The sequence below is a fragment of the Muscardinus avellanarius genome (assembly GCF_963383645.1).
Source record: "Muscardinus avellanarius genome assembly, chromosome: 1".
Classification (NCBI taxonomy): domain Eukaryota; kingdom Metazoa; phylum Chordata; class Mammalia; order Rodentia; family Gliridae; genus Muscardinus; species Muscardinus avellanarius.
In genome coordinates this window covers 199,756,755-199,828,843 of record NC_137786.1, presented here as the reverse complement: position 1 = coordinate 199,828,843, position 72,089 = coordinate 199,756,755, and positions in this window count along the sequence as shown.

Genomic DNA, 72,089 nt, shown 5'->3' with positions numbered 1-72,089 from the left:
TCAAGAATAATAAGACTAAAAAATAGGGTAGGGGTGTAACTTGAAGGTACAGTGCCACTAAGTTCCATCCCTGGTACCGCAAAAATAAAAAATAAAAAAAAAAAAGAATCAAAGAACCAAGGCCAAGTCCTGTATTTAAGAGGATACAGGATGTATATAGAACCCAAGAAGTATCTAAAATTAAGCATGATCCCCGAGTAGAACAACCTATCATGGCCATAGTTTACAAGTCTAATTATTAAAATTTCAACCAGAGCCTGTATGATGGCACATGCCTGTAATTCCAGTACTGGGGAGTTTGAGACAGGAGGATCACAGGATCCAGGCCAGTCTCAGCAACTTAGCAAAGTACCCAGTACCTTATTGAGACCTTGTTTCAAAAAAAAAAAGTACTCAGGGGGATCATTCCCTGAACTATACTCCCAGTCCTATTTTTTTGAAACAAGGTCTCTCACCAAGTTAATGAGTGCAGGCTTTGAATCTATATTTTTCCTGTCTCAATCTGTCAAACACTGGAATTACAGGTATGTGCCACTTCATCTGGAACTTATATTGAATCTTAATAAATTATATATTTATTCAAATATGAAGGTAAATAGGCTAGGCATGGTGGCGCACGCTTCCAATCCCCATGCTTGGGAGGCAGAGACAGGAGGATTGCGAAGGTTCGAAGCCAGCATCTCTGGCTTAAGAAAGCCTGTTTCCAAATAAAAATATTAAAAAAAATAGGTGTCTGGGAGTGTAGCCCAGTGGTAGAGGGTTTCCAGGAACCCCAGTACCACCAAAAAAAAAATATATATATATATATATATAAATTATATATATATACAATCATATATATTATTATCATATATTATCATATATATTATCATATATATTATCATATATTATCATATATTATCATATATATATATGAAGGTAAATAGAATAAGTAAATATTGCCTACAAAACATATATAACATGATTTTGTTAGTTCAAAGACTGGAAATTTCCCATGTGTCTTCTGTTCAGAAACAGAAACAACCATTTTTTTTAATTAAGTGATTGGACATCTTTCTACCAGGTTTTTTAAAATGTTTTGATAATTTTTAATTTTTGAGGTTTAATTCTCTTGTTATGTTTTTTAAATTATTAGTACAACATTTTCTTATTACAACCTCTCCATGTATTGTACCTCCTCAATAGAGTAAGATGAAATACCAGGAAAATAAAAACATAAAGAATGTTAGCAAAACTACCTGTCCAGAACAATAATCTAAAAACATTTTATAAATTAAAGGTCATAAAAATGTAGAAACTACTCTTTTTCAAGAATCTATCATGTGATAGGAGCTGAGCCAGGCATATGCATTCCATTTAACTTACCACTTGCCAACAACTTATTGGAAAACATTTACCATTTTCCCAACATACAACTCAAATAAAAAAGAAGTCGAGGCTTTCTTTTCTGGCTTGCTGATCCTCCTCATTCTTCTATAACATTTATTTGCTTATTCTGCATCTCCATGCCTGGAATCTCTGTGGCCCCTTTTACTGTGTCATGAATGAAGCTTCATTGTCTTGTAGGAACTGTAGCCCTGTCCTGTGATTACTGTAGAGAAGTGGGGAAGAGGCTCCAGAGACAGACTCCTTGTGTTCAACTCCCAGCCTTGCCATTTCTAATGTGAAGCTCTAGGCACATTTCTTAATCTCCTTATGTATCTATTTCCTCACCCTACATCCTGAAGTTGTTGTGAAGCCCACAGAGACAGTTTTTCTAAAACAAAATGCTGAATAAAATAATCACTATGAATGTGTAGGCAAGGCAGGGGGATCCAGTATTATTAGTACAGTTATTTTTACAGTTATCATTACACTTGTGCCTTAGGCACAATGCTTGATCTTTCTAATCTTGAGTTTCCTTGTACCTGAGAAAAACAAAATAACATTTCCTTAAAGAGCATGTTAGGATAATGAGAATTAACTGGGATTACGTATGAAAGCTGTTTAACAAATACCTGGGAAAGAAAAGACACTATATTTTTCTATGCTCTAGATATTTGTAGTTCTTCTTTCTGCCTTTTTATATTTTATTGACATAATCACTAATCAAAATATTTTGTGCTGTTGTACTCAATACTAGACAGGTAGGACAGCTGTGAATCTCTATATAGTGGATGATACCTGTTCTGTACATAAACTTAGAGTGATGAAAAGCTATTCTGTTAAGGTTATAAGAGATTTGCATCTCATACAAGCTTTTTGGTTAGTCTTTCATTACGAGGGAACATAATTTACATGTATTCACATAACAAATGAACATAATTTACATGTATTCACATAACAAAATGCCTGAAGGCAGTCTCATCTATCTTCTATCAAAATGAATGCCGAAGTCTATTATGCCCACCAACAAAACTACATTTTAGAAGAAATATTGGAGTTTTGACTTTTTAACAACTTAAATATATCAAAGTAAGGAAATGTAAGATCCCTTTTTATTGAATATTATACTAGGAAAGCTTTCTTCATCCAAACTATTATAACTAAAATATTGACCAACTCATCCTCTGTGATACAATTAAATCAAAATTTTTGAGTGTTGCATGTGTCTTTCATTTAGAATTTCCCAACAAATTGCACAGGTAATCTCCACTATAATAACCTTTTAAGATAGTTCATATGTTTGTTTGCATTTCAGAATATTCAACTATACTTTTTAGCACAATCTGCACTACTGGGTGATTTAAAAATTACTATACCCTGACTCTACTCAAAGAGAGTGTGGTTTGATTTTTCTGGACTTACCTCTGGATCTCCAGGTACTGTAAAAGCTACATGGTGATGCCTCTGTACAGCAAAAGAGGAGTCCTGAGCTCAACCTTGCAGGCAGACTCAGATTGATTCCCACCAATACCTCCTCCCCATACAGAGCTCACTTCATTCAATTTTGTTGCTCACCTGGTCCTTAAGTGTACTTGAACTTGCAGATTCTGAATTCTGAATGTTTTCTACACTAGAGTGTATTGAATTTTGTAAGTAAAGACCAAAAAGGCAGAAAATTTACCAGGGCTAGATTAGAGAGATAACTTTCATATAGTACTGGTGAAATGATTCTGCTGAAATATACATCTTAGTGAGGGGAGAGGAGCTGAAATAGTGGGGAGATGTCTGACAGGAAAGTGAATGAACAGAACAGAACTAGAATTCTGAATAGACACCACACTGTACACATTAAGCAAAAAAATGAAAGTCATTATTATAATCACAGCAAATAGCAAGTACCTTCCAAGATGTTACCTTTTGCAAACATTAGTCACTATTAGAAACTTCTTTAGAAGTTTCAGAAAAATAAGAAAAAGTGCTGTCTTCTTCTGTAAATTGTGCCAAATATATAGCTTGTATAAAGTACTATTGAAATTAAAGTATAAAAACCCTTTGTGTGAAAAGAAACAGAGGAAAAGGGCTGTCAAAGTTACTAAATTTAAAACTTTTTTCTTTTTATCTCATAGGTTGGCATTTTGTTGTTATTATTATTATTTTCATATCATTATAATTTAAATTTTAATGTTAAAATAATTACAGACTTTCTTATAGATATAAATGTTTGTTTAAAGACAAATCCCACAATGATTTATATTGTAAAATTAAAGTACACTATCACACTGTCTTTGAGTAAGCAAAAATATTTATTTATTTATGTATGTATGTAAATATGTATATATATATATTCATTCTGGGGATTGGATCCAGGGGCATTCTACCTCTGAGCTACACCCCCAGAACTTTTATTTTTTATTTTTAAGAAATAAATATTTTTATTTTTAAATTATTTTATATTCTACCTTATATGATGATATGCTGAAATAAATAGGTGAGATTAAATGGTAAGATCGCTCAGTCATTAATTTTTGTAAAAAAATATTCCTGGGTATAGAGAGTATAGAGAAGAGACTGAATTAAACCTGGTATAGTGGCACAGTATTTCTAAAATTTAGGAGGCTGAGACAGAAAGATGCCCAGTTCATGGCTAACTTAAGCAACTTCATAAAACTCTATTTCAAAATTAAAATATAAAAGTATGTTAGGAATTACAGTGTATATCAGACGTAAAATGCCTCACTGAACTGATTAAATGCCCTGTAAATCAGTTTTGTGTAAATGCAAGTTTCTGCATTTTCCAGCCCTGGGCTCTGGGTTTTCCAGGCCTGGGCTCTGCGCTGACCAGCCCTGGGCCTGTCCCTCCCTACCCACACTGGTGGAAGCAGTGCAATCTTAGTGTGACTCCCTATGACCCTGTGCAGGTACTGAGCCCAGGGCACTTATGGGCACTTAAGAGTTAGTTAAGGACCTCAGGAATGGGCTGCCGCTGCCTGGTCTTGTCCTGCTAGGATCCCTGAAGCTAGGCCCAGGTCTCTGGAGGGCAAAGTGTGCTGCTGAGGGTGCCCGCTTCTGGTGAGCACAATGAGCTTTTCTTTGTTCCTGAAGCATGGTGCTGGTCTCTTAAGATGTTAATGTCTGCTGGTGCTTATTTCACCTCAAGTCCTTGGTTTTCTTTCTGGAATTTTTTGAGGCTGTGGAGACAGCAGTTGTGATTTGGGCCAGAGGCCCAAGATGGCACCAACCATTACATCAGGTCACTTGTACGCTTGGGTTCTTTGTTATCAATATCACATTCTGACTTCTGGAGTTTATTCTGCCATGGTTCCCTTTGTTGTGTTTTTGTTTGTATGCATCTGTGTTGCTTTGTTTTTCTTGTCAGGAGCTGCCTTCTAGGTAGTTTATTTTTGTCTGTTATAGCTACTGAGATGTGCTGCATCCTACAATTGCCATTTTCTTCCTCTTCAACAACTTTTTATATGTTGATTCTCATATTTATTATGGTGATAGAAAGAAAACTCACACACTCTCTTACATATTATTTTTTGGTCATAATACTTATTCAGGACTTTCAATAGGAATAATAATAAGAGTAATTCCGTAAGTTTCTGGGTATGCGTAGTCATCACTTTTCTGAAAAAAGGAGAAAAATCTATTGGCCTGAATATTATAGCACCTTTTCCATTCAATCCTTGGTGGCTAGACCAGCTAAAATGTCCTGGATGATTCCTTTTTTTCTTTTTAGGTTTGGCAAAACTAAATCAGAGTAGGATATACGTGTATGCAAAAATAATCACCTAATTGAGAAGTTTTTCTATAAAGTTTAATCTTAGAACTTCTTTCCACTTAAATGCTTTGAATAATATTTTCTACTGGCCCTTCACTTTGCCTGGGGCTACTCTTCAGAAGTGCCTGGCAGGGCTGAGTCCTGCAGGCAATGGGCTGTAGCTCAAGGTTCCTAGTTGCGCTATTAATGCTGCCAACATTCAGTGCGTGATTTCAAGCATGTTGCTTTCTTGGACAGTTCTCAATTTTTCCTTTTGTAAAATAAGCTTCAGTAACAAAACAAAGTCCAAGACACCCTCAAGTATCATGCATGTTTTGAATATTTTCTATATTTTCTCCATATTGGAATGTCCCAGATGGCATGATGTATAATTTTGGTTTTCTTTATACCCCCTTCCCTTTCTGCCAGTTTAATCAGAATAAATATCCCAAACCAGGTGGCAAGAAGAATGAGAACTCATGACTCAAAGGTTCCATTCTGTGCTTTCCAATATAGTAGATACCTAGGCACTGTGGTTATTTCAAATTTAACTAGTACAATTGATGAAACAAAATTTAAATTTAATTAAATTTTATAAACTTTAATATATAAAAACCTAGTACTCAATAATGATTATATAAAAACTGCTACTCTATAACAAGTGAAAAATGTAAGCCAATTTGGAATTTGAACATTTTAATTTTTAAATTGTATAAATTTTAAATATAGATCAAATATATAGATAAAAATTTAACATTCATTCAAATTGAGATGTTCTTTCACCTAACATAAACAGCATATTTTGATGATTCAGAACATAAAAGGAAAGTAAGATGTCTCATTCTTAATTTTTTATATTGACTTCATGCTGAAATGATAATACTCTATAAAGTGTAGCATCAAAAATAGTCTTAGCTACTTTTTTTTTTTTTTTTTTTTGGTGGTACTGGGGTTCCTGGAAGCCCTTCTACCTCCGGGCTACACACCCAGACCTCTTTTCTTTTTACATTTTTATTTGGAAACAGGGTCTCCTAAGCCAGCGCGCGCGGCTGGCTTTGAACCTGCGCGATCCTCCTGTCTCTGCCTCCCAAGCGCGGGGATTACAAGCGTGTGCCACCACGCCCGGCTAGCTACTTTGTTTTAGTATTATTTTTTCTTACTCATGACATTTAGTAAATTTGAAGTTATAAAGTGGCTTTCACTAAGTTTCTGTTGAATAATCTTATGCCAAAGAAAGATATACATAGATACTTACTTCTCTGGTTTTGAGACAGCTTGAATTTGATTGTTTGGAAATGAATACAATTGATGGTGCAATCAATCAATCAAGGTTATGCTAGAGATTGATTTCTAGGTCTGTAACTTGCTAGATATTTAATCAGATATAAATAACTATATTTTATTTTCTCTTTTTGTTATATGTTACAAAACATAAATCATAAAATCTACCCATCTACCAAATTTTAGGATACAATACAGCATTATTAACTATATTCAACCTAAATAAAAGTTGATCTTCCAAAATTTGGAAATGTAATGGTGGTTGCCATATCTGGGGAGAGTAAGAAGACAGTGAGAGATGAGGAAAAGATGCACTAACTAATTAGACAAGAGTAAGAAGTTCTAGTGTGTTACTGCACAATAGGGTGACAACAAGCAATACTATGCCTTAGTATTGTTTGTTATATATATTGTTTGTTATATAGTTCTATATTATTTATTATATATAGACATATAAAACACTAATACATACATATATAAAAATAGGTATCTGGGAACGTAGCCCGGAGGTAGAAGGGTTCCCGGGAACCCCAGTACCACAAAAAGCAATCTTTCTAATCTTTGAATTTATTTAACTTTTTTATATAACAAAACAAACCAACTAGGGTACAGAGATAATAAGGTTGAAGAATACTAGGATGAATACTCTTTGTCTCTTTGCTCAGTAAATATTGTCTACTGAGTGACATATATAACTATACCAAAAAGCAGAATAATTTTGTACAAGGGTTTTTAAACACTTCTAAATTTGGACTGAAAGAACAAACTTCAAATTAATTTGAGATAAAAAGAAAAAATTCAATAAAGAGCATTAATTTTTATATTATCATTTTGAGTGGCAAAGTTTTGAATGATTCTATTAAGAGTATAAAAGGTCAGTTTAGATAAATAAAATAGCATGAACAAAAAACATAGATTAAATAATATAGGGAGAGGAACTCAGCTAGATTAATTGGATACAGGACAGAATACTGTATTCATAGACAATAATGCTACAAAGATAAGCAAAGACTCCATGATTAAATTTCATACTGTGTACCTAACCTAAAATTCACAAGAACCCCTAAAATTCTTAGAGCAGAGATTTGACATTATTAGACATGATGTGAACATAATATGACAGCGATGTGTGGGCAGAATTATAACAAAACCAATTCAGACTAAAGAGTATACTAAAGAGAAGGGTCACAAGGATTTCTAAGACAATGAAACTAATCCAAATGATATTACATTGGTGGATATATGCCACATTTTTGTATGTTCCTTAAAATTCAGTAAATGTACAATATGATTAATAAATTTATTATAAACCATAGGCTTTGATAATAATATGTCAATATTAGCTCCTTGATTTTAATAAATGTACCACTCTAGTACAGGGTATTGAGTGAGGAGGTTGTTTTTCTATAGAGATAGGGGTAACTGAAATTTCTCTATACATTTTTTTGTGGAACTGGGGGTAGAACCCAGGGGCTTTACACTCCCAGACCCATTTTTTAAAAATATTTTATTTGGAAACAGGGTCTCACTAAGTTGCTGAGAGCCTCACTAAGTAGCTGAGGCTGGCTTTGAACCAGTGCGATACTCCTGTCTCAGCCTCCCAATTGCTGGGATTATAAGCATATGGCACCACATCCGGCTTCTTTATACTTTTTTGTACAATTATACTGTGAACTTAAAACTAGTAAAAAAAAAAAAAAGAATGCCTATTGAAAATAAACAATAAACCAGATTATATCAATTAACAAGAAATATATAAAAACAAATATCAATGGAAATAAGATGAAATTTATAGAAAATGGCACTTAATTTTAAATTTTGGGGAAAGGATTACAAAATGAAAATTGGAAAGTTGAATGGAATTGAAGAATGTTGGGCAATGGAAATATTTTGAAAAAGAATAGTGATCTGAGTTTTGAGAAAAAGAGTCTAAAACCTTAAGATGACTAGATATAGACTACTGATATGCTATAAAATTCAAACCTTAGCAAGAATTAAAATCTAATGAGTTTCTATCATCCTTTTTTTTTTTTGGCCCTAAAACTACAAATGCTTCCAGAAAACAAAGTTACAATAAATCTGAAGGCTTAAATGTACACTAGCACTAAACATCAGTCTCCCCAGGTATCCCAGGCATCGACACCACAAATCATAGTTTTGAAAAAAGTAAATTGTAAAATAGAAAAAAAATCATAGGAACAGCAAAGGGGCAGTGTTATAGTACATTATTTCTTTTAAATAAGAAAGTTGCAGAAACAATTCTCAGACCTTTTGATGTATCATTTATCATCAAACAATATTATAAAAACATTCAATGAAATTAAACTCATCTATTATTTTATTAATAGCTATTTTCATTTATTGATGATTTCACCCAGTCCTTACTCACATCCATATAAAAATTTAGTGTCTTTTTTCATTTTCAATATGTACTTATTTTAATCATTTTTCATATATATACCACTCAGTTTTCTATGGCACTTTATGACAAATGAGGCAATAATAAACACATGTGCATTATTAAAATATACTCATTATTGCCATTTTTTTTCTTGGTTTTTTTTCTTGCATTATTGGGGATGGAACACAGGGGCATTCTATCTTTGAACTACAGCCCCAGCAACTTTTTTTTTTTTTGTACTGGAAATGGAAGCCAAGGTTATTCCAACTCCAAGAGACACCATCAGCCCAATTTTTTATTCTTTATTTTGAAACAAGTTTTCACTGAGTTGCAAAGGGCCTCACTAAGAGTAGCAGGGGCTGGCTAGGAACTGTGATCCTCCTGTCTCATCCTCCCAAATGTTGGGATTATAAGCATCCACTACCATACCAGGCTCATACCCATTGATTTTAACATGGCCCTTTTGTTTGTCTTTTCTGAGATTCCATTCAAGGTACTATAGTGCATTTAGTAATCTTATATCTCTTTAGGCTTTTAAAAGTATTTTATGTTATTGATAGCCTTGATAATAGTGAGGTAATCTGGTTAAGTGTTTTATACAATTTGGATTTGACTTCTTCCCTGGTGTAATTTCTTCTGATTTCTCTACTGTGCTCATGCAAAGGAAGACACTGTGTACATTTCACATTTAAAGAAACAGGGGTGGGGTGTTATCTCCTTCTTCATGACTATGGAATATTAACATGAATTATTTGGAATTATTTTGGAAGAGATATTTGTGCCTTCTCTACCATGTATGCATTCATTCATTATTTATTAGTGCTGATGCATAGAAATGTATTTTATACACTGTTATAATCCGATATTATTTATTTCTGTTGTTACTTAAATTATACAAGATTTGGCCAATCATAGATCTTTCACATGGTTGCTGTATCTTTTGACACCCTTTTTTTCTTTTAGCAATTCTTTACTCAAACATTCTTCACTCAAACAGTGAAAAATTAGGGTTTCATCATTCATTTATCCCATTGCTCTATTTCAGTATAAATGTAATATTGTTTTAGATATGTTAATCTGTACTCCTAGAAACTTTTATTTTTTAATTTTTATTTATTTATTATTTTTTCAGTACAGTGGATGGAACCCAGGGGCATTCTACCTCTGAGTTACACCCCCATCATATATATATATATATATATATATATATATATATATATATATATATACACACACACACACACACACACACACACACACACACACACACACATAGTGGTACTATGGATGGAACCCAGGGGCTTTTCTACCTCTGGGCTATACTCCCAGACCTATTTTATATTTTATTTGGAAACAGGGTCTCACTCAGTTGCTGAGAGCCTCAATAAGTATCTGAGACTGGCTTCGAACCTGTGCAATCCTCCTGTCTCAGCCTCCATACTGGGGGGATTACAAGTGTGTGCCACCACGCCCAGCTACAATTTATACTTTTTTTTTTTTTTTGGTGGTACTGAGGTTCCTGGAAGCCCTTCTACCTCCCGGCTACACTCCCAGACCTATTTTATATTTTATTTGGAAACAGGGTCTCTTAAGCCAGAAAGGCTGGCTTCGAACCTGCGTGATTCTCCTGTCTCTGCCTCCCAAGCGGGGGATTACAAGCATGCACCACTAAGCCCGGCTACAATTCATACTTTAAACTATAGTGCTCACATGTGGCTCCTTTTCCCTTTAGTCTTATAGATTCTATTAATCTCTAAAGTTACTTATGTAAACAACTTTTTACTTCATTCAGCAAGGCTATTATATGCATTTATAAATACAGCTAGATTGTATGTTACAGTATATGTTTCATCCTGATATAATGAGACCTTCTAAAAGACTTTAAAAAATGTGTACACATTAAGGTCCAGTGTTTGTGCTTAGACAGTACCGTGTCACACAGAATAGTTTCACTGCCTTAAATATTTCCTTACACTTCATCTTTTCAGTGCATTATCATCATCCTCACACACTAACACTCTCTAATTTGTTTGCTTTGTATATACTTTTGGCATTTTTAGTATGCAATATCACTTTTTTATGGGGATGATTTCGTCTTTAATAAGAAATGAGAGAAAAGAAATGTATCCTACATAATAGAAGTCTACCAGTAACAATATAGTAAATAATTGTACACCTATGTTCTTTATGATAATAATGTTCGCAGATATAAAATCTGTGAGATATATTCAATTTCTATTACATCAAATAACTTGTATAGAATACAGTCAGGAAGAGTTTTTATATAGAGAATAAGACTTTTCTTATTTTATACAGTATAAGAGTTAAGCACAGGCAATAGAAAAATTTGAGAAGCTATTAAATAAATCTCACAAGAAATTGCCTGTCATAAGGCAATAATAAATTATAAAATTTAACAAGGTTTCAAAAATGCACTCATGCATTTAAATTTTATTTACAATATAATGCTCATTATAGAGAAGAAAATAAATTATATTTGAGAAATCCTGAATGTTGACTCAAAGCAAACTGAAATGTGTGATAACTGCCTAAACTATTTGCCACTGTACCTAGCAATATAATGAAAATTACACTTCACAGGTGGCAGTGTAGTAATTGACCCCGTGCAATGTCAAAAAATAAATGAGCCAATAAATAGGATTGGGTAACTCAGGAAGAAGACACTTTGCTGAAATATTTATATTTAGCTTTGACAAACAGAATGAGTAAGCAGATGAAGACACTAGAAGAAAAGAGAATAAGAAAGAAATAGGATGGTGAAGGATTATTATTATTACCAATTGGACAATGAAAACATTATTTTTCTGAAAGATAAGTTCTCCTAAATGTCACACTCGGAAAATGGCCTTAGTAGTATTAGACAAGCTAGTTATGAGAGATATTTCAATTTTTTCAAATAAATGTCTTCTTACTCTTTATGCTGTAAGAGTTTTTAAAACTTTGTAAAACACTGCATTCTGAACAGAACCTAAGGTTCCACCATTTTAGTTGTTAGGCTATACAAAGTTAGCATGACTAACGGGGGGAAAATTAGCCAATTCAATTAAACTTTAAACAGTAAATACATGTTTTGTTTTGTAACACTGAAAGTTTTCTTTAAAAAAGTGAAGAATATCATGATAGGCCTGCTCAGTTGCTATTCTACCAGTTTCTGCTTGTATAATGACAGAAAGAGAACTCAAAATCAGCAACAAAACGAATAAATGAATAAATTAGTTGTTTACTTCACAGGGATTGAACACAGGGCCTTGAAGTTACTATGCAAAAATCACCAGTAAACTATATCCCAACCCTTCTTTTTATTTGTTAAATAATTTTGGAGAAAAAAAAACTTAGGTGACTATTAGGGGCTCAACTACACAAAAAATTACTATTAACAACTTACATTGAGTAAAGCATTACACTGAATCCTAGCTAAGAAAAGAGATAACTTGTAGGGAATCTGAACATTATAATATATTAAAATAATTTATAGTTATAGTAAGTTCAATTAGATATAAAATTACTTAACCATGAAATTTTAACCAATCATGTGATCTTAGGCAAAATGCAATCTCTCTATGGTGCTCCAGGTTTCACATCTGTAAAATAAGAATGACCAAGCCATTTAATATTATTTGTAGATGCCGGGCGTGGTGGCGCACGCTTGTAATCCCCGCGCTTGGGAGGCGGAGACAGGAGGATCGCGCAGGTTCGAAGCCAGCCGTGCTGGCGTAAGAGACTCTTTCAAAAATATAAAATAGGTCTGGGAGTGTAGCCCGGAGGAAGAAGGGCTTCCAGGAACCCCAGTACCACCAAAAAAAAAAAAAAATTGGTAGAATTATTTATATCCAATAATTTCTATCATGTGCCTTAGCTCATTTTTTACAACAAAATGCCAGTGAATGAGTAATTTATAAACAATATAAATTTATTTTCCGACAACACACAAACATGCACACACATCAGATAAGAAAATAAAATGATAAGAAAAAATGCATATTTTTCCTAAATTACATACAAAAATATTAAAGCTCTAGGCATTGGCCTAGAGATGAAGTTTCATGTAGGTAGGTATGTAAAACTACTTTTCTGATTTATTGTGATTTAGTTATTCACTAAATACATGTGCAGTATATCATGTGTGGTCAACCCAATTTCTTTTGTTTCTTCAATGAAAATTTAGAAAATTACGGTGTTAAATTTAATTAGAACTAAAATAAACTTATACACAGTAATACACACTTGATATTATTTATAATGCTTATTAAATAGTAATATAATTACTTCTTCACTTAAAATTATAAGCTAAATAATTCAGAATAGATAACAAAGAATGTTTACTTTCTCTGAGCTTTAAGGATGCCATCTCTAGGAGTTTGCTGAAAGTAAAGTTATTAAAATCTGTGAATTTGTTATGTGCCAAGTTTCCTATGTGTCAGCTGCAACTGGGTGTTATTTACTCAAAGGCAACTGCACCAGGGAGATTTCTGAATTTGAGATGCTTTAATAGAGTCCTGTGGTGAGTTACAAAAAAGAATTATTCATAATATGCAATAGAAAAATGCAATCATTTTGAAATTGTATTACAGACTTAAAATATGATAAAAGAGGTGATAGTTGAAACAAATCCACAAATACAGAACTAGATTTTATGAATTAGATACATAAAGAAATAAATGTTCTTATAGTCAAATAGAAAAATCTAAACTTCTGAGAGAATCTTGAGGTAATTTTACACATTCTCAATTAGTTTGTTCCCATATTGCTTCTGGATGGTACATATTTATGTTGTGATACAAATGAAAATTAATAATCAAATTTTTAAATTCTATGTACCCACTATCAATAGGTACATAGAATCCTTTTTCCTCCTTTCTTTTTACCTACTACATCCTTTGGGGGGCTTTTTATAATCTCTCTGCTGGACCATTCCAGCATTTTAACAAACTTCACTACTTCTCTTTTTCATTGTTCAGTCCACCATATAATGACAATGTTATCTCTTGAGAGTATATTAATTGTATTCTCAGGATAATAACCTGCTGTTTCAAATAAATAAGGTAGTAATACCCGCTCAGCTATTCTTTTTGTAACTATTATTTTTCTCTTTCCACTTTCACTGTCCAGAAATAAAATGTTTATAGGAAAAAACTACTTACAATTTTTTTAAAAATCCATAAACTGACCCAATATGCACAAAAATAAACACATGATTAATTTAATTAAAAACTGAATAGGCTAACTGGGCATGGTGGTGAATGCTTGTAATCCCAGCATTCAGTAGGTTGAGACCAGAGGATCACAGTTCATGGACAGCCTCAGCTACTTAGTGACGCCCTCTGCAGCTTAGTGAGACCCTGTTTCAAAATAAAGAATAAAAAATAGGGTAGGGGGTGTAGCTCAGAGGTCAAATCCCCTGGGTTCCATCCCCAAACCCGCAATAAATAAATAAATAAATAAATAAATAAATAGGCTAAAGTATTTTAGTTAATAGACTGAATTAGAAAGCATAATGAAATATCTTTAGGCTTTCGCTGAAACATTTAGTTTATTGAATCCAAGTGTGATACAAGTGTGTCATATTGGGTATTTAAATAACACAAGTATTTTAGCTTCAGTGATATGATTTAAAAATGCTAAACAATTTGTGTGTGTGTGTTATTATGGTTTTGGACTATTAAAGGGTTTGGGAAACTGGGACTGTTACCATCTCAGGGAACAGTCCCCAGGGACCTTTATTAGATTCCTGGAAATAATTCCCCCCAAAAACCACAAAAACCACGTATTCTTGTCTTGAGCTAAGGATAAATATGCAATAGCCCAGACTCTTGCTGAAGATTTAAAGAAGTTTATTAAAAAGATTGAAATACAAGACAGTTACAGCCTCATGTTACCCCAGGGTAACATAAAGGAGTGCTTTGAACAAAATCACTGAAGTACAAAACACAGAACAGACTGTTTGTACAGGACATCCTCCTACTTGTTTCACTTAATTCTAATGTAGTAAAAGTCCCTGTAAAGTTCCTCCCCTTACCTTCCTGCCAAGGTGTCTTCTTTCATGAAGGTCAAAGGTCGACCCATTTCTGCCTTCCTAGCTAGATTATCCAATTATATAAATCAGTCTTTAGAATGAGGATGAGGAAATCCTAGTTTCCCTTTCCTATAGACTTGCTAATTACCTTTAACTAGGTTAATTTATATTGGAATAGTTGCCTGTTGCTTGGCAGAAACCAAGTCCTTTCACAGATCTGCCCCTCACCCAATTTTTGAAATATATTTATTAATAATCAGAGCTTTCTCAAATCTTCCTAGGCCATTCCCAATACTGGTACGTGTGTGTGTGTGTGTGTGTGTGTGTGTGTGTGTGTGTGTGTTGCTACTGGAGATTGAACATAGGTGCATTCTATTTCTGAGCTATACCCCCAGCCTTTTATTTATTTACTTTTTTAAGACAAAGTCTCACTAAATTGTGGAGGGCCTCCCTAAATTGAGTACAAACCTGCGATCCTTCTGTTTCAGTTTCCCAAGCACTTTGATTATAAAAATGTGCCACTGCATCAAGATGCTAAACAACTTTTTGTAAAACATTAGATTAAACCGATTTGAAAACTGATGCTGATTTAAAAGTCTATAGTACTACCCATGGAAATTTAGTATTTATTAAAGCTGAATAAAATATACGAGTGCCATTTTATAACAATTTAATTCTGACTTGAGATAATTAGAAATTAGTGGAATAACCATTAAAACATTTAAATGTAGCAGTAAATGTGGGACACAGTTTTGGAACTTTCTTGGGCACTAAAAAGTAATTTTATCCTCATCCATAGCATAAGCTAACTTTTATCACAAAATTTTTCTACTATATTCAATAGTTGTGATATCCAATAACTCCCTCACAGATTTTCAAAATGCAACATACAGTGTGATGTTGCTCCAATGAGAGTCACTTTTTTAAATAAAGAAGTCCAAACACATCTGCATGTAGTACAATACCTTTTGGTTGTTTAACTTCTAGCAGCGTCCTAGTATCCAAATACACTGCATCGCATTCATTAAAAATGCCTGTGTTGCAAATAAACCACACTATTTCTTCCTCCCATATCCTTTTAAATGTCATCTTTAATTTATTTTATTCCTTAATTATTTTATTTAAAACTAGCATATGTAAACCATAAAAAATTAATTGGCTTTACTGTGACATTTTCATATGTTCATATGATATGCTTTACTCGTTTAAATGCAGTATCTCCACCTCATTATTCATTAGCTGAAATCCTCTTTCTTTCTCACCTTAGTGTACAGATTATCTCTAGAGTAACAAAATTACTTGTTCATCCCATTCATATTGAAATCTAAACTAGTTTATAAAAGGACTCATAAGAGGCTCCACTATTTTGAGGTTGTTAGTACCATTGTTATATGGCCAGGCTTATTTATAAACAAGGTGGGATTTCATTTTATAGATTGAAGTCAGTCCTCAAATTTTCTATCCTGAGAATTCCATAAAAAGAGTAGGGTGACACATTCTGCCCAATTCAGTGTGTGTGTGTGTGTGTGTGTGTGTGTGTGTGTGTGTGTGTGTGTGTGGTGCTGGGGATTGAACCCATAGGCATTTTACCTCTGAGATACATTCTTAGCTCCTCAGGCTGTTTATTTATTTTTATTTTGAAACAGGTTCTCACTAAGTTGCAGAGGGCCTCGATAAGAAGCTTCAGCTGTGAACCCAGATCCTCCTGTTTTAGCCTCCCACGTACTGGGATTACAATCACTCAATATTCAGCATGCTATTAACCATATTAGTTGCATGCCTTGTCTTGCAAGGTTTTCTTCTAATGGTTATGGCATCTGAGATACAATTAGAAAATATTTAAGTGATTTATTAGCAATGTCCCCTCAAATAAATATATATTGCCATGAGTAAAAAATAAAAGTAGAAGGCTATGTTTTTTGAATTCTTGGAATTTGTGCTTGATTGAAATTAACCTCTGAAACTAACCTTTGAATATCTTAAATACAAAAGAAAAATATTTTTTTCAGAAAAAGAAGAGAATGACAATTAATACACTATGTATATTTTTCTTGGCCTATGTATAGACTATATACATATATGTGAAAGAAATACACATGCTTCTTTGAACAATCTTCGAGAAGAAAACAATATAGCTTAATCATTTCTATAAAAGAAAGGTGCTTAATAAGTAAATCTAGGTAATAGTTTTTGGTAGTTACGTTCTGAATTGTATTTATGCCAAAGTATAGATGAAGAAAAAGTAAAAATGATGAAAATATACTTCAGATAGTTTTATAAACACACACACACACACACACACACACACTCACACACATACACACAAACATAGAAACAGTGGATGTGGTCTTTATTCCATCACTTCATGCCCATCAGTCACATATTTTAAATTGATCAGTGTGTCAGATTTTGCTTTAGCTTCTCTACCAGAACGCAAAAGTCTGGATGAAAATTTAAGTCTGATCAAATCATATAATTGGTCCATACTTGTCTCAATTACACTAATTTCAATAGTTTTGAGCTTTAAAATTTAAGTTCAATTTTTTTTTTTTTTTTTTTGGTGGTGGTACTGGGGTTCCTGGAAGCCCTTCTACCTCCGGGCTACGCTCCCAGACCTATTTTTACATTTTTATTTGGAAACAGGGTCTCCTAAAGCAGCGTGCGCGGCTGGCTTTGAACCTGCGCGATCCTCCTGTCTCTGCCTCCCAAGCGCGGGGATTACAAGCGTGCACCACCATGACCGGCAAGTTCAATTTATTTTGACAGAAAAATGAAAACATAAAAATTCACATACTATTGGAGTCCCACCTGATATTTTGATATATGTATATATTGCATATTTTTAAATCAGGTTAACCATTTATCTCTTGTTAAATATTTATTGTATCTTGAAAATGTTCAAATTACTTTTTTCTGGCTTTTTGAAATATACAGCAGAATAATTTTCTATAATCATGTATGTATAAGAGCATATTAGAATTTTTTCTTTTTCTTCTTTTTCTTCTTCATTTTTTTTGTCTTTTTTTTTTAGGACTGGGGATGAAACCTGGTGCTTTGCACATGCAAGACAAACACTTTACCATTGAACTATATCCCAACCCTGAACTTCTTTATTATCTCTAATCATAACTAGTGTATTTGATCAAACTTTCCCTATCTCCAACCCCTTCCCACTTTCCCCAGTCTTTGATAACCACTATTATTTTTTAAATTTTTATGAAATTAACTTTTCTAGATTCCTTATATGAGTAAGATAATAAAGTGCTTTTCTATTCTGGCAGGGCTTATTTCATTTTTAATGATCCCCAACTTCATCCATGTTGTCATAAATGACACATTTTCAACAATTTTTATGGCTGAATAGTATTTCATTGTGTATAACTTCTTAATCATTCTTCATGTCATAGACCCTTAAAGCTGTTTTTTTTTTATATCTTGGGTCTTGTAAATAGTGCTGCAGTGAATGTAATTGTATAAATCTTTATTTCTTCGGATATATACTCAATAGTGGGATTACTGGATTGTATGGAAGATCTATTTTTATTATGGTATTGGAGATTGAACCAAGGGATAGTCTAACACTAAGCTCTAGACCCAGTCATTTTTTATTTTTTTTAAATTTTGAAACAGGTTATTACTAAGTTGCCTATGCTGTTCTTGAACTTGAGATCTTTCTTTCTCCATCTCCCAAATACTTGGATTAAAGGTGTGTATAACCAAATCCAGCTAGACCTAGTTTAATATTTTGAAGAACTTCCATGCTGCTCTTATTTTTATAATAACATCAATAATTTGTATTACTGCTAATATTGTTCAAGTGTTCTCTTTTATAAATCTTCACCAGGACTTGCTGTATTTCTTTTTGATAATAGTCATTTTATGGAGTGAGATGTGGGACTCTTTTTCTCATTTTTACTCCATACAGGATGTTGTCTTGCTCTTTAGTTCTGATTTTATTTGTTCTTATTTATTGATCTTGCCAATCACTCTTCTAGTTTATTGGTTTGAAATTATAGTTTATTTGTTTTGTTTTTTTCTGATTTCCCTGATAATTTGATTACCGAGCCTGGAGTCAGACATGTATTTATTGGCTCTGCTGATTACCAAGTTCAAATTACACAGTCTCTTTCTCTGTCAACATTCTCATTGCTGTGACCCAATAACCCTAATCACACACAGTTTACAGAAGGAAGATTTATTTGCTCACAGATTTTGGAGATTTTTGGTTTCAGTGCATGTGAGGCCAGATCTGAAGAACTAGGTCACAGCGGCAGGAAGCAGAGGGAAGGAGAGTGTCAGGGTCTCCTCTCACGCTATGGAGGCCAGAAACCGAGGGAGAAGGAGGAGGAGAAACCATATAATCCTCAAAGTCACACTACCAAGGACTCCTCCTTAGCAGTCAAACCCCTTCCAACATTGCTACCTTGTTTCCATGAGGGCGAGGGGACACTCTAAATCCAAAGGATTATACTCTCTAAACTTCACGTATTTATGTTTGCGTGCCTGCTTTTATTTTTAGCCTTATATTAAACAGGAGTGATAATATCTCTAAACATATTGTGAGTTGATCATGAACAACTTATATTTTATAACAGTTACTGTCTAAGTATAAGATTTTGATATTGATTAGTGTTATTATTTTATTCACATTATTCTTACAAATATGACTGAAGAACCCCAAACTCCTCATCTTTGAGGCCCAATGATATTTGAAAGATCTGACCTTGTAGCTCAGCAATGAAGGTAAAGGAAGACAAAGTAACTCAACATTCCTAGTCCTCTTATAAATTGTCCCTACTTGTTGAATTAAATTATAGTAAAATAAAATATAGCCTAACATATTACCCATACAAACAACAATAAAATACATGTCAATTATGTAGAGTGATGATATATAATACTTGGGTAGCTAATACTTTGAGAAACACATTTTGGCCCTGAAATGTTTGTGTAATATTTTACATTTACTTCATAAGAATAGCGTTAGACATAATGTTTTAGTAATGTCTGAGTGGAATATCTTCTTAGATAAACATTATGTAATGATCAGAGCCTTATTTAGCAAAGTTATACATGAGAATACAAAACTAATTTCAAAAAATGACAATAAAGATAAGAATGAGGCAGAAGCTTGATTTTGAATTGCAGGCAGTTAGATGTTTTTCTATTAAGGTTATGAAAACAGAAAACTTTAAAGATTTGTGCCCTTTTTAACATTCCAATTTCAATTGTGTCTAGTGGAAAAAATGTATAAAACTATTTTAAAAGAAATGTGAAAATAACTTTGTAAATCATTTTTGAAATGTGTAATTTTATATATTTTCTACTATATAATAAGAATATGCAAAGGATTTTCTAACTGGAAAAAGAATAAACTAGACATTTCCTCAAAATATAGTTTTAAAACAGGTCTCCAAGAAACAGAAAAACATACCAAGAAATAAGCATTTTATTTTATAATTTGTTTTATTTCATTTTATAGTATTATGTACCAAAGATTAAACACAGATTCATTTTGCCTCTGGGCTACAGATATATCCCTAAGTCCCCAAATTTTTTGAACACAAAACCTTGCTAAGTTGCTAAAGCAAGCTAGCCTTGAGTTTATGATTTTCCTGTCTCAGTCTCCCAAGTTCTGGAATTACAGGGGTGTGCTACCATGCTCAGATAAATATATGTTTTTTTAATGAATACTGTTTTCAAGTGGTTTTATTTTATTTATTTTATTTTTGTTTTTGTTTTGGTGCTACTAGGGGTGGAAGCCAGTGGCTTTTTACATCTGGACCATACTCCCAGACCTATTTCATATTTTATTTGGAAACAGGGTCTCACTGAGTTGCTGAGATCCTAAGTAGCGGAGACTGGCTTTGAACCTTTGCCATCCTCCTGTCTCAGCCTACCAAGTGTGGGGATTACAAGCGTGCACCACCACATCCGGCTTGCAAGTGGTTTTAAAGACGAAATATTTATCCCATATCAGCAAGTAGATGAGATTGATGTGATAAAATTGCAGGGAGGAGCTATTTTAGTCTCAGTAACAGGAAAGACAAAAATGTACAGATATTTGTTATATGCTGGTGGTCAGCAGGTGAACTGGGTTGCTGAGGAAGTCACCAGGCAAGATGACTAGATGATCAGAGGGCTACAGCTCACTCAGGCATGTAGCAAAACTCCAAGTCTCATCATAGCTTTTATTCTTATGCAGAACAATTAACAAAGCATAAGCAATGAAGCATAAGCCAAGAAATAATCAGTTCAAACTGGAGATATCTTTAAACTTTCTGGTTACATTCCTAAGTATAGCACATGAGAACTTTGCCTTTCACATGATTCTCAAGCAGATATTTGCCTCTATATGTCTTTGAGAAGGTTCTGCCTATACTAAGAAATGTTTGAAGCTCTTTCTGTCCTGATTTGATCCATATGCAGATCATGCCAGGCCTCCTGGCAGAATATTCTCATCCTTCTGGGGTCATGCTGGGACGCAGCTTCCACCTACAGTTATAGTTATATATAAAATATCCCCTAAAGAGTATGTTTATTGATATTCAGGGTTGATGTGAGTCATAAGGGTTGTAATCCAAGAAGTTGATAAACCAATCCATTGTAATGGATGTACCTGTGTGATACCTGGTAAACCAGTAAGGTGTGGCTGGTGGTGATGGTTCCTAGGAGTGCACCCTTGGAGTTTATAAATGGTTTTTCCTATGCCTTCTCTCTCTCTCTCTTGTTTCTGGTCTGTACCATGTGAGGGGAATAGTCCAGGTGTCCTCCTTCCACCTTCTGCTGCCATCCCTGAGATCCCCAGCCTCACATGGACTGAGCAGATAAGTATATAACGTATATTTTATATGAAGAGTGTGGAAAAATATAACTAGAAAAATGGTAGATAATACAAAAAATGCAAAGATTAAATACATATAATCAAATGGCCAGAAAGACACCTCTCTTTTAAATTAAAGTGGTTTAATTTCTACAGTCTCCTTTTATTCCTAAGTTAAGGGTCTTTGTTGTTTAAAACCTTTGCTATAAGTTAGAAATACTCATGAGCTTTTAAAGCCTTATTTCCCAGAAAGTACTCCAGACCAATTAAATTGACTGAGAACAAGTGATCTATGATAACTCCAGGTGTACCTATTGTGAATTCTTGGACAAGTCTCTGCAACAGATTTTTGGCAATAAACCGAGAAATGCAAAAACCCCTCACTTTCAACATGCAGGTGCCAAGTAGCATGCAATTTGCATTCTGTTGTTTTCAAGTTCCTGGATAGAACTTGGTATCCTAATTGACTTTAGTACTTTTAACAATAATAAAAAATAATCCAGGCTCAATTTAACAGTTTCCACAATCACAGGTTTTAATATGTAAAGTTTACTAAGACAGTGATTAATTTAGGAACGAAGAAGATAGCCTGGGTTTGGAATGACAGGTGGTCATCAGGGTTGTAATAAAGCAATATTGCTTTATTTTTGTTATTTCTTCTCTAAATTATTTTTAATTCTCAGATTTTATGTCTGTTGTATTTATAGAAATTGCTGTTACAACCTTGAAAGTAAAGTGTACGCTGAGATTTCTGTTACATGTTTATGAAAACTGCAGACATACCTGTTTAGATACATGAACACAGGATGAAAATCAAATGTGAAAAAAAAAATTGACCAATAAAGAACAGTTCTTGTGTGTTTTAACACTGTTGTCTAAGCTCTCAGATACTTTTGTTATTCTAATTTTGTATACTTATCACTTGCTTCTCTTATGGGACAGATTAATGTTATCATTTACTTACTTAATATAAAGTATGTCTTAAAATGAGTTTGAATTTTGGCTGCACAAAGAAACTATCCCAAGTATTTGAAAAAATGCACATATATAAACTTTAAAACAAGTGTCTCAAATCAGAATACCTTGCAGGTTAAATACAGTATCAATCAGAATATCCTGAAGGTTAAATACAGTATCAATAGTTTGAAATGCCTGCATATAGATTTTGATGCACATTCAAAACAGAGCACAAATAAGCATATACTATACTTGTCATTAATTACTGTATTTCTTCTGGCTCAGTTCAGTGAAATATTTACACTGATTTTAGATATCCTTAGCATGTCATATATACTTCTTATAAACTAAAGAAAGGGGGGAATGTAATATAAATACACATATAATATTCAATATATATCTTTTAAAGACAACTGATATTAGTGACAAAAAGCAATATATTTTAAAATCAGTTTCTATATATATTAAAGGAAAATATTTTATTTAGTAATATATTTGTTCTCATGATTGGATGAGAAAACTTTTCCCATAGAGAATGATAGTGGATAAATCCTTCTATACTACTTTTAATTTCTCAACTAATTATAGGGGTATATTTATAAGGGGCAGGCAGCCAAGAGTCTAAATAAGATTGACCACTTTGTCAGTAGATATTTGGGCTAAAGTATTAAGGATTTATGTTCCCTCATACTGCCTTTCTAAATTCTCTTTGGGGTATTTGTTTATTTTTGATTTATTTATTTATATTGGTGCATTGTTGTCATACATCTCACAAGATGTAAGATGATAGAGGCATACACGCACACATCACTCAATCAGCCTTTCCCCAGTTCCTAGCTCATTTCCTCACCCTCCCTCCTTCTCATGTTTGGTTTAGTGATTGACTTTGATGTTTATGAATGTACATCATGCACATTAAGGAATTTTTCTCTTCCCCCTTTTCATTCCCTCTCAGGTTACCTTATTTGCTCATGTCTACTTTTTCTTTGTCTAGAGTTCCTCCTATGACCCTTTTACTCTCTAGCTTTTTATGGCTTTTTTATATTATTTTACTCTTAACCACTGTTTGGGTATAAGGATATTCAACATGCCTTTTGGAATCAATTTTTTAACTTATTTTTTGTTTCTGCTTTTGGGACTGTTTACACTCAAAGTATAATTTTTGTGTTTTTGTAAACCCATTTATCTCTGCAAATACAAATCCAGGAAATTGATTGGAATTAAGTGAAAAAAATTAGAATGGACAAATTTGCCTTTAGCTCATAACCCAAATCTCTTTCAGTGTTTATATTTATTTTATTTATACAATAAAAATCAAAATTGTAGGATTAAATGATAGAAACAAAAAGAAATTTGCAACTTCTTTGTGCACTACACACAATTTATATGTACTTAGTAAGCACAATGTTTAAAGGTTATTCAATTTAACAGCATATACATCCCTTTCATTTTTGCAGTTCATATCTTAATTCAAAGTTACCCATATTCAAGAACAGTTCAGGTAAATGAGCATTTATTTACTGTCCCGGTATAGATGTGGATTGGGAAAGAATTTCTAAGACAAAGAATAGGGCTACAGACAAGTTTACTTATGGAAGCAATAGCTGCACACTCAAGGGAGAACTCTGGCCCTCCAGAGTGAGAGAGACTAGACCCTTTGGGGTCCATTGCTTTTTTTTAATAGAATATGTCATAAATGTAAATTCTCACCATTTGCACTACATTTACATTTAGCAAGGTTGAGCAAATGATAAGCATGAAAGTTACCTGGGCAGCACTGGTCTAAGGAGATAGATATTTTGATCCTGGATGACAGCGTAGATGATGGTGATCTCATTCTTCTTAGAATCTTCAGGAAGACATTATTTGCTTAATTAATTGCACTTAGAATCTCCCATCACACCTGGCATAGCTGAAAAAACATATATATATATATATATTTATATTATATTATATAATTATATATAATTATATATAATTATTAAATTATATATACATTATATATACATATACACATATATATGTGTATATAGTGTGTGTGTGTATATATACACACACACACTATATATATATATATATATATATATATATATATATATATATATATACCAGGGGAAACACTAGATACACTGTTTTAAAAGCCAGGTCTTATGGATTTTCAGGTTAGAGGTGAAGACATTAAGAAAAAAATATTTTTTCTTATTTATAAAACAGATACATGCAAATTACAGGATAACTAATAAAAATGACAAATTTTGAAGAACATTTATTTCATCATACAAAAGATAAAGTAGGTAGCAAAGATAATATAGGAAGAACAGGAAGAACACACACACACACACACACACACACACACACACACACACACACACTGAGGAATTGAACCCAAGAGAATTCTACATCTGAGATACCCAAGCAACTCTATTTTATATTTATTTATTTATTTATTTATTTATTTATTTATTTATGTAGTTATATATTTATTGCAATACTAGGGGTGGAACCCAGGGGCATTCTACCTCTCACTATACCCCTACACCTAATTTTTATTCTTTACTTTGAAACAAGTTCTCACTAAGTAGAAGAGCATGTCACTAAGTAGCTGAGGCTGTACGTGAACAGCGATCCTCCTATCTCAGCCTCCCAAGTACTGAGATTACAAGTGTGTGCCACCATGCCCAGCTTATTTTTATTTTGAAACAAGGTCTCACTAATTTGCTGAAAGCCTTGTTAAATTGTTGAGACTGTTCTGGAAACTACAATCCTTTTGTCTCAACCTCCCAAGTAATGATACTATGATTATGTGACACTATGCTCATCTTTATGTATGTATTGTATTCAATGTATTTTTATCTAAAAAAAATAAGGGCATGCAAAACAAAGTGGGGAAACTGAGTCTTAAAGTTCTCTGGGTACCCAGAAGAATAAGATGAATGTATTTGCCTCAATGAAGAATTATAACCTAATTAATAATGTTAGAAGTATTACTAATAACAGAAGAAAACATATATAAGAAACTTATTTTGTGCCAGGCATTGAGATAAACACTTCCAGTGTATTATAATTATTAATTTATTTACTTTTTATTTTTATTTTTTAAAAGCAAAATGAGATATATTGCATGATTTCTATTTTCAAATGAACAAACCATTACTAATAGCCACACACACAGAAGAGTTTATATTATAAACTTGTCATAAGTAGGATCCCAAAGATCAATTTTGTTTACAAATATTAAGTAGTCACCATATGTGTGAAAGTCATTATTGTAGTATTGCTTTGATTAAGCTAATTAATTTAAAAAAATTTTATCTTTGCTTTGTCATTGTACATCTTAATAGAATAAAAAGATGGAAGAGGCATACATACACACATCACTTGTTTAGCCCTTCTTCAATTCCCAAACATTCCCTCCCCCCCTTTCCTTCTCATATTTGGCTTAGTGATTGACTGTGATATGTTTGTGAATGTAGATCATGTACATTTAGGAGTTTCCCTCTTTTTCACTCCCATCCCCCTCAGTTAGGTTGCCTTATTTGCTCCTCTATGGTTTCTTCTTCTTTGTCTAGAGTTCCTCCACTGACCCTTTTTTTCTCTAGCTTTGAGTCATCATGCTAAAATGTAAGAAGTATAAGTATGTAATCCTGGTTAAGAAAGGTTCTTTCAAAACAGAAGGCCATTAATAAAGGATACAAACAAGAGTCTGAATGTGCTATGAGAAAAAATTCTAAACTATTTTTAATGGACCAAAAGGCATTCTCAGCAGAAAGTCACACATTTTTGGTGCATTAGTTTTGAAGTATTTCTTTTTATGAAGTTTGTGGCTTTTCTTTGAGCTATTTAACAAATGTGCAGATAAAAATTTTTTCGTGGAAAGCCAATAATAATTTAAGTAATTGTTGTTTGGAGATATATGAATTCATTGTTTGCTTGAAATTCAATTATTCCCTTTCTCTAGTGTAAATAATCTAATTTTACATCTATTAAGAACACACATTCATGTGTGTTGAGGAATATATGACATGTTAGTGGATAAAAGTAGCAAACTTATAGTTTGCTGATGAGACCCACAGCTTTCATTCATCTCCAAAAGCTTCCTGAGTACAAATGTCAACATTTGCTTTTGTATTGTTATATAACCAAGTACTCAATGCACATCTGTTGAATATATTAATCACTGCTTGAACCCAGCTGTGCATCTGTAACATTTAAGTATTTATTTTATAATTTATTTTCACATTCAAAGCTCATAAATCATACTTATTTTATCTATTAGTTAGCAGAGGCAAGAAAATATTAAATTATCTCCTTATTTATTGAATTTGAAACGGAAATTAAAATGCTAGTGGTAATTTGAAAATTCTTAACACACAGGGAAAAACAAACTAATCATGTCATAAAAGGTGACTTGTTAAAGAGTAGAGAAGTGAAATGAATTATAATCATGACAAAAGCTGATGCAAAAATTATATATTGTTATGCTACAATGAGATGGACTTTTGATATTTGCCTTGAATAAAGGAAAATATCAGAAAATACTTTCAGTGAATTACATTTAGAAGATGTGTCCCTCAGGTTTAAAATACAAGTGTATAGGGCAAATGTAACACATATTTGTCTTAAATAGTATCATATAAAAGAGAAAATATATTTTTCATGCATTAATCTTAAGTAGCAAGCAGTAATATAAATTTTAATTCTGTTAAACTAAGAAAAATGGAAATAATTTATATTATATATTAATCAATATCTACTTCATGTCAATATTTTTTCAATAATTTATAAACTCAGTCTTCTTATACCCTTACAATATTTCCATACAATGGTTGTGATTTTTATTTATCTGGAGAAATAGACTCAGAATTTTAAGAAATTTGCTCTCTGCTGGTATGGTAAAAAGCAATTGGAAATGTGGATATAGTCTTTTAGAGACCTGACTCCAGATGTGAGTGAAATAAAATAATTTTAAAAAATTGAGCCGGGCATGGTGGCACTCATTTGTAATCCAAGCATTCAGGAGGTGGAAGCCAGAGGCTCAAGGTTCCTGAACAGTCTCGGCTACTTACATCCTTCACAACTCAGTGAAACCTGGTTTCAAAAATAAAAAGAATAAAAATTTATGGCTGGGAGTGTCTCTCAGTAGTAGAATGCCCCTGGGTTCCAACCCCAGTACTAAAAAAAAAAAAAAAGAATATAGTTTTTTTCCCATGATTCTGAGGACTGAACCCAAACACATTCTACCTCCAAGCTATAACTCTAGCCCTATTATTTATTTATTTATTTATTTATTTATTTATTTATTTATTTATTTAGAAACATGGTCTCACTAAGTTGTGAAGTGCCTCATTAAGTAGTAGCTGAGGCTGGCCATGAACCTGTGATCCTCCTGTCTCAGCCTCTCAAGCACTGGGATTACAAGCATGTACCTCTATGCCCAGCTCGAGTTAGTTTTTTGATATCAGTCTTCTTTAGTAAGAACATTCAAGTAAACTGTTTATTAAAAACACACCATCATAATGAAAGCTCTTACAAAAATTTGAAATGTCCTCTGCTTTTGATCTTCTTAAAAATTAGCAGGGCCTGTAAACTCTGAATTCCATAAATATGTTAAAGGAACTTTTATCTGCATGGTATTCAATGAGACAAGCAAAGAACTGTGCCTTAGGTGAAATGGGTAGATTGCTACCATAAAATAAGGAAATAAAATCACCAAACCAACCCCCCCCCTTAAAAAAAAAAAAAAAAACAGGACAGTAACCTATTTGTTTACTTCTCAGTGGTGAAAAAATAGAAAGGTCCTGCATTAGGGTGGAGTGGCACATTTATTGGGAGATAAGATTGTTGTTTTAAATAGAAAAGGCTGTTTTTACTACTATTGCTCTATAGTATAATTTGAAGTCCGGGATTGTGATGCCTCCTGCCTGGTTCTTGTTGCTGAGAATTGCTTTGGCTATTCTGGGTCTTTTCTTCCTCCATACAAAATCCATAACTGATTTTTCCAGGTCTATGAGAAATGCTGACCCATGTTCGTAGTAGCACAGTTTGTAATAGCCAAAATTTGGAACCAACCTAAATCTCCATCAATAGATGAATGGATTGCAAAATTATGGGAAATACAATGGAACTCTATCCAGCTGTAAAGAAGAATAAAATAATAGGATTTGCAAGAAGATGGAAGGAACTGGAGAACATTATGTTAAGTGAGATTAGTCAAGCACAGAAAGAAAAGGGACATATGTTTTCTCTAACATGTTCAAGCTAGGGAGTATTGGTAATACCAGAAGGATTCCAGATGATGGAGGGGAAATCACAGCAAAGCTTGAATGGAAAGATAGAAGAAGAAAGCTGAGGTTGTTCAATGGAGGAACTAAATACGAATATGTGTAATAGCATAAATACAACATGATTAACCTGGACACTCTCTATTGGGAGGGGCGAAGGGAAATGGAGCGGGAAGGGTGTGAAGCACAACCTAAATGTACACCACTTTCCATATGTTCCACTTAAAAAATAAAAATTTAAAAAATTTAAAAATTAAAAAATAAATAGAAAAGGCTACAGGAAGATTAAATGAGGAATACAACATTCCCTTAAGAAAAATTGAAAGCAAAGCATTTTTTCAGTAGCAAATACTTTTAAATGCTTTAGTTAAAATATTTTCTTGAATGTGTATAATTAGGCATTTTGTAAAAAGCATTTACAAGCATAATAAATTTTCTTCTTGCATAACAATTATGAGAAGAATATATTAATGGGATTTCCATATTACCCCTAAGGGAAATTGATTGTCAACAAGGTTAAGAGACCTGACCATGCTAAACTGTCAGATAATGTCATAATAAATACTGTTATAAAGTATTACTTAGATTTGTTTCTTTCTTTTTTTTTTCTTTTTAGCATACATTGAAGTCCTGGACCCATAGCTGCTGTCACTTAATTGTGGAATGTACATTTAGTGATGGGGACCAAGAAGCGCTAATTGCACAAGAGTTTAGTTGATTTACAAACACAGGGTTTCAATATATTGTAACATATTCCATATTTTAAAAAATCAGTAGTCTAAGAGAAGTTTTATGTTTCTGTTTCTGGAGATGTTGTAGCAGTGGTTGGAGAAATGTGCTTGCTGAGATTTCCAAGGGAGAATTTACAAAATGAGAGAAAAAATGTGTAAAAAAGAAACATATTTATTTATGTTGGAAGTTTAGGGTTGGAGGTTGTTTCATTAAGTACCTGCTACATAAATAATAAAAGTTCAGGGTACTAAATTATTTTCATACCCTTCTTGACTCTGGGTACTTGTCTTTCCAAGAGATTCTTATTCTTCTACTCAAAAAAAGGTAAATTCATTCTCCCCCTCTCCCCTCCTCCCCCTTCTCCCCCCCCCTCTCCTGGCATTAGAAACCATTTGTACCAATATCTGCGGTTCTCATTAGAGAAAGTGGAATTGGAGAATAGATTGTGCAAAGAGAAGAGATGAAAATGAAAGAACATTTTTATACCCCAATGAAGTGAGCTTTATTTATCAGTAAAGTTTTCTGTAGAAATGTATAAAAATTCAACATCATTCAAAATTTAGCAAAGTAAGAATCATCTCTCTTAAAGTTTAGCAAAGCCTTTTTACTGTATAATTTTATTTTAGGTAAAATGCTGACAAAAGAGAGATTATGAAAAAAATCTTCTAAAACAATACATTAGATGAATTTTTATTATTTTTCAATTTAGAGACTGCAAGTTTCTAGAAACTATAATAAGAACTATTTCAATGCCAGGGATGGTGGTGCACACCTGTGATCCCACTACTTGGGTGGCTGTGACAGAAGGATGATGGGTACAAAGCCAGTCTGCATATTGCTGGGAGTATAGATCAGAGGCTGATCCCTCTTGAGTTCAATCCTCAATCTCTTCTCTCTCTCTCTCTCTCTCTCTCTCTCTCTCTCTCTCTCTCTCTCTCTCTCTCTCTCTCTCTCTCTCACACACACACACTTAGTCCAGAATGAGAAAATGAGAATTAGAACATCTGTGATAACACCATTGTTACTTTATATGTCTTAAGCTCAAATGTTTTTACAGTTAACTGTAATTTTACTCATCTCCATGTAGGACAGCCTGAGAATCAGTGATAGACAGAAAGCCTATTTGGGAAAGAACACTAGGGCTAAAATTTTACCTATAGTTTTTTCAGCACAGTAAATAACATTGTACAGTTTTGAGTTTGCCTAGCCATTTTGCTCAAAGTTGTTTTTTTTTTTTTTTTTACCTTTGTCCCATTGTCTACCATTTTGTAATTTATCCAAAATACTGTACCCAAATTCTGAGTTAACACTAATAAGTATGGTTTATTGTCCTCATAAGATAATGATGAAGTATCACAGCATAGCTTTCTGGAACTAAATAAAGAGAATACATAGCTAGAACTAACACAGAGATGATAATAGTTTAATGTTGAATTCCAGTGTATGGTTTTCTATTAACACTAAAAATACTGGGCAAAAAGAGATCCTAAGACTATATGTAAACCTAGCAGGAAATATTATCATGAACACTTAGTAGTCTGAAAGGGGCATTATAAAGGGCTTACATCTTTAATAATTCTAAATAATTTTATCATCTCTGGATTACATAAGTTACTTTTATAATGGACATTTTGTCTTGTTCCTGTTTTTAAGGGGAATTCTCACAGTTTTTCCCCATTTAATATGATGTTGGCTGTGGGCCTATTGTAGATTGCTTTTATGATGTTTAGGTATGTTTGTTCCATTCCAATTCTCTGCAGTGCCTTTGGCATACATGGATGTTGGTTTTTGTCAAATGTTTTTTCAGTGTCTATTAAAATAAGCATTTTATTTTTGTTTTTGGTTCTATGTGATGAATTATGTGAATTGATACTTGGGTGTTGGACCAGGCTTTCATTCCTGGGATGAATCCTACTTGGTCATGGTGTATGATTTTCTTAAGGCATGTTGCTAGTATTTTGATTAGCAGTTTGCATCTAAGTTCATCAGTAATATAAGCCTGTATATATATTTTTAAACTTGAGCTGTCTTTATTTGGTTTTGGTATTAATGTGATGTTGGCTTCATAGAATGAATTTGGGAGAGTCTCATTTCTTTCTATCTCATGAAATAGATTGAGGAGCTTTGAAATTAGCTTTTTTTTATAAAAGTTTTATAAAATTCACTTGGGAAATCATCTGGTTCTGGTATTTTCTTTATTGCTGTTTCAATCTCTTTGATTGCTATTGGTTAGTTTCAATTTTTTATATCTTCTTAACTCATTTTGAGAAGGTTGTATTTATCTAGAAAGTTGTCAATTTCTTCAAGATTTTCCAATTTATTGGAGTAAAATTTTTCAAAATAGTTTCTGATAATCCTCTGGATTTCTACACAATTGTTGGTAATATTTTCTTTTTTATCTCTTAGTTTTTTAACTTTAATTAATTCTCTTTTTTGGTTATGTTGGCTAGTGGTTTATCTATCTTGTTTATTTTTTTTAACCAGCTTTTGAGTTTTTTATATTCTCTATTTTTTATGCTCTACTTATTGGTTTCTGCTCTGATTTTAATAATTTCCTGTCTTCTACTGGCTTTGGAGTTATACTATTTCTGTTTTTAAGGGCCTTGAGGTGTCATTAGGTTATTTTTTTAGTGATTTTTTTTAATGTGGACACTCAGTGCTATGGATTTTCCTCTTAATATTGTCTTAAAAACATTCCAGAGGTTTTGATATGTTGTATCTCTATTTTTATGATTCTAGAAATTTCTTGATTTTACCCCTCATTTTTTCTATGACCCATTCTTCATTCAGCAGTATGGTGTTCACTCTCTACATGTTTATGTGGTTTCTCTGAGTCTTCTTATAGTGATTTCTAGTATCCTTCCATTATGGTCTGAAGAAACAAAGGGAAATATGTCATATATTTTGAATTTGCTACTGTTCACGTTGTGGATGGGAATGTGATCTATTTTGGAGAACGTTCCATGAGCAGCTTGAAAAATGTGAATTCCGATGTAGTTGGGTGGAATATTCTATATGATGTTATATAGTTCTGTTTGGTTGATGATGTTCTTTAGGTCTTAGGAATCTTTACTGACCTTTTGTCTAGAAGATCGGTCTAAGCTGGGCGTGGTGGCGCACACTTGTAATTCCAGCATTTGGGAGGCTGAGACCTGTGGATCGTGGTTTGTGGACAGCCTCAGCCACTTAGTGAGGCCCTCTGCAAATCAGTGAGACCTGATTTCAAAATAAAGTATAAAAATAGGGGAGGGGGTATAGCTCTGAGGTTGAATGCCCCTGGGTTCCATCCCCAGACCCGAAAAAAAAAAAAAAAAACTATCTAAATGTTTGAGAGGGATGTTGAAGTCTCACAATATTATTGAATTCTGAGTTATGTGTGGCTTAATGTTGTAAAGAATTTGTTTTATAAAAGCAGCTGCACCTGTGTTGGGGCATAAATTTTGATGATCGTTATTTACTCTTGTTGGATTTTTTCTTTTACCAATAAAATTTTCCTGCTTTATCTCCTCTAATAAGATTGGGCTTAAAGTCTAACTTGTCTGATATCATAGTTGCTACTCCTGCTTGTCTTAGAATTTCATTGGCATGGATTACTTTATTCTATGCCTTTTCTTTTAGTTTGTAACTATCTTTACATGTAAGGTGTGTTTTTTGCAGGCAGCAGATAGATGGATTCTGATTTTAATCCATTTTACCACCTTATGTCTTTTTATTGGGGAGTTTATGCCATTTATGTTGAGTGTGATTATTCAGTGAGGGTTTTTAATTCCTAACATATTAAGATTCAACTTCTGTTTGAGGTAGTGTTTGTTCTTTATGGGTGGAAATTTTCATTTCTCTGTTTCTGGTATGTATACTTCTTTGTATTTAATCTCTTTGAGTATATTCTCTAGTGCTGGTTGGGAAGACATAAATTCCTTCAGCTTCTGTTTGTCATGGAAGATTTTTATTTTCTCATCTAATTCAGAGATAGTTTTGTTGGACAGGAAATTTGGGCCTGCAAATTGTTTTCTTTCAGAGTTTGGAATATGTTACTCTGGGACCTTCTGGCTTTGATGACTTGGTTTGGGAAGTCTGGAGTAATTCTTAGTGGTTTACCACTAAATGTCACTTGGTTTTTTGTTTTTGTTGCTTTTGAGATCCTCTTCTTTTCATTTACATTGGTAATTTGACTATTATGGGGTGTGATGAACCTTTTCTCTGATCTTGTCAAAAGAGGGTTCTATAAATTTCCTGTAGCTGTGTATCAACCTCTTGTTCTATATTTGGAAAATTTTCTGACATTACTTCTTTAAAAAGATTGTTGATCATTTTGGTTCCACCTGCTATTTTCTCTTCTATGCCAATTATTCTTAGGTTAGCTCTTTCTCTTCTATTATTCTTAGGGTATCTATTTTCTCTTCTATGCCAATTATTCTTAGCTTAATTCTTTTAAAATGGTCCTGTTTCTTTAATGTCCAATTCATGCTGCCAAATTATGTTTTTAAAAGTTTTATATTATGTGTTTCTTTTTGGAGTGATCATCTTTTAGGATTATATTCTCCACATGTTATAATTGATTGTTTATTGTTTGAATTGATGCCTTCATTTCACTTCTTGCATTCTTTATTTCTTTCAGACTCTCTCTGAATTCTTTTTGGAAGTCCTGTATTATTTCTCCAGTTACATTACTTATTTGACCTTCTGAAGATCTCCTCAATTCTGTATTGTCAGGTTCTGTTATTGTGGTGTTGTGGGAGCTCATTATTTCCTTTTTATTCTTCCTTCTCATGATTTCAGAAGTGTTTCTGTTGCTTTTGATAGATTTCTCTCAGTCTCTAGGTGTGAGCTGGTATACACAAAGGTACATTGTGTAGTATTCAACAGTGAAAATTGAGTAAGGAGGGAAGTGAAGTTATAAATGCAGGAATTAGAAAAAGCCACAGAATCAAATAAAAGGAGAGTATGAGTTTGGTAAGGTAGGATATAGTAGAGGTTAGAGATAGTGAATATTTATTAGTATTCTAGAAACCAATACAGAGTTTTTAGTATAGTGGTATGAAGTAGATTTAATATAAGAAAAAGAAGAGAAAAGAAAAAAGAGAAGAGATGGAGAGAAGAGAGTAGTTATGGGCCATATGTGGTGGTGCAGGCTTAAAATTTCACTATTCAGGAAATAGAGACCTTAGAATTATGGTTCACAAACAGCTTCAGCTACTTAGGCCCTTCACAACTCAGTGAGGTCTTTTTTCAAAATAAAGACTAAAAATAGGTCTGGAATATACATCAGAAATTCAGTGCCCCTGGATTCCATCCCCAGTACCAGAGAGAGGGGGGGGTGGGAGAGAGAGAGAGAGAGAGAGAGAGAGAGAGAGAGAGAGAGAGAGAGAGAGAAGTTATGTACAAAAGAAGCAGCTAGGGAGAGGGGTTTGGGAATAAAGCAATCAAACAATTGTACAAACACAAAAAGAAAACTAACAAAACAAAATTCAAAATAATGCAACTCTTCAAATATGTCTTCAAATATGTGAATATTCAGCTTACTGGGCCTCGGCAATCTCTCTGTGTGCAAGCACTGAGTGCCACTGGCACCTCTCTTGATGCAAGCCTGGTTCTCTGAGTCTTTCTTGGTCTATGCAGATAGCTGTTTTCAGTGGGGCTGGATCATGTATTGTTCCTTTTAATGGTAAAAAAAACCAGTGGCAACCACACATTGTTTTCAAAATGCAGATAAAACATGAATGGTACACATAGGGATTCATAGGAGATCATCATTTGAAAGAATGAATGTAGTATCTATTTGTAATTATATATATATATACATACATACATATATATATATATAATTATGCTTTCATATGGTTTTATCATCATATTACTGATACTTTAAAATGTCAATGTAAAGCTATATCAGGCAATATAAGACATGATCTAAGTTGTAGCTTGTAGCTAGAGCATTAACTAGGCATGATAAATTTACTGTGAACTCATTAAGAAAAAAATAGTTAATTTATCTTTAATTATGCTGAGAATGTTTTTGCCCTGACATACCCAATTAAAGCCAGAACACCTGCCACCTTTTCCTCGATATTCTGCTGGGAATCTTTAGGCTAATACATTCATTTTATCCAAGAACATTGCTGGGTGACTAGAGTGATTAAAAACATATCTCATTCTTATCTCAACTTAATAAAAATTTTTTCTTGGAGTTTTATCAAAATTGCATTTTATTATTCTTCAGACAGTGTGTATAAAATGGGATACACATTTATGCATATTATAAATTTGTTAGCTAAATGAAACATGAATATCATTGGCTTTATAAAATGTCAGGCTCACACAGTCAGTAAACAGGACATATAAAGGGCATCAAAGCTAAGTCATTGGATGGAATAAGTGAACATCTTGTTTATTATGTGTAAACAGATTAAAGACTGCCAAAATTTTACTTATGTGGACAATTCACTTTTAATTAATTACTCTCTAGGATTTCCTGAATCCCTAGAGCAGACAATAAAATGCAATTGCACATTTAAGAGGCAAGAAGATTTATTCAATGTATTTTAATATTTTTTCCATCAACATCATTTGAGAATTTCATTGGGAAGGTTAAGGGCATATGAATCACAACATCACCTCTCTTTTTTTGTTATTATAAATCAAGATATGCTATGACATGAATATATTACATTGATTGAACAGTTATTTATTTATTTATTTATTTATTTATTTATTTATTTATTCATTGTGGTACTGGGGATGGAACCCAAGGCATTCTACCTCTGAGTGACACCCCCAACCCTAATTTTTGTTTTTATTCTTAATTTTTGAAACACATTCTCACTGAGTTGCAAGGGGCCTCACTAAGTAGCTGAGGCTGTCCACAAACCCCAATCCTACAGAGTCCGCCTCCCAAATTCTGGGATTACAAGTGTGCGCCTCCATGCCTGGCCTAGACAATAATTTAAAACACAAGGTTTCACTTATTTCATAAAATTGACTTCAGAAATATTACAAGAATGTTTGAAAAATATAGTGGATCAAGTTTGCTTCTTTGTTATATCATTTTTTTCTATCAGTAACAATAACCCTAAATATTGTGTATATATTTTTATATTTTTAAGAAAGCTATTGCTAATTATATAAGAGAATCATAAGCAGTATATACACATAATTCTTGCTGTAAACTTTATGCATTGACCTTCCTATTGCAAAATTAATTTGTCATTCTTATTGATTCATTTATTGAGGTACTTGGGATTAAACCCAGAAGCATTCTACCTATGAACTATACCCCCAGGCCTACTTTTTATTATTTATTTTGAAACAGGATCTCACTAAGTTGCTGAGTCTGTCTGCAAATCACAATCCTCCTGTCTCAGCCTCCTAAATGCTGGGATTACAAACATGCATCACCACTGCAGGCTGTGTCTTTCTTGATTTACATAAAATTGTCTCACATAGTCCATATTCTTTATGCATGTCTCATTAGTAGTAGCATTTTACATGGTCTCTCGCTACCTCTAGACATCTTTATTGGGCTTCTGAGACACTTTACTTTGGCATATTTGTGTGTTATTGTTATGTATGAGGGATACCAGAGAAACTCCAGACAATGGAGGAGAAACCTCACTAAACTAGAATGGAAGGACACGGGAAAGGAAGAAGGCTGAGGGTTGACTAATGAAGGAGCTACATCGAAATTTGTGTAAAAATAGAAATATAGCATAGTTGACCTGGACACTCAATGTTGGGAGTGGGGGAAGGGGAAGTAAGTGGGTGGGGGAGAGGGCACCAAGCACAGTCTGAATATATGCCATTTTCAATATATTCCACATAAAAATAAAAAAACAATAAATAAATAAATAAATAAATAAATAAATAAAATAATATACAAACTACAGAATGCCTTACAATTAACAGCACAAGCCCTGCAGTGCAATGTAAGACACATGGATCATTAAAATTACCCCCTATTTTACTTCACTAAAATGTTTCTGCCCTTGTTTTCCTAACCCTTAAAATAGTATCAATAATTAAAATCATCTAGATAATGAAGATAAAATACTTAGCAAATATTTTACATATAGCAGACAATCAATAAATACCAGCATCCTTGTTTCACAGATGTCATTTCTATTCTCAACAACTCATTTATTCATTTCTGCATCTTTGAACAAAAAAGCACAAATATGGAATTTTTATTTTTTCTCTCATTTCTACCTTAAGTTTACTATTCTAGGATGAGCGAGAATGTGCCTCTTTTTTTTCTTTTTATCAAAATCACTGCTTTCTACTCAAATTCACACTCACATACTTGATTAACTTTTTCTTGAGCATTTGTACCTGGCTATTATTTAGCATTAATTTCTAATTAATTCATTCATTTATTTACTTATTTATTTATGTATATATTCATTCATTCATTCATTTTTGTGGTGCTGTGATTGATCCAGGGGCATTCTACCTCTAAGCTTCACCCTCAGACCTATTTTTAGTTTTAATTTGAAGTAGGGTCTTATTAGGTTGAGGAGAGTCTTAACTACTTTCTGAGGCTGCCCTCAAATCTATGAACTAAATGGCTCAGTCTGCCAAGCATTGGGATTATAGACATGCACCACCACACCCAGTTTCTGATATATATTCTAATATTATATATATTTTAAAATCTAATGCATTATAACTCTTCAGGCCAACACTAGACTAATTAAAAGCCTATTTTTTCTTAAAAAATACTAGGCCAGTTACATTTTATTTATGGCAGAGCAATCTGTATCACACTTGATTTGAAGAATAAAATAATAATAGTCATATTTATTAGCTCTCACCACCAGACAGAAACTATTATGTTATAAATCATTATCTGAAAAAAATTTTCTGAATTTGGTTAGAGCTCACAGATAATTTGAGATGACCTTCTTAGAAGTCTTTTACTAAAATCAGGTGAAAGCAATTTTACATCAAGACCAAAAGAATCATGTATAGGGTCACATACCTCTGCCGTCTCCCTAATCTCTAAAGCATGACTCTACTCATTCTTATCTTCATGTCTTTGTCCATAATCGTTAAGTTATAAGTATACTGCCAGTTTTGTCCCTTTTCAAGATCTTATTAAGCTGAATTCCATAGATTTACAACAGTCGAACATAGCTGTGCATGCCGAGAACAGAAAAGATGCTATTTAAAGGACACTTTCTGTAGAGTACACATTTTCTATCAGTGATGAAACAAATTCAGTATTTTGTAATCTTGGAGAAACTACCTATAATGACGGGCCACTTAATAAAAATTGGAAGTATGTTATGTTTCTAACATGATAATGCTGAGGCATCTTGCCAAGGAAAGGCCACATTTCTCCATCTAACTTCCATAGTATCTAATTTCCATTAAAGTGAGTGATCTGGGTTGTAATTGTGATAAAATTTCAAGGAATTATTCCACAATTCTTTAATTCCTCAAATATGAAGTGCCTCTGTGAACCATTTTGAGGAAACAAAGAACCATGAGAAAACACATATTATCTCAAGTATCTCACTGACTATAGGGTAGATAGATACAACTACTACAATTTAATTATATCGTTCTTAAAAATCTATAGATGTCCATAATAAATTCATATAATTACTTAGAATATATGGAAGATAATACTAATGACAATTTTTTATTTTATATAAAGACTTTTCATCACCTTTATTTTTACATTAATTGTTCTGAAACAGGGTCACTCTGTCTCTGAGGGTCTTACTTAATTGCCAAGGATGGCCTCAGACCTGTTTCTCCTGTCTTGGCTTCCTTAATACTGGGATTACAAACTTGTACAACTTCATCCAACCTTTACATATTCTTAGAATATAAAAGTATTTTTAAATGCAAACTTAGCAGAGTGGATTGATAATTAATAGGAGTCTATTTTTAAAAATGAGGAATTGAAAACATTCACAAATTAATCTATTAATACATTTTTTTCATTTGATTTTTAAAATAAAACAAATATATAGTACACAGCACATTTAATATTGAAAATGGTTATGAAATTTTAATTTAAAAACGTTCCAGTATTTGTATGATTTAAATGATTTAGAGACCCAAGGAAAGCCACCATTAGATACTTGATTAAAGGGATTAGTGAGGAATAATATAATAAAGTCTTGCTATTTAATGAAAATAAGTTTAGAGATTTGTTTTGTAGCATCTAATAAAATATGCAGTTATGAAAATATTCCTCACTATATTATATAAAATTATAAATAGTTTTCTCATATAATTCTATGATATATGTCAAATAAATATTTATATAAATATATACAGATACTTTTAATCACATGATTAAAAGTTGTGTTAAAGATTAAAGTATTTTTTTCTAATGAATTGACATCATTATTCTAGTGAAACTGAATTAACCATTCATATGTCTGTTATTTTTTTCTATTCTCTTTTCAGAGTCAAGTGAACCAGATTAACGTGTCTGTCTTTACTCTTCTCATGCTGTCTTCATTCAAGTTTAAAAATCTGGATAATGCCTAAAATTCCATTTTGTGTATATAACGTAGCTTTGTGATCCATTCTGTTGATGGACACCTCTGTTGGTTCCATAATTTGGCTATTATGATTGTGTTGCCATAAAGGTGGATTTTCATGTATCACTATAATTTTCCAAATGCAATTCCTTTGGAGAAATGTGCAGTATAAAATTAGTCTGGAAGTGTAGCCCAGAGGTAGAAGGGCTTCCAGGAACTCCAGTACCACCAGAAAAAAAAAAGTGTGCATTGAAAAAGGATGTGTATTTGGGGGTGATTTATTTTCTTCTTACTAGAATACAAAAACTTCTGAAAGAATGTCTTTCCAACCAATCATGATTTATTCTGAATAAAAATATATTTGATAAGATGTATTCTTTCACAAAAGCATTTATTTTTATCCTTATTCTATTACCACAGATAGCATTGAAAAGAGATGGGCACAATAAGGGAATTAGCAGAGATTTGTACCAAATGGTTCATTTCAAATTGCTTCCTTTAAGGCAGTTACTGAAGCCAAGGCAATTTCAGTGAATTGATGTAATTTTAGCACCTATCTTGCCTGATTGTTTTGAAAGAAAAAAAAAATCTCTGCCAGTGGTGAATGACTCTTATGACTGCCTATCACTTTGCAGAAAGGTTTATACAAGTGCAGCTGTGACTCACTGGGTAGTATCTCATCTGAAGTATATTTATTTATTTACTGAAACAGGGTCTCAGAGAATTGTGAAGGGCCTTACTAAGTAGCTGAGACTGTCCTCAAACCGTGATTCTCCCTTGCCTGCCTCCCAGATAAATGCTGGGATTACAAGGAGGCACCACCATGCTGGGCTCCACTAAGGTATTTAGATTTTAAGTTTGAGCCAGGCATGATGGCACATGTTTGTAATCCCCGCACTTGGGAACCTGAGACAGGAGGATCTCACAGGTTGGAAGCCAGCCTCAGCTACTTAGTTAGTCTCAGTAATTTAGTGAGACCCTGTTTCCAAATGAAGCATAAAATAGGTCTGTAAGTAGAGCCTGGAGGTAGAAATCCCCTGAGTTCCACCCCCATTACCACACACAGAAAAAGTAAATAAGTAAATCAATCAATCAATAAATAAAATTTAGGTTTGGAGTTTGACAGTGAATAAAGATTAGTTTGGACTTGTTCTTTATAACTATGCTTAAGCACATAATATAGAAAGTATAACACATTATTTGGTGAATAATGCCAGGTGCCAATTATTTTTAAGGAGGGAAAATGGCCTATCTATCTATCTATCATCTATCTACATTATTTATTCTTCTATAGCTGTTATTCCATCTCCACCTCTCCCACTGTGCTCCTGGGGTATGATTCTATGTTTCTCCTTCTTTTTGGTTTTGGATTCTTTTCAAATGAAGCATTCACAGTAGATATATGTACAAAAAGAGAAGAGATATTGATGTCATGTTGCTCTGTTCTGGGCTTGAATTGGCTACAGACTGGTTCCTCTACTTAGGGCCACGGTTCCTCTTTGATACTTCTCATCTGCGGGTAAGGGCTTCTCCAATGTTCTGAAATACCCACTTCTCCTTATCCTTTCAGGCCTAGGAGAGATAGCTACTTCTCTCCACTACTAGCTCTGTACTACTTTTTTATCTTTTACTAGTTTTATTTAATTCTATTCACATCGATGTTAATAAGATTTCATTATGCCCAATCATTTCTTTTGAGCATGTGTTTATTTCTGTTTTTGGATCCCATCTAATGTATTGATTAGCATCAAGAGTGACCCCAGAAAGATATCCTTATATATCTGACAAATGAATGGATATACCCTCATCAGGAGAAATAGTCTTTAACATGGATATTGTGGCTATGAAACTATCACTGGGGGTAGCATAGAAAGCATTAAGTGTCCAGGACAGATTCTTGGGAGTTGAAGTATATTTGGCCATTGCTTTATTGTGAAAATTGTGGCTAACAAGTAATTATGAAAAAAAGTGTTACTTCTGACAGCACTGGGAAAGGTCAGCAGAATAAAGGAAAGAAAGTTTGATTGACTAGTCTTAGGGGAAAAAAAAGAAAATCAAAGAGTCTCTCAGAATTTCAATATTTGAGGGTGATTTCTAGGCATTTATGCTTGACAACATGGATATACTCACATGGAATTTAATGTTCTAGCTTTGAGCATTTGTAGATGAATCAATATTGTGAATTCATCAAAGCAAGCAGGAGAGTTGGCTTGCATAAATTTTATATTATATAGATAAAATCTCAGATATAATGTAATCTGAAAGATATTGCCTCATAAGAATGTGATGCTTCCTACTGAGAATTGTTATATGACTCAAACATATAGACATATGATGTAGTCACTCTTGTAGCTTGAATACTTGGGTCTAGAAAAATAATTTATCTTGACCAAAACATGAATTTTTTCATATTTTAATGCATACTCCAGATAGACTGGTGTTTTTATAAAACACATTAATGCAACTTTAGGGAATGATTGACAGTCAATATTCATTAGAGGAATGGCATATGTCATAATTTCTTGAGTATTGCTATATACCACATTAGATAAATCATATTAAATTTCTCTAGAGGAAAAATAACTATATTAGTTTTTAATGGAAAACAGTTTCTGAATAGCCATGTCATTGGAGTAATAATAGAAGTGTTAAGATTTTTTATGAGAAGCAATATAAAAATAGTAAGGAATAATATATTTGAAAATTAGGGATGCACAGAGATGGAATTATGGACATAAACAGGAAGAGATGTTTCCTAGACCTGTTAGAAAATTTTCACTCATACGTGTGAGCACGCGCACACACACACACACACACACACACACACACACACAGATTGGGCAGTGTGATCAAATGTAAGTGCTTCTTTCAACACATTATTTTAAATTTCTGCTGCTAAATTACTATAATTTGCCTAAACCAAGATTAAACATCTTCTAATCAAATTATTTACTAAGATATAATCCCTAAAAAGCATATTTGCCCAGTACCCTACATGTCTCAAATGTTACTCTCTTATTACAAACTTTATTGTCTTCAAGGTTATTCCTGGATTTTTCAAATGAAGTTATCAAGCGATTCAGCAGGTGATCTGAAGAAGATAAAAGAAATAAAGTTAAAAGACAATGGGGCATTCATAATATTGTATTTCTTTCTACCAAAGGTCACAGTTTCTTGTTTTATACTTTATAGACCTTAGATGATTTTGAAAGCACTCCTTTCTCTTGACCTTTCAATACTGAAAGTGATAGAAGTTTATTGATACTACTAGCTCTGGGCATTATTTTTATCATAACTTGTTTCTTTTTAAGTATACCCAATTCTTTCTAAAATTTTTCTTCATTTCACAAATTTTTCTTCATTCACTACACCCTTTTTCCTATAGAAACCCCAACTGACAAAGTGACATTTAAAATACTACTAATATTTAAGAAATTTGCATCAATTAGTATATTCATCTGCTCCATTAACTTTGCTTCTAATTTCTATATATAGTGCCTCTCTTAATTAAAAATCTTTTATACCTGCTTATGCTAAATTTATTCTGTTCATGTTGGCTTTTATCTGTATCAATCTGCTACCTCTGTACTTACTAGAATCTCTCAGAAATATTTCTCATTTGATTTTAGATCTTTGTGTTTTCTTGTTTGTTTCTGGTACTAGGGAACTCACCTAGGGTTCAAATCTATGTTGTGTATCATTTCTCCATTAAGTTCATGATGTCTATGCTCCGGTTGATGTTTTCCTGTGATAATATGCATACTTTATTACTATATAACTTTAGAATGTATGTCGTAGTTTGTAATTTATGTAAGTTTAACACATGAGAACTTTGACTTTCTATATTTGTGTCACAGCATACAATCATTCATAAATAATTGAAGCAAGGATACTATAACTGCAGAAAGAGTACTATCTTTTCAAAGAAAAATTTATCACTTTACATCCAGTAATGGTGGCACATGCTTGCAACCTTCGTTTTGGGAGGCTGAGACAGGAAGATGGCAGGTTTGTAACAAGCCTCAGGAACTTAGTATGACTTTGGCAACTTAATGAGAAACTCTTTCAAAATAAGATGATAAAATAGGGCTTGGTTATATGTATTTCAGAGGTAGAATGTCCCTGGGTTCAATCCCCAATACTAAAAATGAATAAATAACTTAATTAGATCATCAAATAATTCAGAGTCTAATCAAGGCCAATTGTTATTCAATGACTTTCTCTTTCTCATATATTATATCACTTTTTTCTCTACTCATTTTAGCCTAGTCTAATCAGTAGTCTTATAGTCTGATGGTAGTTTTACAAGCTTTGGAACATCATGATTTATTTTACTGCCAGTCTAGAACACCTAGCTCTCCTCCAGACATTACATGACGGGTTTCTTTATTTTTCATAGATAACATTCAGTGTGCCTCTCAGCAAAGTGACCTTTCTCAACCAAACTACTCATATTTCTAGCATTTTTCTTACCAGAAAATCATTTTTTCTGATTTATTTGTTTCCGATCACTCGTCCCTCGATTATACTGTTTTTTAAATGTTTATTTTCTGTCTCACTTCACACTCTATAATGAAAAGAAGATATTTGAAGATATAAAATTTGAAGATAGAGTGGGGAGGGTTTCTATGAGAAGCACACAATGAACACTGTGTGCAGTAAGATACATAATTTCAATGCACTGATTTAAAAAAATTGGGGAATCTTGATTTTACTTCATGTCAACAATGAGTTCTTAGTTAAGAGTCTTAAGTTATAACAACTTTTCTTTTTCTTTCTCTTAAATGTTCTAGAAAAAAGGAGGAGGAGGAAGAGGGGGAGGGTGAGAAGAAAAAAAAGAAGCAGGAGGGGGAAGAGGGGGAGGGGGAAGAGGATGAGGAAAAGGAGACCAAGCATTTTAATTTTGCCACAATGAGTGTTGATAATACAGAGTACAAGATTGCAGTTGTTTGGATGTAGAATGTCTTCTTGGAAAAGCTCAGATATTGAGAAATTTAAAAATCTTATAAGACACACAGTCCTAGGACAACTTTTGTTTCTGTATGGATCCAAATTTTTTACAGAAAATTTTTATTTGGGGTTCATATTTAATTAGTATGTATAAAATGTGCAACTGTGTATTGGACTATAATATACATATTATAAATATTAACACAAATTGTTCCCACTTCAACATTTCAAAACTTTGTTTGAATATATATATTCATTCTACCTCCAAGCTACACGCCCAGCCCTAGTTTTTATTCTTTATTTCGAAAACAGGGTTTCACTGAGTTGCAAAGGACCTCATTAACTGTCTGCCATCACAATCATCCTGTCTCATCCACCCAAAGGCTGGGATTACGAGCATGATCCACCATGCTCGACTCAGAGAGTTGAATATTTATGTTTGAATATATATCTGTGATTAAAAGCCAGGGATTATAGTCTCCCAGTTTACCATAACAAATATCCAATTTCTTCTAATTTTCTTGATAAAAATTAGACTTGTTGCCTTGCTGTATATGCTTCAAAATAATAAGCAATAAAATGATAAAAATAGAATGTTGGATTTTCTTCACAACTTCTTATGATTTTTTTTTTTTTTTTGTGTGTGTGTGTGTGTGGTACTGGGGATGGAACCCAGGGGCATTCTCCCTTCGAGTTATACCCTCAGCTCTGATTTTTATTCTATTTTGAAGCAGGGTCTCACTGAGTTCCAAAGGGCCTCAGTAATATCTGAGGATGGCTGCAAACAACGATTCTCCTGTCTCAGCCTCCCATAGGCTGGAATTTCACCACGCCCAGCTCTGATGATGTTTTAATTGTGATTCATATAGTTATTAATGCAAAATAACCTGATCAAAATTTACCTTCAGGTAGTAATTCATTTTCCTCTACTGTACAGACACATCAGAGTTATAAGCTGATAGTTACTGATCCTTCTGAATGTTGAAATTTTTCTTTACCTTATGATAAATGGAAACAAATTATGGAAACATCGGGCTTAGTTTTGGTTTTGAATAATGTAAAACTTCTGGTCTTTTATGTGCTGCATCAGAGCTCATCTTTTGCTACTTATAACAACAGTGATTTACAGAAAAGTAATTGTACTTATTATTAATTTGAATTGTTCTTGAGTCTTTTCCAACATTTGTAATCTGCTGTGGGAGCGATCATGTGGAAGTTCAGCTGGTATGACAGAATAATGAATCCTTCAAGCCTTGACATTAAGCTCTATAAATGTGTCTGGAGAGGCCAAGATCATTTTTTCTTAATTTTTATAAGATGAAAATTAGAGACAAAAATTTCTTTTCAGACTCAGTCTTCCTGAGCATTATCCAGATGGTATGTCAAAATTACCTCAACAAGCCTAATATCTTTCAAATGCATGTTGTTCTCTTTCCAAATCATTATAAGCAGCAGTAGATATGAGGATATTTTTAGTTAAACATCTAATCCCCATCCTTTGCTACATCTTGAAGATATGGGCCAAAACGAGATACTTTGGTCTCTGCTAAAATGCAGAGACAGAGACTGTGTTCCCACATGCCTGCTCGTACTTACTGCTTTTTCCTCTTTTTCTTCTAAAACAAAATCTAATAAACAATAAAAACTTCTATGGTTAAATCTCATTTAAAAGGCTATTTTTTTATCTTTCTACACAGCAGCCAGAGTCATGGAATTTATAACTTCAACACTAGAGGTAGACATATTTAGCCTGAAAGATTGATTTGATTCATTAACTGCATCGTAATTTAGAAAGTTATTTAACCTCAGTCACTTAAATTCCCTGGCCTGAAAAGAGGATATATTCAATATCTTTCTGGTAAAATTATTATTAAGATTTCATGAGCCAGGCCGGGCGTGGTGGCACATGCTTGTAATCTTCACACTTGGGAAGCAGAGGCAGGAGGATCATGCATGGTTCAAAGCCAGCCGCGCACTGTCTTAGGAGAACCTGTTTCCAAATAAAAATGTAAAAATTGGTCTGGGAGTGTAGCCCGAAGGTAGAAGGGCTTCCAGGAACCCCAGTACCACAAAAAAAAAAAAGTGATTTTATGAGCCAGGAGTGGTGGTCAACAGATGTAATACCAGTACATAGTAAATAAGAGAAAATAATTGCTCATTTGAGGCCGGCCTTAGCAATTTATTGATAGAATTTCAAATTAAAAATGAAATAGGGCTGGCAGTATAGCTTACAAGTAGAAGGCCCCTAGATTCAACCTTCAGTACAAAATGAATGAATGAATGAATGAATGAATGAATGAATAAGTAAATAAATAAATATAATTTTATGAAAATATTAAAAGTCAACACATAGCTATACATTAAATTCTACCTTCTATCAATAATTATAACTATCTTTAACTTCTATCTTTGCCACTTATCATATACACCAACTTTTGGCCTTCTCTAGCATTATTTATTCATACTTCTTGTATTATATTTAAAATAGCATATAGTTTCCTTGGTGGCAATAACTGAATCTCTATATTTTATGTTTACATGCCTTGTTTTTAGGAATAAAAATGTATTTGCTTTTTATCAGTGCTATAATAATTTATTATAAATGTACTGGATTAAAATATAAATTTTATTCTCTCCTATTAGTATGTGAGGTTAAAAGCCCAAAGAGAGTTTTACTCACTCTAGTGCCAGCAGAGTGAGATTTCTTCCAAGAATGAGATGGGAAATTATGTAAATGTGTATTATCTGTGCTGCATCTCTTGCATTTCTTAATCTATAGACCATTTATTCATCTTTAAAAAACTTTATTGTGCATTTTAGTCATACATCTTAAAGGGTAACAGATGGCAGAGGTATACATGTTCATATCACTCATTTAGCCCCTCTCCAACTCCTGCACCATTCTCTCCCCACTCCTTCCTTCTCATGTCTGGCTTTGACTTTGATACGTTTATGAATGTACAGCATGTACATTAGGGAACTTTCCTCTTTCCCCCCATCTCATCCCTCTCAGTAAGGTCGCCTCATTTGCTCAACTATGGTTTCTCCTTCATCTAAAGTTCCTTTTATGACACTTTTCTCCTTAGCTTCTACGTATTAGGGAGAACATTCAATTTCTTACTTACTGTGGCTGACTAATCTCACTTAGCAAAATATTCTCCAGTTCCATCCATTTCCCTGTAAATGACATAAATTTATTCTTTATGACTGAGTAAAATTTTATTGTGTACATATTCCATAGTTTTGTAATCCCATTCATCTGTTGGTAGACATCTTGGTTGGTTCCATAGTTTGGCAATTGTGAATTGCATGACTTTGAACATAGACATGCATGGATTAGTTTGGTACTCTGGTTTCCATTCTTTAGGGTAGATATCCAGAAGTGATTTTGCTAGATCATATGGTAAGTTCAGTTCCATTCTTCTGAGGATCCTACATACTGCTTCCCAAAGCAGTTACTATTTGCAATGCGATCAAGAATGTATTAGATTTTCCACTTCACCATATCTTTGCTATCATTTGTTGTTTGTGTTTTGAATGATTGCCATTTTAAATTGGAGTTAGGTGAAATATCCGGGTAGTTTTAATCTGCATCTCTCTGTTTGCTAATGATGTTAAACTTTTTATACATTTATTGATCATTTGAATTTTTTCTTTTGTGTAGTGTCTACATAGTTCACTTGCCCATTTTTTGATTGAGTTATTTGTTTTTGTGACAGTGAGTTTTTTGAGTTCTCTATATATTCTAGATATTAGTTTTCTATCAGAAAAATAGTTGGCAAATTTTTTCTTATATTCTGTTGGCACTTTGTTGAAATTCTTGAGTTTTCTTTGTTGGAGAGAAGCTCTTCATTTGAGTGCAATCCTATGAATTGATTCTTCTTTTAATTTCTTGTGCTTTTGGGTTTTTTGTTGAGAAAGTATTTGACTCTGCCTATGTATTGAAGTGTTGGACCTATGTCCTCAACAAGGAGCTGTAAGGTCCCTGGTCTGATTTTCAAGTCCATGCTCTATCTTGAATTGACTCTTGTGCAGGGTGAGAAAGTGGGGTTAAATTCTATTTTTCTGCACAATGATGACCATTTTTGCCAACATCATTTGTTGAAGAGGCTATTTTTTCCAGTGTATGTTTTTGGCCACTTTGTAAAAATAACCTGGCCATAAGTGTGCAGATTTGTTTCTGAGTCTTCTATCTTCTCCGTTGATCTGTGTGTCTTTTTTTGTGCCATGCTGCTTTGATTGTGTTAGTTTCCAAGATATAAGACCAATTCTGAGCTCTAAGCCTATAAACACCTTTGGAGATTGCAGACTGCTTCTGATACTTTTTTAGATTCTTACAATAGCAGAAGTGCCTCTAGACTCTAATTCTCATAAGTTGAATCTCATATATTGCATGAAAAATATATGTTTCTACTTGTTCAGAGTAACTGGCAAATATTGGACTATAAAAGTGATACACCTTTAGTCACCATCTCAGAATTGTGCATAATTAGAGAGCTTCAAATGTCAATCACTACTGGAATTTAGATTAGAACACACAGACACCTCTCACATTGAACTATCTTTATTAAAGTGTTATTAACAAAAATAGAGGGGATTTAAAAATAATGATCACAGTGTGTTATAAGGACTTTATAACCAAATCCTCAGTAAAGATTAAGAAGAGTGCTTGGTGTTAAAGAAAATTATGAAATCAATGACTTCTGAAGAGTGTTAAAAATTATTCTGCTTAGTTGCTATATTCCCAGTAAACGTCAGCTTCAATGACCAATTAATCTTACAAGATGAAGAGATGATACAGATTTTTGCTATAGAAAATTATGAGCAAATTTCCCATACATTTTAACTGTGGAATAAGCTGTGCAGTAACTAAATGGAACCAGATAAATTTGATTAATGTAAGTTCATAACGGAGAATCTCATCGAACTGTTTTAAATTCAAGACTAAATACCAAACCAAGTGAGAAATATCATAATGGCAATGTAAGAGAGCACCCCAGAAAACATTGGAGATAATCTGTAGGGTATCATCATACATAATTTCAATTTGAAATAAAATAATCATATGTTCCTAGTTTATAGAATGCATGTTTATGTTAACTTAAATTCTATAGTGTAGTGTTAACCATTCTAATAATTTTCTCTACTGACTTGCATAATGTGAGTGCACATAACCTTTTCTGTATTGAAAAAGATATGTATTTACGTAATTTCTATCAACAGGCTTATTCTTTTTTACTCTGCCTCTGACTAAACCACCTTTCACAGAAGAATTAGAATAGTGGCCCTCAACAGGATTATTCAGGAAGATTTATTTCAGTCATTTTTGGGTAGTCTAGAACTGTGAAAAAGACTTAACTCATCCATTTTGCCTTACTGAGATCCAAGCACTGTACCCATTGCCTACAGGAAAGGTGACAAAGAAATGGGTAGTTTTAGATATAAACATTTATTTGTAATTCTTGATACTGAAAAAGCTTCTGAGTCCTAGGGCTAATTGGGTGATGTGTGCATGTGTGTCTACACAAGTCTTTTATCTCATTAAGATGTATGACTGCAATGCATCAATAAAAACAATCTCCAGAACAGAGATATTCTTAGTCACACATGTATGCACTCATGTATAAAATCCTCCTTAGAGTTATCATATGCCTTCCCTTTAGAGCAAGGTAGGATTGAGTTAATAGCTGAGGGTGTAGCTCAGAGGTAGAATGCCTCTGGGTTCAATCCTTAGTATCACAATAAATAAGTAAACAAGTCAGCAAGTAGAGAGGATTTGGCAGACACATAGGAAGATTCCCATGTTTGTAACTGTTCTATCAAAATTCCTCTTGATAGAAAAGATGATTGGGATAGTTATTTTCATCCTTCAGAGACAGAATAACCCTTATGAAGCTATCATATTGCATTTGTAACCTCCAGATCTGTGAAACAGTAAATTTCTTTACTTTAATACACTTAATTTGTGATACTTTATAACAGCATCCTTAGGAAATTATTACAGCATCTTTAGTGTCTCAATAGCATTTCCACCTCAATATTAGTTCACAATCCATAAGAATTTTATTTTTTTGCTAATAGTTCTGGAAATGTGAATTTTCACTCATCTCCCATTTCAAATGTAATGTGCATGTATAAAGGCATTCATTTTAGATTTAAACTTCATTTTCTCCAAATGAAAATGATTTGCATTAGCTTTGCAATGTAAACACAGTGTACTGGAAGGCAAACAGAGTGGGAAGATTGTGTGGAGAGGAAGTAATGCAATAGGAGGAAGCCCATAGTCTCCCTCCCTGGGAGTGGTTAGTGAGTAGTTTGGGACCCACTTTGTACACATTTCACAGTTTTCTGTCAGCTGGATTAAATTAGATAAAATTGATATAAATGTATTTTATTACCTGACAAATATGGTATAATTAAGGTTTGTTTATCATTAGAAAAACTGAAGGCCTGCTAGGTCTAGGTGGGGCTTAGGGAATAGAACACGTGGCTTCATTGTCCTCCACTTCTCTCCTTTGTCCTAGTTGGTCTGTAATCTCAGGGTCACAACTTTCTGCCCTTGTTCTGTAGAGTTAATGCCTGGTGATTATTGCAATAATTGTTTCAGGACTTATATACTACCAAGATATGAATGGTGCCTGCCTATTTTATTATGGATTGTGCATCAACAGTAGGGGCTTCATATATCACATATTCTTAAGAAATTTGTGCATTATTTTTTTTATTTTTGTAGATTATAAAAATATCTTGAATGGATAAACCATTAGCCAAAGACAATATTCCAACACAACTTGTTGCAAACTAATTTTTAGAGTTCATGTCCACAACTTGTTTATTATTATGGCAGCCATTGTTGAAAGAATAAATTCATATTTTAAAGCTAAAGAAGTTGATATTGACAACTATATCAAGTTACCTATAAACATTTCCATTGATCACATGTACATATATATATGCATATAATTTTGAGTAAGTTATTTTACTATGTGATAAATTTTTTAAAACTTCATTGGATTTTACTCATAATTTCATATAAGATTATATATATATATATATATATATATATATATAGCAAATAAATGCATACATACACACAAATATAAACAAAATCTATGACACAGGGACTGTGCTATGTTCTCTATATGTTTTCCCAAAAAATATATCTGACCAAGATTCTCTCAGGCTCCCAAAAGTCTGTTCATTATGCCAGCTAAATCCTATAGCTTGTATTTTCTCCAGGCTGAACAAATTAGAATAAATAAATGAAGTAGAGATGGTAAATTTTCTTTCATATAAAATTTCTTTTATTTTCTTTCCCCTATCTTTGTACTGTATTGCTTTATCATGTCAAATATAGTCTATATTCAGTAATTCAAAGTAGGGTATTGAGAATCACAGGAGGAATAAAAGAATGTATACTACCAATTAAATTTGAGTTACATAAACATATGGAAATATTCCTCTCTCTAAAGACCAAATTTCTCATATTAATCTTCACTCATGCTTTATTCTGAAGCTCAGGTTAGCTTTATGAATAGACTTAAGGCCTTACCCAATATATGGAAATGCATTGCTTTAACAGAAGGATCAGATTGCTTTCACAGATTGCTTTACACTTACTTATCTATAACCTGTAATCCTACAAACCAGTGCTACATGTGTGTTTTCTGATTTTTTTACCCATACAAAATGTCATCATACCCAATGCCCAGAATAAGACAAAAACTAAAACTGAATCCCCAATTGACTATATCAACATTTTTAAAAAGTTACATTGAGATAAAATTTTATCAATTTTCTTCTCAAAAAATAAAATTGCCAGGTGTGGTGGTACATACTTATAATCCCAGCATTTGGGAGGCTGAGACAAGAGGATCTGGGTTTGTGGCCATCCTCAGCTAATTAGTGAGGCCCTTTGCAACTTAATGAAACCCTCTTTTAGATGTTTATTGGTTTTCTTAAAGTATCCATAATAAAGGAATTTCAGCTATATGAAAAATGGCTCAATTTAGAAAATTGATTTTACCCATGGATGACTTTTCCCATGGACATACAACTTGGGAGGTTTCATGTCTGTCTTATGGTAGCTCTAAGAGTACTAAGGCCTAAGAAGTTTTTTTGTTTGTTTGTTTTTTTGTTTTGAGGTTGTTACCCTGATGGATAGAGAAGATAACCATTCACTTTAAATTTTGGAAAAGTTTTGATGCAAGTGAACTCCAGACCAAAGTTAGGTTACCAGTGAACTGCCAACTGAACAAACAGATAATCTGAATGAAATCGTACAGGAAAAAGGAATAAACAATAGCCTTTCTCAACCTTCAAGCTGAGGAGAACTGAAAAAAATTATTTTTAGCAAAATTGAATTGAGAGCCAAATTATATCCATATCTCTAGATATGGATATTTCTAATGCTTCCTCCCCAGATTTCAAGAAAATGATTTTATAAATACTCAAGTATTATGTGCAAACTAGGATGCTGAGTAAAGATAACTTATTTTTTTCTAACAATTTTCTAACAGGTAAAAATTATTCTCTGCTAAAGTATAGTACTTAATTTACTGCATAGGTCATTTTATGTTGTTCTACTGTTTTCTGAAGTTGAACTATATATGAGAAACTGAGCTTTGATTTTTTTTTTTTTTTGTCTTCTCAAATCTTAGCTCCATTGCTTACTTCTTAGTGGCTGGAAGATTATTTTGTTTTTTTAAATCATTCAGTAAATATTTATTAAAATATTATACAACCTAATGTTGAACTCACCTAAATATTCCCATAGGTGATGACCCAGTCTACATTGCCCTACTTCTTTTTTTTTTTTTTTTTTTTTTTTTTTGGTGGCACTGGGGTTTCTGTAAACCTTTCTACCTCTGGGCTACACTCCCAGACCTATTTTTTATATTTTTTATTTGGAAACAGGGTCTCTTAAGCCAGCGAGGCTGGCTTTGAACTTGCATGATCCTTCTGTCTCTGCCTCCCAAGTGTGAGGATTACAAGCGTGCACCACCACACCCGGCTACTTGGTTTTTAAAATTAAGGTCAAGATTTTACAGTGGGAGAACAGTTCAAATTTCTGAGGCAAAAAGCTTGTGGTACACAAGACATGGATACTACAGAGCCTTCTGTTTCACATTAGGGGAAAAACAGCTGCAAAGGTTGGAAAATTGCTAATGTCCTTTCTTTCAGAGATTGCTGAAACTTATTAGAATACATACAACATGAATAAATGGATTTTCTTTCTCTTCATAGTGAATCTGAGAAACCTAAAACAGTGCCTATTACATAATTAATTTTCTATAAAGTTTTTTTATAAATATTACAAAAATACTTTTATTATGTAGGAAAAAATCTAAGAACAGAGAAAAACTCAGTTATAGTGGAATGTGAAGCTAATTTTTTAGACCTTAAAATATGCACAAAGCAAATATATACTCCAGGATACAAACATTGTTATAGGTGGGCATTTAAGTATCTATATGGTAAATCTGGCTAATAACTGTGTGCATGTATGTTTTTAACTCATTGAATTAGTATATTGCAATTATACATCATAGTACAATTGCAATATACTAATAAGATTTTTAAAACAAAATAAATTTGGCAAGTAATCAAGTTATTGTTTGCCTCTATGACAACATCTTATATATGTACTTATTCTTAAGCCTTAAAAATCACTATTAACCATTACAAATGCAAATCTGATTGCAGAGTAAATGTTTTATCCAGTGTGTAGCCAAAGATACACAATCAAACTTGTAAATTTAAGAAACTACCACTTCAGATACTAATCCCCAAACTTAATGTATTGGATCTGATTAATAACAGCATGTATTTTTGGCTTTAAAGAATATTAATACACTAGGACTTGAAATGCATTTCTTAAACCATGTAAGTTGGCTTATTTTATATACTTTACATTTTACGAGGTTAGAAATGAATTAATGAATTAATGAATCACTATAAAGTCAGATTTGTTTGATGAATATACTCAGTAATTGTTTTAACCCCTACTTGGCTTAATACTACTTAAATAAAAAATATCTTTCTGACCTAAGCATCAATATTGTCAACAGCCATCAGCAGGGAAGCAGCAAACCATGCATCTGTGTTTTGAAAATCCAATGGAAGACATTGAGTGGAATCTTGTAACAAAAAATAGAAACAGGTTTCTCCAAAACCTCTCAGCATTTTGTGAGGAAGTCAGTGGTTCAATTAAAAATTCCACTTATGACATGAATAGCAAAAACATGATGACCTGACACTTGGACTCAACCTGTGTAGAGCAGGGTCCCCTTGGTCTGGTCCAGAGGAACAAACAATTGCAAATGAAAGGGCCTGGCTGATCCTGGATCCTTCTTTCAGGGGTGTGGGGAAAATAGCAAAGATAAACCAGCTACTTTTCCAGGTAATAGAGTTGTATGTGCACTCATTATGGGCGGGTGCTACTTGATCTTGGGGACTGGATGGGAGGGATGGTGGAAGGAGACAGACAGATACAAATGTCTTAGGCCCCAGCACCCCCTAGTTTAGGACCACCCAAGAGGGGACAACCCCCACAGTGTCCTGCCACAACATGACTTGTATAAACATGTACATTTTTTTCATAACATTTTGAACAAGGTTTATATTAACTCAAGTTTAAATACAAAAAAGTGTGACTGAAAAAATTTTACAGAGTCTAATATGGCAATGATGATGTGAGGGGTTATGTATGCCAGTGAAGAAAATGTGTATTCTGGTGGCCTGAAGCCTGACTGGACAAGGATGTGTGAAAGTGCAGAGATATATTTAGTAGCACAATGTAAAGAGGCAAAAAAAGAAGTAAAATTTCCAAATGCAAATTTTTCTTATTTCCCTTTTCCTCTCCCCAAAACTGACAACTTACTGTTGCTGTATTAACCGTTATTATCGGAAACTCTAAGCCATGTAAACCCTCTCCTGTTTAACTGTGGATGCTGACCTAGGGTCCCCTGGCCTCTTCCAGTGACAGATAACTTCAGCTAAAAGCAGTTGGTGATCTTATCTCCATATTTTTCTCCTGCGTTGCTTACTCTCATCATCAGGCATATGCCTCTTGTTTTGAAACGTTTAATTTAACTATGTGTTTTAGGGTTCTTTGTCTCTGTTTAGCAAGAGACCAAAAATGATTGGTTGAGTTATTTTCTCTCCTGTTGAGCAATTTGGGTGAGTCCAGTAGATGCCCAGCCCATTTGATTGTAGCTTTGTCTCCCCCAGCTCCCGAGGCAGCCTGCGTGAATGTGTCCCTGTGGATATTTATGGATATGCCCGGTACTGGTGAATGTATGAACTGGAGAAAGTTGCTGCTACAGAAGAGGGATTCATAATAACAAGGTCTACCTAGCATGAAGTATTTAATGTTTTTCCACCCCTTAAAATATACATTTTTATAAGATAAACATTTTTATAGTATTAAAAATTAGCCTACAGAGGAAAATTCATGTAGAAAGCTATTTGCCTGGTGCTTTTTCCACAACTGTTGTAGCTACAGACATGTCAGCCCCTGGAATAAGTATTCTTTATATTTTTTTCATATTAATATGTGGTAATCAATAATCACTCTCAAGAATGAGAAAAACAGAAAAATAATCAGACCTTGATATCATATCCACAGCAATTTAATTATGACCTCCTCACCAAATTAAAGCTCAACTTTACTCATGTGTTAAAATATTTCAGTTCACATAGGTTTGTCATGAGAGTTACATTTTTAAACATAATTGCATAAAAGGTATATACTCTAACCTAAAGTATAAATAAGGTCTTCAGCAGTCAATTTGCACTTTCCCTTTGAATATCTTAGTAAAAACAGAAATCGTAGTAAGAAATAAGCAGAAAAACTAAGAGATATTTTAGTATCTAATACAGTACATACTACACTAAAACTGAGCGGCCTGGGACCTGGGTCCTGGTTTTAACTTTGCGTTTGACTTGGCTGCTCAAGAACATGATAGTCTCGCACTGGAATGTACATATTATTCAGGGGCTTCAGAGAATCTTCTTGCTACCACCAATCAAAAATATTATTAAAGTCGAAATAGGGGCTTGTGTGGAAATAATTGGGCCTTGCAGGTGTAAAATAATTGGCTCACAACTGCTTGGTTTGGACAAAAGCATCTTCTTTCTCACGGTCAGGAATCCTTTTCCTCAGATTGGGGTCTATTTGCTGCATTTATTAAGGCAGCCCATGTCAGATTGTGAGAAATATTTTTCAGAATATCAAACTTAAAAAATTATCATTGAGAATGGTTTCTTACACGTGGATAATTTTTATCACTAGGAAAAAATCTAATTCCCCATATTTTTAAGTGAGTTATACTCTATGATAAGGGCTGAAGCTAGCTGCCTGTCAGGACCCCTTTCACTAGAAAATTTTTTCATTTAGGTAAGGCAAGATTTTCCACATTAACTGACAAATGAACTTAGGTTAAATATATTTATATTAAACTACAAGTGATTTTGACAAGATAACAAAAGTGTCATTTAAATAAGTTTATCTAACCCAAATAGAAAAAAATGTATAATACTCAAGGTGACTAAATTTTATTATAAAGAATAAAGGAATAAAAATAGTGCAGGTAATTAAAAGAGAAGATCTTTTGTTAAAATTTAAATTTTTCTTTGGTGTATATTATTGTGATACTATATTGCTGCAGCAATTTTAATATTCTATGTTAACTATTCATCGAATTTATGATAGAACAACAAATTATCTCTTCCATATGGAAGGCAGTCACAAGAAAATAATATTCTATTCATTTGATAAAAATATACTTTAAATATTTTTTATAGTTTTTAAATTAAAAACTTGAATAACATCATATAATATTTAAAGCAGTGATACAAAATATTTAAAATGTTGTTATACATTTGATTGTAACTGGGGTCAAGGTTCAAAGTAAATTATAGTCAAAGAAGTTTAATTTTTTAGCCTTAGAAAAATTGTGGAGCATTAAAATTATTGCCAGAGTCCATTTTTATTTGTTTGTTTGTTTGTTTGTTTGCATGTGTGGAGATGGAACCCAGGGGCATTTGACCTCCAAGCTATACCCCCTGTCCTATTTTTATTCCTTATTTTGCAACAGGGTCTCACTAAGTTGTGGAGGGCCTCACTAAGTAGCTGAGCCTGTCTGTGAACCACAATCTTCTGGTCTCAGCCTCTGGAATGCTGGTATTAAAAGCTTGTGACACCATTCCCGGCCAGAGTCCATTTTTAAAAAGATCTAACAATGGGTGAATAATATTTACTTAATAGTTTTAGTTTGATAATAAAATTAATAAAAGCATATATTCTCTCATTTGCTAGTCTATAAAAAGGGATTAAGTTTTATTTGGTTAATTAGCAACATTTTACAAAATGCTCTGCAACCATTTTAACAGATGAAACTTTTACTTTACTTTAGAAAAAATATTTTCTGAATATTCTCAAGTAAAAAATACAAGAGTCCTTTAAAAATTATCCAAATTTTAATGAGCATTCATAGATATAACTTATTTCTTATTTATTCATAGGTATATCTTCTTCCATTGATAATTTACTCTTTCTGTTTAGATAGTTAATTCATAAGAAAATTATCATTCATTTATTTAACATCTAGGAAATGAGTACAATCATTTAAGCTATCCTTCCTTTAACCTGAAAGTAGTTAGATAAATTTTATCTTGCTAAAGTAGCTGTAATTTATAGGAGAGTGACTCAATACTGTTTTCAGTCCCAGATTCCTTTAAAAATTTGATGAAAATTGTGACTTGTTATATATGTATGTATGTATATATATATACATATATGGTGTATATATGGTACACACTTTTATTTAGTAACATTATATACATATATATGTATATAACTAGCCATTTTTAAGTAATTTGCCTAATTTTTTAGATGCTTCTAAAAGACAAGCAGTGTTTTTCATACAAATCGTGGCATACAGTATGGTATAATCAAGCAACTTAACTTTTTAAATTCAAAGTACATATTTTGCATACACACTACAAACAAAATTTTGTGTGTTGGAATATCCTGATTGCAGAGTAAATGTTTTTTAAAGTGTGTAGCCAAAGATACACAATCTAATTTGTAAATTTAAGAAACTGCCACATTAGATACTAATTCCCAAAGTTAATTATTGGATTTCATTAATAACAGAATGTATTTTTGGCTTTAAAGAATATTATTCCACTAGGATCAAGATGGCAGTGGCTACAGTTGCAGTGGTGACCACAGCTGGCGAAAAGGACATACGCTCCTCAGAGAAACCCTGGACACCAGATTTTGGTTTAATATCTGATTTGAACAACTTAAGGAGACATTTCCAGCTGTGACGTCCTATCTAGAATACAAGAGAGAGAGTGGATAACAGCAGAATTAGAAGCAAGATGACAACGAGGTATCCGCCATGCAAGAAAAGGGATTTTTGAAAGAACATCTCAGAAGGGATTAAAGAGAAGACCACTTCAGCCAGACATGCTGGGGACTCTTAACAACATACCTTGTAAGAAAAATGATCCTGGCGTGGTGGAAGGAAGCCAAGCCACGCATCCCAGGGAGCTCAGAGCGCCTGGCCACCGCGCTCCTCTGTGCTGTTCTGGGGTTCATGTTGTGCTCAGAACAGCAGATCCTGCTCTATGTGGTGAGACTGTGAGCCTCTGCTCTTGGAGCCTTGGAGGGGGGATAAAATCCATTGCTGCTGAGTGCTTGATATCACAGCCTCTTCAAAGCACACATACTGTTTTCTCTTATTAAAAAGAATATATATATATATATATATATATATATATATATTTTTTTTTTTTTTTTTTTTTTGATAGGGGCCAAGATGGCGGTGGTGGCAGCCAGAATACAGGAGATGCAGACAAATCCTATCCAATTCACCTGGAACTTTGGAAAAAAATCCCTGCGAAGGGGGACTGCTCCTGCCACACATGCTTAAGAATTCTGGGCATCATATCATGTAAGGAAGGAGCTCAGCAGAGAACCAGGAGGAAGGTGGTGATGGCAGTGGTTGCAGTGGAGGCTAGTATTTGGAAGAGGCAGAGATGTGATCCAACCCACCCTGATCTTCTGAAGAAATTGCCCCAAAGGTAGAATGCTCCTGACACACATGCTTGGGAATTCTGGACAACATGCTAAGTAGTAAGGGTTTGGGGGGTTTTAGAGGGATCCCCATGCTATCCTCACAATTCTTGTATTCCATTGTGATGTTTGGCTACAATGCACCAATAAAAATATGTTAAAAAAAAAGAATATTAATCCATAAGGACTTGAAATTTTCAAAAATAAAAATGCATTTCTTAAACCATATAAGTTGGCTTATTTTATATACTTTACATTTTAGGAGGTTAGAAATGAAAACTGAAGCTAAACAAAGATACTTCAAGAGAAGAAAGCAGAGACAGCACTCAGCCTTACATGATTAGCCTTTAAGAAGTCTTGTCCTACTGGGTGTGGTCTCCACGCATGTAATCCCCATGCTTGGGAGGCTGAGACAGTAGAATCGCACAGTTTCGAAGCCAGCCTCAGCTATCTAGTGAGGTTCTCAGCAACTTAGTGAGACCCTGTTACCAAATAAAATATAAAGTAGGTCTGGGAGTATAGCCCGGAGCTAGAAAGCCCCTGGGTTCCACCACCAGTACCACCAAAAAAAAAAAAAAAAATCTTGTCTTTTGACCAAACTTATCATTTGACATGCAAAGGAGATTTTTAAAAAGAGAGATATAGCTTAACCCTATGCCTAAAGATGCAAAAGAATACAGCATTCTTAATATTTACAAAGTCACTGCTCAAAAAATAGTATGACATAATCTACTCCATGAATAAAAAAATAAGATAATTTCAAACATAGGTGTGTTTAATAAACACAATGTTAAAAGTGAGGTAAATTTTTGTTCTCTTTAGCTCTTCCTTAATCACCAGACCCTTAATTATTCATTCATTTTGGGAGTGTTCATTTCAATGCCAAACCTCAAAGCAGAGTTTAGGTAAGACATTCAAAGTGACTGGAGAGTATTAATACTCTATGACTTGGAGAATGGCTGAATGAAGGAAGGAATGATAATGTAGACAATGACCATCTACCAGTTCTGTCCAAACAAAGGTATTAAACTTAATCTGGATTGAAATAATTTGAATAGTTTGAGTGAGATATTAAAGAAACAGATTTTACTTTAAGTTTTAAAAAAATTAAAAATGATCAGATTTATTCAATAATTTTCCCATAACTAAAATATATGGTTTACATAAGCAATTATAGGAAACACATAAACTAGTGTTTCTCTAAGGTAGTATGCAAAAACATTATCAGGATCTTCTTGAAATGAAGGTACTGATACCAAAAGGAGTGATAAGTAAACAAAACATTATTTCTGTATTTCTAATATAATTTCATTTGATACTTGGTGTTGCTTGGCTGTGGACTACACTTTGAAAAATAATGTTATAAAAAGACAAGCCATATTTCCTTGAAAATGTCTTCTAATCTGGCCAGGAATGGTGGTGCATGCTTGTAATCCCTGCACTTGGAAGGTGGAGACAGGAGGATCACACTGGTTTGAAGCCAGCCTTGCTGGCTTAAGAGACCCTGTTTCTAAATAAAAAATATAAAAATAGGTCTGGGAGTGTAGCCAGATGTAGAAGGATTCCATCCCCAGTACCATCAAAAAAAAAAAAAAAGAAAAGAAAAGAAAATGTCTTCTTCTAATCCTAATCTTGAAATCACCACATCCTTTAGAAAACATATAAACAATCTCAAATATTAAAAAATATATCTCCTATCTCACTTTGGTAATAAAAAGTCTAAATATTTTCACAGAATATTTAAGAAGCTCAAAGAAAAATTACCAATTTATCACACTATGAGTTACCATACACACTATATTTTTTGCCTTCTTTATTGAAGTTCTTGAAAATAGATATTGTTCATATACTATCTCTTGGTGCTGGTGGTAATATCTTAACATTTTCTTTCACAGATCCTTGACCTTATTTAAAGTTTCTGGAAGATAAATTTTACTAATTTTCTTTCATCCAGTTTATATTTAATTGTACATTTCATAAAGGGTGCATGTTGCTATTTTTTTTAAATATCACTCATGTTTCAAAACATTTTGTTATGACTTTTTTCTTTGAAATTTTTGGTATAATAGAGGAAAGATAACTGAAGCATGAATCCCTTGGCTATAAAGCTACAGGATCTTAAATTAGAACATGTGCACATTACATATTTTAACACACGAAATATCCTAAATTTTTCATTCAGTTTTACCACAATTAAATCTTATCTTTGAAAATAAAATGCAGTACTTGATGTTTAAAAATGTTTCATTCACAGAATTTATTATCTAATGTGTGTGTGTGTGTGTGTGTGTGTGTGTGTGTATGATATATATGTTTAACTGGGGATGAATCGAGGGGCATTCTATCTTGGAGGTACACCTTTTACCAAGTTAAAATTTTTTTATTAAAAAGGGTTTCCAGAGGTTGCTGAGAATTTTGTTAAGTTGTGGAGACTGGTTTCCAACCTATAATCATCCTGTTTTGGCTTCCCAAGTATGGGGATTACCGGCCTGCCGCACCACACCTGGTAGTATCTGATAGTTTGATGAATGATTGACTTCTATTTTTATAAGGTATATGGATGAATAAAAAGTAAAAACTTTAAGATTATTTTAAATTGTATGAGTCATATGCCAAATGCCAAGTCATTGTAATTTTAACTTCAATCCAAAAGTAGCTGTATGTTCTGAAACAGGAACCACTCCATTTTATCAGATAAAATAAAGAATATTTTACTTGGAATTTAAGTTGACAGATGTGTTTCACCCCACTGGGAAAAATGAAACCATATATCCTTTAGGTTCAGATGTCAGTTAATAAAAAAACAATCCCTACAAATAAATGGCTTCTTGTTATTTCATCTATCTTCCTGCCTATTTTAGGATGAGGCTGTCACAAAATATATTTTAGAAGAATAATATCAGTACCAGTCTATGTCATAGAAGCACCGGATGATCTGTCAAAAAACAGTGCAATAGCATTATAATTTTATAAAACTTACAAAAATAAATTCCTTCAAACATCAATGGGCGAAATAAACCTTTGTGTTAGGTCATTGAAAAATGCATAATAATGCTCAGCCACCTACATAAATATATATGTTGTGTGTATGTGTGTGTGCATGATTAGGTCTGGGGATTGAGTTTTTGCTTTAAAGACTCTTTATACACTCTGAGATATATAATTCTAAAAATCTATCAAGAAAATATTATATAAAAATTCTGAAGTGGTGGAAATCATATAGTTTCTAACTGAATCTTGGATGTCCAGATATTCGAAATTCATGGTTCTCCTCAGCTATGGCAATTAATTTTGTTATTTTCTTATAACGTTTGTCATATCTATAGAAAATATGGTAAAAGATTGGATATTTAGTCTTATTGGCAAAACACAGAAGACAATTTAAGGTCGATTGACACAGACTCTAAATGTAAAGACAGGTATTCAACACATTGCTTATAAAAAACTGTATGGTGTTTAGAATATACATATATTTGAAGAATCAGTGATATCTAGAGAATTAAAAACAAGAAACTTTAAGTTCTATGAACTATAAATAAAAATAATTAAATACCTAAAGTATTTTTGTAGACAACTATAGAATCTTAGTCCCTGCTAAGATATTTTACATGTCCTTGAGGCTACACTCTGTATTATAATTTGGTAGAACCTTTCTAACAGCCACAGAAATATATATATATATGACTGCAATAGTCTGCAGTAGTAGCAGTATTAATAGTAGTAATAAGGAGGGCGGGGTGACTCAGGTTTCTAATTCGCAGTTTTGAAACCAGCCTCTCTGGCTTAAGAGACCCTGTTTCCAAATAAAAATATAAAATAGGTCTGGGAGTGTACCTCATAGGTAGAAGGGTTCCATCCCTGGTACCACAAAAAAAATTAATATTTTTATTTTATACTTGGATTGTTGGATTACAATTATAGAGTATAATACAAAAATACAAACACAAATCTTTGCACTTATAGTCAACTTATATTTGACAAAGAAGCCAAAAGTCATATGCTGGAGAAAAGACAGTCTTTTCATCAAATGATTTGGTGAAAACTGTATAAGCATATAAATAAGAATACAATCTAGCCCCCATCTCAAATACTCACAAACCTCAATTCAAGAAGAATCAAAGACCTAGAATTTAGACCAAAGACTTATAAATTACAAAAAAATACTGATTCTCCAAAAATTAGTAGTCTCTTTATTGTTGATATTGATCCTTCTGAAGTTCCTTAACTTTCCTTGGCAGTTTAGCTAAGTCAGTGGCATAAGAAAGGAAAATAAGAAATAATTAATGACCTTAATGAACCTGTTGGTTCATAACTACTGTTTATTTCTCCAGAACTTATGCATATTACATATGCATATGTAATTTATACATATATATTTATATGTATATGTATACTTATGTCAACTAATGCTCACAGGTGGAATTTATGGTCTTCTAACTTGGAAAAGCTATAACAAGCAGTGCAAAGTGTCCAATTTAGTTATATTTACTTAGAAAATTGCACTATATGAAAAAATAGAGATAGGCTTATTAACATAGCTTTCTCATAACAAAGCTTACTACATATATGCATATATACATATATAAACATATGCAAACAAAGAGATAAATGTGTGGTTATGCTCTTATCATTTGAAAAATCAATTAGATTTATATGGCCTAATAACAATGAAGCATATAAAATTATATAAAAATTAAAAATATTAATTATATGTTTACCATGGATAGGCATTCTCCTAAAGGTGCTATATGTTATTAATAACTTAATTTTCACAACAACCCTATGGGATAGATTTTATTATGCTCATCAATTTAAATACAAGGAAAAGATATAGAATAAACCATGGAAGTTCAGAAAATTTATGAGTGAAACCAAAACATACCCAAGGCTACCAGGCTTCATGTTTGTCTTGATTTACCTCTATGTTACATCCTCTAATAATGTTATATAAGCCTAAATTGGCCTTGGGCTACCTCTGGACTTGAGGCTCCATACAAGAACTTAATATAGCTAAGTTATAGTCAATCATAAACAACCAAGTTTCCACCAATTACAAACACTATCTCATCAAAATATGACCAAATAAGGCATAGACCTAATCTCTACATTAGTCTGATGATTTCTCCACTTTGTATTTCCAACTGGCCTATATAAGCTTGATGCTCACAATGCTGCTGGAAGTTCTGTGAATCTGTCAAGATGCTGTACAATTCATGTCGTTTTCTTAATTTCAAATAGAGTTTGCTAATTTTAATTGTATATGTACATTTTTCTTTTAAAAGCAAAGATAAAATTTTAAAATAAACCTAAACCCTACTTTTCTCTGGACACTTTGTGGTACTTGTATCTCATCTTTGTAAAGCATTGAAAGATATACAGTCTTTAGAACTTGTTATTTTACAGTATTTTCACATTACAGTGTAATTACTTAAAAATGACTTTGAATTTCTGCCTGGGTTATGTTGCTCAATTGGAAAACACAAACATAGGAACATAGTAATTGCAAGAATTTTTGTAGAAACCAGTTAAAGGTAACTGAAAAAACAAAGGGAATAGTTTATAAAGATACTCAATTTTCAATGGGAATGAGTTCAGAAAAGGAACACAGGAAAATGCACTGAATCTAAGACAATTAAATTTAGTTATTTTTTTTCCTTCATTGTCTATATCTCTCTGCAACTCAGTATCAGTTCTCTCTCTTTTACTCTTTCTGCTCAAAGAGAAGATTTATCATACTTCAGAATCCTCAAATTTGCATGTGCCTGATATTGGCTCAGTTAATCCTTCCCCTAACACTTATCTCCCAGAAGAGATAATATAATGCTTCCTTGTTTGATCTAGAGGGTACCATTTTGTAATATCTAGGATCATGAGAAAATTTATTGTATTAACATTCCTTCAAGAGGGAATGCCATGAATCATCTATTCAGAATAAATTTGACAGAAAATTGGAAATAAATGGATTGTTAGCCAACAATGTAGGAATAGACTGTTGCCTAGCAGGAATCAAAGAACCAGGTCAAGGCAGATATGATGCTGCAGTCTATAATTCCAATATTTATCAGGCTCACACAGGATCATTACAGGTTCGTGGCTATCTTCAACTACTTAGTGAGGTCATTCATAACTTAATGGGCCCTTTCTCAAAATATGTATAAAATAAAAATAAAATAAAATAGGGTTGGGGGTACAGATAATAGATGTAATGTTCCTTGGTTTAAATTTTAGTACTATAAAAACTCCTCCCAATAAAACACAATAAATAAAAACAAAACAAATAACCAGATCAAATAATAATTTAATATATATATATTAAAATATTAATATTAAAATAAAATTATATGACTTAAATCTGATCAACTAAATTTTAATAACTAATTGAGATTTTGAGGCACATACCATTGGAATGTGTCACTTCTGATCAGAGAAGGAGACAAATAACATAAGAAATAGGTTTGCACTATTTTCAATTTAGTTAACCTGGTGTCTGTATTTCCTGAGTCTTCCTTTGTACTCAGTCTGGGATAGAATTGAAACAGCAACAACAAAAGCAACGACATAATGTAGTCAGCTTTTCTTTACTGTAACCAGAGAACCTAACATGAACAATTTAGAGGAGAAGAGGAGAAGAGGTTTACTTTGGCTTGCAGTTTCAGAAATTCAGTTGATGGTCAGCTGGCCCATTTTCTTTATAACTAAGACAAAGCAGAGCATTATACTAAAATGGCATGACAGAAAACATCTTTTCATCTCATTACCACCAGAAGCAGTGTGGGAGGGGAGGCAGACACAAGATGGAGTAATACAGACCCTAATGTCATGCCCTAAGTTACTTGTTTCCTCCATCTATGTCTCATTTTTCTATAGTATCCAAATTTCCCCCGTATTTTATTACAGTTATTAATCCATCAAGTAGATTAATCCAATGATGAAGTCACTACCCTCAAGATACAATTAATTCCCAAAAGGTTCACATGTGAACATTTATACATTTGGAACTAAACAAACATAAAGCATTTGGAGGATATTCCAGATCCGAGCCATAACAAATACCATCACCACCCCAACAACAACAAAGCTTGTGTGCAATCTGGCAAAAGGTGCTGAAGCACAGTCATTATTCACACAAGTCTTAGGTAGCCAAAGATGGTGAAAAATGTTTTGACCATCAAATGTGAACTGAGCCATTAGATATGGATGACCTCATTTCTCTCTTTCTTATGTTCCAAATTCAATGTGCATTCCCAAGTGATAGTCCTGTTGATCAATACCAATACCAGACCCACCAAAAGACACTGAGCTAAAAATCGTCAGCAGTGGTGGTTGCATAGATGCAGTGATTTCTCATGACTCTATATTAACTACTTTTTATGTTCCTCGCATCAACAGATAAATATGGTTCAATCTGAAAAGTGCTTTATCAGTATGAATTAGTCCACCAGTGTTCTAGCTATTGATTTTCTTTGACCCTCCAAATTTTTCAGGCAGATCAATTTACCTTAGGTTCCTTTTGCAATTAAACAAAGTATACTTCTTAAATATAATTTTGGTATTATAATATTTTCACTGTTTCTATTTTCCTTTCTAAACTGTGACTATAAAAGAGTTCTTTATGAAAAGTTCCAGGCAAAAGTTAATTAAGAATAAGCCAAAATATGGAACCAACCTAGATCTCCATCAACAGATAAATGGATTGCAAAATTATGGGAAATCAAAACATTGGAATTCTACTCAGCTATAAAGAAGAACAAAATCATGTTATTTGCAAGAAGGTGGAAATACCTGGAGAACATTATGTTAAGTGAGATGAGCCAAGCAAATAAAGATAAGGAACATGTTTTTTTCTAATATTCCGAAACTATTGAATATTAGGAATACCAGAGGGACTCCAGATAATGGAGGGAAAACCTCAGCAAAGCTAGTATGGAAGGGTAGGAGAGGAAGAAGGCTGCGGTTGATTAATAAAGGAGCTACATTTGAATATGTGAAGGTATGAATGTAGCATGGTCAACCTAGACACCCATTGTTGAGAAGGAGGAAAGGGGAAGTGGGGGGAGGGCACCAAGTACAGTCTGAATGTATTCCATTTTCAATATGATACACAAAAAAATAAAACAATTTAAAGAAACTTCTTTAAAGTATCTTAGTGTCTTACAAGTCTTCCTATAAACAAGTGTCTTACAAGACTTATTTTTATATATCCTATTTAAAATGACCTTAAGATGAGTTCAGTTATAATAGAATAAGTGTCTATGGTAACATTGAAGAATATTTTATATTTCCCTCTATTGGGTAAATACTATGTTGAGACATTTGGGACTTTTTTCAGAACTTGATTTTCTACATATATATTTTAGATAACACCAATTTGTCAGAATCTACTATCAGAATATGAATGATTGAGTAATGTAGTATAATGTATTTCAACTGCTTTATCTCTATAGAGATGTTAATTTTTTCTCTGAATTACTAACATTTTATCTTCACTTAGTTATCCAAATTTTCTTTATTTTTTAAGTGATTGTTTTACTTACATTAATGACTATTACATCTAACCAGCACACTCGTGTCAATTTTTATATTTAATGAAAGAAAATTAAGCATAAAGTTTACATATAAAACCTGGTTTATTTATAAATGTCAATATTTGTATTTATATGACAATGTCCTAGTATATTCTCTAAGTGTTTTAATAAAGTCATTATTGTACGTAAAAAAAGAATGAGTGTAAGTTTTTTTCTCATATGATTAGATTCAAAGGCACAATGTACCGTAACCAGTGGTATACTGAACACTGGTATCTATGATGAATGGTGATGAATGTTACTTAACTTGTCACCCATGATTACCTGGATTTTAGTGAAAGACTCTGAGTGATTAACATGAGTCTGCAGTAGTATATTTTTGTTTAAATACAGTATAAGAATTGTAAGGTTCATTGTTTTCTATTAAATCTATTAGAAAATTGAACAAAATAAACAAAAAAACTCAGAAGCCAATATTCATAGCTAATGATCTTAGTAAGAAATAAAATAATGACTAAGATATTTCTAAAGAAATTGCTTTACTTGTATGTGGGATTAGGTAAGGATCCAATTTTATTCTTTTCCATGTAATTATTATTTTTCAACAATATTTAGTTAAAAGATTATTATTTCCACCACCAAATCTTCGTGGAAACCTTGTCAAAAATAACTTGACAATATAGGGAAGAAGTTAGCTCTAGGCTTGTATTTAACTCCAATGGTCTATATATCTGCCTTTAGAACAGTACTACACTGTTTCAATTATTGTAGCTTTATATGGTTTGAAATCAGAAAATATACATCTTCTAGCTTTGTTTTTGCTTCGAGATTGTTTTGGGTATCTAGAGTCCATATTCCATATCAGGATAGATTTTTTTCTGAAAAATAAATATATGATAGTTTCACCTAAAAAAAAGAAAAAAATATTCTCTGGTAAGAAAGAAAGCAAAAAGAAATATTGAAATGTTATCTTTAAGTCATCAAAAGCTTGGTATCAGACAAATGAAACTGTTATGTGAGATTATCATTTTTAATTTTGGATAAATTGCTATAATACTAGATGCCAACCACTAAGCCAAGCATGGGAGGGATGGGGAGAGAATGGGGTGGGGATCTGGTGGGGGCTGACTGGGCGATGTGTGCATGTATGTCTACAAAAGTTTGTATCCCACTATGATGTATGAATACAGTGCACCAATAAAATAAAATTTAAAAAAAAAGAAATTGCTTATCTTCCTTTAGCCACATAGTTGAGAATTTTGAAAACTAATATCTGAATTGGTATTTTGATTAGCTAAATTACAATGCAAATTGAACTTAGATCCTCTTAGGTTCTTTTTCTTAAAGCTATACATAGCATTGATTGTAAAAGAATGAGACCCATAAAATTGATATTGAGGTATGGATTAAAATGTAATGAAGCAGCAGAACTTCAGGACTTAAATTATTTCAAAACTTTTAACAGCAAGTAATGTCCAGGAAAGACAAATGTTATTCAATATGCTGACTTACAAAGATTTTTTTTTTATTAGCTAATTTGTAGGGGCAATATTAAGACTGAAATATATGGCTTTCCAACAATAATTGCATTTATTTTATATGAATGAAAAAGCGAGTCCCCCATGAAGGACTACCATAAAGATTTATAGAACTTTAGCTAAATTTGAGTGAGGTTGTGGGTTTACACAAAGACATTTGAAAATAGTAGCTGGGTCTCACTGTCTAAAGACTAATTTAGTTCTAAATATTTGTATTACATCTGATCTTACCCATCTCCAAAAAAATACATAGTCATTTTCAAAACTGATGAAAGGTTAGAGAAGCAAAAAGAATTAGACTTTTTATGAAATTTTCAGTCTTTTCCATGAACTGACCTAATCATTGAAAATAAAAATAAAAATAATCATTGAAAATAAAAATTTTTTTAGTAAAAAAAACAATATATTGGTTTTCAATCACATAATTAATTTTTTTTTTCTTTTTTGGTGCAATGTTGTCATATATCTTAATAGGGTACAAGATGGTAGAGGTATACATGTACCCATCATTCCTTTAGCCCTTTCTCAATCCTCACCCCATTTTCTTCTCCCTCTCTTTCTCATGTTTAGCTTTGTGATTGACTTTGGTGTGTTTTTGGATGTAAATCATGTGTATTAGGGAGTTTTACACTTCCCCCTCCCATCCCCCTCAGTTAGGTGGCCCTATTTGCTCATCTATCGTTTCTCCTTCTTTGTCTGGAGTTGCCCCATGAACCTTTTTCTCCATATTTTTCTCATTTTAAGGAGAGTATCCAATTTTTTTTTTTTTTACTTTTTGTGACTGACTAATCTCACTTAGCATAATGTTCTCCAGTTCCATCCATTTTTCTGCAAATGACATAACCTTGGTAATTTTGTTCTTTATGGTTGAATAAAATTTCATTGTCTACATATCCCAAAGTTTTGTAATCCATTTTTCTGTTGATGGACATCTTTGATGGTTTCATAGTCTGGCAATTTTTAATTTTGCAACTATGAATAAAGATATGCATTCATTAGTTTGGTATTTTGGTTTAATTATTTCGGGTAAATAATCAGAAATGCTATTGCTGGATCATATGGTAGGTTCGTTCCCATTCTTGTGAGTATCCTCCATAATATTCTCTAAAGTGATTGTACTAATTTGCACTCCCAACCAACAGTGGATTAGTGTTCCCACTTCTCCACATCCTCACCAACATTTGTTGTAGTTTGTGTTTTTAATGATTGTAATTTTAATGGGTGTTTTGAATCAGTGGATTCCCACATATCTATTATTAGTTATTGTATTCAAAACTTTCTTGTAGCCATAATTTAAATATCTGACCACAATAACTTACAGAAAATGCAATTCATTTTCTTATGATTTCAAGCTCAGTTCATGTGAAGCTGGAGATTTAGATCTCATGTCATGGCTGAAAGAAATCACAGGAGCTGTTCCCCTTGCAAGGGAGATGGAGAGAGAGAGGGAGAGATAAAGATAGAGATAGAGATAGAGATAGAGATAGAGAGAGAGAGAGAGAGAGAGAGAGAGAAACATATTATATCATCCCCAAGTTTGCACCACTAGGTATCCACTGCCACTCGTACCCTATAGGTCTGCTAGGTATCACCCAGGTAAATTATTTACAATGGTTTTATCCACTTCTGGGATGACAACCCTCAGGATTCAATTACATTAGCTACAAACACCAATTTATGAGGGTGTCAAGGGGCTATTCTACATCTAACCATAACAGTTATCCAATTTTGGAATTCATAGGTGGGATGAACACACAGAGGAATTAGAAGAGCTTACATATTGGCTTCTTGACCTTTGGAGTGGTAGTTATGATGGGAAAATCAAGTAGAAATCACTATTTTTATCTACCAAACTAAT